Source organism: Balaenoptera ricei, chromosome 2 (assembly GCF_028023285.1).
Source record: "Balaenoptera ricei isolate mBalRic1 chromosome 2, mBalRic1.hap2, whole genome shotgun sequence".
NCBI lineage: Eukaryota > Metazoa > Chordata > Mammalia > Artiodactyla > Balaenopteridae > Balaenoptera > Balaenoptera ricei.
This window is the reverse complement of record NC_082640.1, coordinates 44415517-44486779: the sequence shown is the minus strand read 5'-3', so window position 1 is coordinate 44486779 and position 71263 is coordinate 44415517. Positions and strand designations below refer to the sequence as shown.

Below are 71263 nucleotides of genomic sequence, written 5' to 3'. Positions count from 1 at the left end.
TTTGAGAAGCACTGGACCCCAAGAGATCCCAAATATCGGCCACTTTATGGACAATTCTCTTCAGTGTATCCAAAGACAACCTTGACTAGTGAGTGCTGGTTTTTAAATATAAAAACTCTACCCAGAGACACAACTCCCAAACAAGACCAGTCTGAGGGGACCACAAGGAAATGTCTCAGGAATCTCAGTTTCCAGGTGAGTGAGCCCGCTTTGGGGGACCCCGACTTACACCCGAATCCTCAGCTCCCCTGGCCCCCAGCCATCAGCATTGTCTGCCACAGTAACTCCGTCTCTACACCTAAGATGCCCACCCACCCCTCGCCAAGTGCTCTGGGTCTGTTTTTTCACAGGGCAGCAGGGAGTGTGTCATGGCTTTCAAACTCCTTGCTGAACAACTAGAGGAAAACTGATCTTTTGCCACATGGAAAAACGCACCCAAAAATGAAGTAATAGGGGAATAGCAATGAACCTTAGGGGCCGTCCACAAAGCAAGCCTAGGATGATGGGTTTGAGAATGTCCTTATAAAGTCACATGGCGATTCCTCGGTGGCCGAGCTGTGGGTGGTAAGGGGCTGATACCAGAACCGTGGAATCCTGGGTTATAAGAAGGTCGGAACTGCTTCGGTCAGAGGCCAAATCTACAATTAGCCCTTGGGGGAGATGCACGGGAAGGGACCCTCGGCCGGAAGAAGGACCCAAGCCCGGGAAAGCCAGGAGCCTTCTCCAGAAGGCGGTGCTCTGCTTTTCTTGGGGCCTGCTGGAATTTCATTATCCTGTTCACACTGTACAGATGGGAATTTAATAATTAATAAGGGAATAGCTCACCCCAGAGCCCGTGCAAGAGGATTATGCAAATCAACCAAGATGTGTGGCAAGGGGCTGAATGTTTCATGGTGTGTTTAATTTGCAAATATTACCCACCGAGAAGGCTTAGGCAGGAAACCTATCATCATAATAATTATCATTGCTCATGCAAAACTACTCAGGTTTCCATCAGACGTCCTTCCTTTCAAATACTTTTGCCAAACATGTCTCCTGAGAAATGTAATTTTTTTTTTTAATGGAAGAAAAAGAAAGTAACTGCAATGCAAAAGAATATTAGGAATAAAACAAACCTGTTTGGATAAAATAAAAACTAACCTAGATGCTAACTTTGCTCAGCATACAACTCTTTTTAACACTCAGATAGCTTCTATCCTGTTCATTTTCTCTGACATGCACTAAGGTTACCAACTGAGTTAGGAAGTTGAACCAAAAGAAACCAAGGTATTACTTCTTGTGCACTCCACACAGCACTTCATGCATTAATTAAGCCACCCAACAATTCTGAGTACCCCCAATATCATTCCTATAAATTCACCTCTGCTTAAATAAGCTCCGGGTAGTTTTCTATCTCCTCCCTACAAGAACCCTAAATGTTCTAGCTTGTGTGGATAACAAGAGCTAGAGGACCACGTACCCAAGGGCTTCTAGCTAATTCCATCTGTTCCACGACCACTACCACCAGCACTAGTTGCAAACTCAGTCATCTAGAACAGGGTCAACAAACTTTTCCTGTAAAAGGCAAAATAATAAACATTTCAGGCTTTGCTGGCCATATGGTCTCTGTTGCAACTTCTCAACTCTGCTGCAACACGGGAAAGCAGCCACAGACAATGTGTAAACAAACGAGCATGGCTGTGTGCCAATAAAACTTTATTTACCAAAACAGGTGGAGGGCCAGATCTGGCTGCCATCCAAACCTCCTGGTACTTGATGTCCTGCTATAACATTTCTTAAGTCTTCACACAATTTTATTAAAAAAAAAAAAAAAAGATGGACTCTCTCTGTGACTCTAAGCATGTGTATATGCAGACCCAAATATATTAGATTAAACCAGTGGTTCTCACATTTGGCAATGTCTGGAGACCAGGATCAGCTTTGTGGGCTTGTAAGTTGCATAGTTGAATGGGGTACCACACTTAGAATGGCCCCAGTCCCACACTTGATTTAATCCTCTGCTGTCACAATCTTGAAATTCTTAATAATTTTTATATAAGGGGCTCCGCAATTTTATTTTGCACTGGACCCCACAAATTATGTTGCCACTCCTGCTGGAGATGTAGAAAACATCAAAGATTGTCACGACTGGGGAGGTGCTCCTGGCATCTTGTGAGTAGAGGCCACAGATGCTGCTAAACATCCCACAAGGCACAAGACACTCCCCACCACACAACAAACAGTTATCAAAATGTCGATAGTGCCAAGGTTGAAAAGCCCTGGGTTAAACCATGTAAAATTGCCAATATCCTACCATGTCTGACCTAAAAATAAAGTCACTTTGCATAGGGCAACCTCATTTAACTATGTTTTACATCTTTAAAGGACATATCAAAAACATTTACAAACCAGGAAAAAAGCCCTCTCTCAGTCTATGCCTTTCTGATTTCTTTTTGTTCATCACAAATAAGCCTCCTTTAATCTGCCCCCAATTAGTGTACTCATGTATTTGTTTCTTGATTTTTCTGGAGACGTAATGCTTGCGAATGGCACAAATTTTAAGGTTCTGAAACATAGTCAGTAAAAACATGAATCTCCCACCTACCCAATCCCCCATCCTGTTCCCCTTCTAGAGCAATCCCATTTAGCGTGTTCTCTTTTGTCCTCCACAGCCATTTTGTAACTGGGGACCTTCTATATGCTCTATTTCCCTCCTGGTTTCTTTAGGACATCCTTTATCTGCCAGCCTAAAATGTTCCCCAGAGATCTATTGCACCAGGTCCAGCCCTGCTTTGTTTCCCACTTTTCCAGGACCGCCTACTCCCATAACGACGAATCCAAACCTTCCAGAGCCCCACTTCCCCTTTTTTGAAGTCCTGGCTGAATGAAAAGCAGTGTTCCATTTTCCATTTTCCAATTTCTCTCCCCCGGTGCTCTTTGTCACAGAATGTATATTGTTCTGTTTAAAGTCTGTCGGGACCCAGCGCCTGTCAAAGTTGTTGAACAGAATAAACAGCTCTTGAGCTTGATCCAGGCCAATTCTCTATACGTAGACTTGGTCCTCATTTCTGGTCCAAAAAGAGCAGGAAAGAGGCAGCCTGTGGTTGGAGGCTGTAACTTCCCCGGTATTGATTTTGACTCGCAGGGTGACGGAGGGGCCTGGGTATATGTGACCACAGACATGCTTATAAATTCTTAATACCACTTTTGAATTAAAAAGAGAAAAAGAACAGCAAAAGCAACCAGAAAAGCATAAGCAGGCCGAGAACACCAATTCAAGAGATTGATTAATTATTTTGAGCTATTTAACCACAGTCTTGATTCGAGGGCAACATTTGAGCTGGGAGAAGTGAGAAGCTTGTAGGAAAATGTGGCTCTGACCCCAGGCAGCAGCAGATGGCTGCTGGGGGAGCAGCAGGTCCCTGGGAATCTGCCCTTCTTTTCCTTCTGGACTTTTCAACTCCCACAGCCACGGGACTTTGTCTCCCAGGAGGAAGGCTGCAGGTTCCTGTTTCCCCTAACCCTCCAAGGAGGTGAGAATGACATGGCCCGGGTAAGCCATTCTGGCTGTTTGATGTCAGAAATGGCATCTCAGTGATGGGGAGAAGGCTGAGCCAACAGTGGTCTCCGAAACCGAGGTGGGTCTGGTGTTCACCTCCCCCAAGCACTACTGTCCTCACACTCCAAAGTGACCCTGATGGTGGAGAGGCTGAGACGGCAGGAGGGGGGACTGATTATGGCTTGGTAGGACGTCCCTCCAGCAGCTCTTCTAGCTGATCCTTTCTGCCTCCCAATGCTGCTACCGTATTTCCTTCAGGACTCACAGGGTCCCTCCCAGTTCTAGCCACATCCCTGTCTAAACAGATGCCTTGAAATGGTGATGCCGGGAAGAAGGGTGCAGGATAAACTGGGGGTAAAAGAACAGAAAATAAGCATTTGGAATGGCAAAGTACTCTTAATTTTATGTTCCCAGACTCATTGCAAGAGAACAACCTGTGCTGCTTTTATGTGTGTGTGTGTTAAAATACACAGGACATTAAATTTACCATTTTAAAGTATACAGTTCAGTGGCATTAAGTGCATTCATACTTTTGTGCAACCATCACCACCATCCATCTCCAGAACTTTTTAATCATCCTAAACTGAAGCTCTGTACCCATTTAACAGTTATTCCCCACCCACCCCCAGCCCCACCCCGGCTACCACCACTCCACTTTCCGTCTGTGTGAATCTGACTATTCTAGGTACCGCATTTAACTAGAATTATACACTATTTGTCTTTTTGTAACTGGCTTATTTCACTTAGTGTAATGTCCTCAAGGTCCATCTGTGTTATAGCATGTGTCAGAATGTCCTTCCTTGTAAAAGCTGAATAATATTCCATTGTATGTATAGACCACATTTTGTTTATCCTTATATCCGTCCATGAATGCTTCCGTGGGTTGTTTCCACGTTTTGGCTACTGTGAATAATGCTGCCATGAATATGGGTGTACAAATATCTATTCAAACTGTGTAGCTTTTTAAAAAACACATAAACTCGTGAGATTTTATTTCACTAGCTCTGGAGTGAGTCCTGGGAAACTGTATTTCTAACGACCCACCCCTCCAGCTGATTCTAATGCCAGACCAGGTTTGGGAAACAAGGAACTGAATCCCTGAACAAGTTGTGCTAATCCCAGCTCAGAGTCCTCTTCGCAGTTCCTCTGCAGTCAGGTGGGTTCCCTTGCAATCCCACCCCAATGAAAGTAAAAACAGTTCCATTTTGCAAACGTCAGCTCCAAGAGTCTGAACAGGGGACATCTGATCTTCCTGTTTACAATACGGAGACTGCAGCTCGAGGACCAGGATTCAAGCTCATCTCTCTCATCCAAAAACCATGCTATTAGGCTCATGGACTAAACTCCTCTGACTCCTCTACGCTGGTGGCAGCTCTCCTGGGTCACGCGGGGTATCATCCAACACCAGGGGATAAGAGTAACAGGAGAGAAAAGGGCTGCACCCCACAGGCACTGCTGTAGGAGTGGGCTCTCAAAGTGTGAGAGCAGCATCTGTCAGAGACCTGCTTCTTCATTTCTGGAAAGGTGTCATCCACAGCTTGGAAACAGTGAGTATGGCATATGTTTGGGTTTTTAAATTGTAGGTCAGCTTCTCACTGTCTTTAACGAAAAGAAGACAAAAGGACAGGAAAAGGCTTGCTGCCTTTTGCCACACTCCAGGAACGTGATTCAAGACCCTGTTGGCCGCAGCGCATAAGCTCAGGAGGCGAGCCACTGGAGGCGGACCAGTGGTGAGGCGCAGGCTGGGAAAAAAAAAAAATCCTGTTCTTGGCATCGAACACGCGTGATCTTAAGGAGTCCTCACACCAGCCTTTCAAGGAAAGATTCTCTCCACTTTGTAAATACGAACATGAGCGATAGGGAAGCTGCGTGATTTGCCCACGGTCACTCAGCTGATGCCAGAGCCAAGATTGGCAACCATATCCCTCTGTCCTGGTTGTGAGGTCCTGTCCCTCTCACTCCGCCTCCTCACTCCTCCTTCCCACCTCCCAGCTCCAAAGCAGTCCCAAGGCCTTTCGGCCTCATCAAAGCATTTCACAGATTAAAAGGGTTAAAAATCACAGGATTCGAAGATTGATGCCATCAAGGATCCCAGAGAAAACGAAGGTTCTCGTTTCGGCGAACATTCTGCTAAACTTATCTTTTAGCCGTTAGAGTTTAGACTCTGGAGGTCCCAGAAAAGAGGCCTTTGTCTAACCAAACCTATGGTGTGTCTCTGAGCCCCTATAACAATTACTACCCTGTTGCTTAATACGATTCTACTGGGTATTTTCAGGAAGCTACAGTGTGAGTACATCAGACTTCTCGTGATATTTTACAGATCATGTCCAATGCCCTTTACAGTGCCATGTACATGTTCATCTCAATAAATTCTTACTGACTAGAGGAAGGAAGGAAAGAATGTATGCATGTTTCTCATATGTCTTGAGTTAACCTATTTGAGTGCTGTATTAGTCAAGGTTCTCCAGAGAAACAGAATGTTTATTTAAGATATATTTCTAAATATATGATAGATAGAGATCTTAAAATCAATCTCTCTCTCTCTCTCTCTCTCTCTATCCCTCTCTCTATTGGCTCACATGATTGTGGGGCTGGCAAAAAATTTGTGGGGCACGCCAGCAGGCTGGAAACTCAGGGAGGGTTTCTATTTTCCAGGGTTGAGGCAGAATTCCTTCCTCATTGTATACCTCAGTCTTTGCTCTTAACGACTTCAACTGGTTGGATGAGGCCCACCCACATTATGGAAAATAAAATGCTTTACTTAGAGTCAACTGATCGTAAATGTTAATCATATCTGAAAAGTACCTTCACAGCAACATCTAGACGAGTGTTTGACCAAACAGGCACCATAACCTAGCCAAGCTGACACACAGAATTCACCACCACAAGCACATACCTCCCAAATCTAGAGATTTATAAAAATGGAAGTTACTATGGATACTACTAAAGAGAAGGAAAATAAGGATGTTCAAGATTGACAACTGTTAATAATAATATGACTATGAACTTGTAATCACAAAGTCTAGAGTTGGGATGTTGTTACTATTTATATCCTGTTTGCTTACAGAAAATATTTGAAGAATCAGAGTCAAAAGCAAAAATCTAGAAATTGTCAAGAGAGCTAAAATTATTGAGCTTCCCTGAATGTTCACTCTAGTGAGTAATAAAATTGCATATTATTGTATCTCCACTAAGTCATAGGATTTTAGAACTCTGAAGGACTTCAATGGGAGACCACTGTTTCATGGGGGGAAAAAAATCCAGGACCAAAAAGATCAACGTACCCTGATCAATGAAGGTTGTACCCTGTTAAGCCACGTGCCGCAGCCCCTCTCTGCAACCAGGCCACATGTTTGAGTACCTACCACATGCCAGGATTTCTGCCAGACACCTTGCTAGGTCCTGAGAACACATGCCAGGAGTTTTTAAAGCACTTTATATGTATGAAGTCATTTAATCCTCACAATGATACTTTAAGGTGTATACTATTATCATCCCTGGTTTATAGAAGAAAACATGGAGACAAAGAGAGCATAAGAAATTTGCCTGAGGTCACAAGACTACCAGGCCAGATTGATGGAATTCAAACCCAGGCAACCTTGCTCCCAAGTATGTGTTCGTGTCCATTACATGGTACTGTTTATGGTCAAGAAGATGAAAAGAATAAACAAAGGTTTTTTGGTTTTGTTTTTTTAATGTGTTGGGAGGGGTGATATTAGACAGGGGTCTTAGAATGAGCCTGGGAATCATGCAACTAAGAGGTGAGGGGAGAAGTGGGGTACGGATAGATCCGGATTTTGTGGGGTTAATATAATTTGGGGGCTCTCCTTTAACTATAAAGTTATAAATACAATATTAGGTGCAAAATGAATACTTACTTAGAATAAAAAGAAACTCTACAAACTGCAAATTTGTAAAATTGATCAACTATCACAAACATTACACTATCCAAAAACCCAGTATTTTTATTAACTGCCTAATCCACCTCAACAATACTTTTATCCCTACGCATTTGCCCTGCACATTCTTTGATTGCCTCTTCCTCTGATAATGAAATATTTTCTACAGAAAAAATAGATCCTTCAGTTCTTCTTCTGACATGGTTGATAGAAATTTTATTTTTATCCTTAACAGTTTAGAAAGAATTCTTTCCAGTTCCCAACTAATTTCTAGTTTGGTCATGTAAATTGTAGGACTGTTGTCAAAACTGAGAAAACCTCTCAAGGTTTATATATGAGCTGTGAAATGTCAGGGTATTTCAAGTTTTCTTAGGTAGTGACTACTCTCGTAGTCTTCAAATTCTTTGAATTGATGAAAGTCATTAACCAGTTTGGTGTTGATTTCCTTATTATAGTGGGTATTCTAAGTTTAAACTATGTTATCGATGTCAGTATTCTGGAGCAAATCAGCAAGAAACTTAAACCTTTTCCCAATGTGTTCATATGACTCACTCCTCTTAATTAACTGGATTATCAAAAAATCCAAGGAGTTAGCCATCCCTTCTATTAGAAATAGAATATCTTTCTCTTGATGAATTTCTGCCTTTGAAATATCTAAAAAATTTTTCTTACAATTTTTTAATGTCTGAATGATTTCTACTGATTTCATTGTTTATTTTGATTATGTTTTTTCATAGTCCATTAAGTTTATCTGTTGGCTCTCAAATAAACAAATAAACTAATTTAAAGATGACAAAATAGATTCACTTTCGTCTACATCCAAATTAGGAGTCTGTAATTTCTCACTTCTTCTATTGAAATGTTCCAAAACATCTTTCCAAATTCCAAGAAAAATGCATATTCAAGGTTTATCGACTTTTTTGAATAAGCTTTTTCCTCTCGTTTATGTGTAGGCCCCACTCCCAAGTCTTCAGAAATATATTTTAGAGTCTTAGACACATCCCACATTGCAAGGCTCGCATTGCTTCATAATGGGCAGATCTTCTCATGACACTTAAACTCTTGAAAGAAAAATCCAAGCTTGGCCAACCTGGAAAGAAAACATGGAACAGATGCAACATATCGAAATAGTCAACAACTTTAGGCATAGTAGAGGCATCAGGAGGACCAGGAAAGAAATGCCAAAGGTCATAGCTGATTGCAGATAAAATATTTTATTTTTGCAAATTTACAAAAACTTATGGGTGAGGGGGAGGGGGAGGGATAAATTAGGACTTGGGGATTAACAGATACACACTACTGGGTATAAAATAGATAAACAACAAGGACCTACTGCATAGCACAGGGAACTATATCCAATATCTTGTAATAACCTGTAATGGAAAAGAATCTGAAAAAGAATACATATAAATATACATATATCTGTATACACACCTGAAACATTGTAAATCAACTATACTTCAATTAAAAAAAAAACTTATGGCCACGTAAACATATTGCTAGTACCCCTCCCAGGACTTCGGAAGGACCCTGAAACTGAATCTACAAGACAGAGAGAAGTTGAGTGACCCAACAAGGAGATAACATCAACAAAATCCCCAGGGGGCTTGATAAGGCAAGACAGGGGTCACAGGAGCACCAGTACACAGGCAACAGCAGAGCAAGGGGAGCTCAAGGACACTGAGAGAGCTTGCCCTGTGGTTGATGAGATGCTCAGGAAGGTTGTTTGGGGTTCTTTTTTTCCAGATTTTAAAAAAATTGTGGGAGGAAGGGAGAATGGGAAGTTACTGTGTAATGGGTACAGAGTTTGAGTTGATGAAGATGAAAAAGTTCTGGAGATGGACAGTGGTGATGGTTGCACAACCATGTGAATGTAATTAATGTCACAGAACTGTACACTTATAAATGGTAAGATGGTAAATTTCATGTTATGTATACTTTACCACAAAAAAATTTAATAGAAATAAATTAAAAATTTTCACAAAAAATTTTAATTGAGGTAATTGTAGATTCACAGGCAGTTGTAAGAAATAATACAGAAAAATCTCGTACACTTTACCTAATTTCTCCCATGGCAATATTTTGCAAAACTCTAATACAACCAGGATGCTAGCACTAATACAATCTACCCCCATCTTATTCAGATTTCTCAGTTTTACTTGTACTCGTGTGTGTGTGCACGTATTAAGTATAAACAATTTTGTCCCCTCTGTAGTTTTCGGTATCCACCACCGCAGTCAAACTACTCAACAGTTTCAACACCAAAAGGATCCCTCATGCTGCCCTTTTATAATCACACCCACCTCCCTCCTACCCTCCCCCCCATCCCAAACCCCTGTCCTCCATGGACAATGACACAAAAAGAAACAAAATGTTAGCACTTGAAGAACGTTATATAAATGGAATTGTACATTCATATCATTCAAATATACCTTCTTGGTTGGACTTTTTACACTCAGCATCATTTCTCGGAGATTCATCTAATTTGTTACATTTATCAATAGTTTGCTCCTCCTTGTTGCTGGATAGTATTTCATGGCATAAATGTATCACAGTTTGCTTAACAATTTACCTATTGAAGGATGTCTGGAGTATCAAAGGACAGTTTTGGGGTATTACGATAAAGCTGCTATGAACATTTGTGTATAGGTTTTTGTGTGAACGTAAGTTTTTATTCCTCCGGGGTAAATGCTCAGGAGCGCACTTGCTGGCTCCATGGTAGTTGCATGTTAGGTTTTTTTAAGAAACTGTCAAACTTTTTCCCAGAGTTGGACCATTTTACATTCCCACCAGCAACGGATGAATGATCCAGCTTGCCCACATCCTCGCCAGCGTTTGGTGTCGTCACTATTTTTTATTGTAGCCATTTTAATTGGTGTGTAGTGGTATCTCGTGGTGATTTGTATTTCCCTGATGACTACTGATGTTGAGCATCTTTTCATGCGGTGGAGTGTTAAGCTCCAGAGTGGTGTGGCAAATGGGCACTTCTGAAAGGTCACTATGTGGAAGTGGTTTCTATTGAAACCTGATAAGGACCAGTGGGGGCCTGAGCCAGGCCATGAGAGTGAAGGGATAGAGTGGGGTGGACTGGGGGATTCCAGAAATGCTTTAGGAAGTAAAGCTGGCCAAATACGGCGACCAGTGAGACAGGGCGAGGCACCACTGAAAGAGATGGAGGAATCCGGCATAACTTCCAGGTTTCTAACTCAGACGGAGAAAAAAATTGGTCTGGAAATGTTGCGTTTGGGCTGCGAGACACTCATGTAGCCCAAAGCATTTGGATAGGAGCCTTCAAAATCAGGGTCAAATCTGGGCTGAAGATACGGAATTGCAAAGTCGGCAATTCCCATCACTAAAATTAGTGAGGGGAGGGGGCCTGATTTTTTAGGCTCGTCTATTGGTTCCCATGTAGGCCACGCCCCCCGGTGTCTGGGCACTGCTGCAGGGGCCCACCAATCCCCTGCAGACTAGCATTTTCCGTAGCACAGGACACGCCTAACACACCTAAGTGCTATTTTTAACTTGCATATAGGTTCGGTTTTGATTTCACAAATTCATTAAGGAATTTTTAATTATAGATTTTTTTCCCATTATGTGTATTTTTCAACCAGATAATAAAAGTGTTAAACGCGGTGTGAAAGCGTGCAAAATGTTTAATCGTTGAGAAGTGGCTGTGACTTCTGGCCAATTGGTCTTCCCAGGGACAAGGGGTCTCGGCTCCGAATTGCCGGCTTTCGGGTCCCCTGGATATTCTTTTGCTGAAGGCGATCTCCCACCTGCTCTCTTTCCGGGGGACTCTCTGGCCTTCCTGCCCGCCCCCAGGCCTCCCGCCCCCAGGCCTCCTCTGCGGGTAACAGGTGGCTGCAAGCCTTCCCTTTGAACTGGAGAATCCCTCTTCCTAGCCCACCCCCTCGCGGAAACCCACAGGCCCTAGGGCCGATGCCTTCTGAGTTGTGCCTGGACCACCTCTGGGGAGTTCACGGCTGGGCCCTGGCCCTCCGGGGAGACCGCGCCAGCGGCGCTAGAGCTGCCAGGCGCCTCCCGTCCCCCGCGCTTCCAGCCCAGCTGCGGGCTCTCCTTTGCAACCTTTAAGAAGATTTTTAAATTACATTTCCCAAGCCCTTTCTGATCTCCAAGTGTACGACACCCACACACACCCCAGCCCCACCCCCAGGTACGCAGTATGATCGAAAGCTAAGCACCGCCCCCCTCCCCGGGATGGATAGAAATGCAAACCAAGGGGTCTCGGTGGGGACTCAGCTCTAGAAACCGCGCCTATTCATCTGTGAGACAGCTCTGGGGGGCGGGGAGCGGGGGCAGTCAGGGCCCCAAAACACATTGACTGTAGGTTCCAGCTTGCCTCTGGTATTTCATAAGGTTGCTGTTTAAACATAATTCCAAAGCAATTGAGGTTATCCTTGGGAGGGAGGGAAGGATGGAGCGAGAGAAAGGCGAACTTGTCCCGTCCTATTAGCGAACTGCAATCACTGATCCTTTGTGACACAGAAGTCATAGGTCAAATTCAAGATCTTACTGCAAATCGCGCGGCGGGGGAGCGGGGGAGAGGGGGATTGTTCTCCCAGGAATATGAGACTGTCCTCTTATTTCTTAATAACACCTCCAAAGTCTCCTGCCCTGAGAATTAGCAAGGATGATGCCACGGAGAGCGATAAGGGGATTCGGCCTCCTGCCATTGCTCTGCATTCATTTAATTGATTATGCAGCTCTGGACTCCAAAAGCTCCACCACGCATTTCTTTTCCCCAACAATACGGAAAATAGTGAAGCTTTCTTTTTACTTATATTTATCTTTTTGCTTTATTTTTGGAGTTTTCTAAAATTAAAAATTCAATGTTCAGACCCTGGTTATTTAAAAACAAGCTACAATAGTTAACTTCCGCTGCATAAACTGGCCTCCTAAATAATTTCTCTGGAGGCCCTGAGATTCCTAAAATGAATCCATCTGAGGAAGCCACAAGGTAGGGAGGAAGAAGAGAGAATTAGTAATTAAGGAGATGTTGCCCTCACTTTGCCTCAGTTTTCCTTCCAGAATCTTCTCAGGCCTGTCATCAGAGGACCCTCCTCTGTGCCAAGGCAGCTTCTCCCATGGGCTGAGCCATGCCCACCCCACCACAGCTGCACCAGCCCTGCGGCCTAGGTGAACCCCACCTGAACTTGGCAGCACTGCCGCCTCCTTAGGGTGATGCCAGAGGAGCCCCAGTTCCCACTGTGAGTAAAGAAAAGGCCTTCCCAGCATTTGAAATGAGTTGGTGTTATTCTTTTGGGGCTCACTGCAGAAAGTGCAGCAAGCTTCCCCTTAAGACAGAATACACAGCCACAGGTACATGGAGAGCCTGTCACCAAAAACAGTGGATCCAATGATTTGGGGAGTTGACAGATAATGAAAAAAAATGGGGAAACAAATATGCATTTGCAAACTTTTTATTTTACCAAGAAAGGATTTTTTTAATTGAAGTACAGTTGATTTACAATATTGTGTTAGTTTCAGGTATACAGCAAAGTGATTCAGTTATATATTTTTTCAGATTATTTTCCATTATACGTTATTACAAGATATTCAATTTTGTTCCCTGTGCTATATAGTAAATCCTTGTTATCTATTCTCTATATAATAGTGTGTGTATCTGTTAATCCCCTCTTCCTAATTTATTCCTCCCCTGCCTCTCTTTCCCCTTTGATAACCATAAACTTGTTTTCTGTGTCTGTGAGTCTGTTTCTGTTTTGTAAATAGATTCATTTGTATTATTTTTTAGGTTCCATATATAAGTGATATCATATAATATTTGTCTTTCTCTCTCTTACTTCATTCAGTATGGTAATCACTAGGTCCATCAATGTTGATGCAAATGGCATGATTTCATTCTTTTTTATGGCTGAGTAATATTCCTTCATATATATACCTGTATATATATGATGGAATATTACTATAATATTACCATGTATAGTACCACAACTTCTTTATCCATTCATCTGTTGATGGACACTTAGGTTGCTTCCATGTCTTGGCTATTGTAAATAATGCTGCTGTGAACATTGGGGTGCATCTATCTTTTCTAATTAGAGTTTTCATCTTTTCCAAATGCATGCCCAGGAGTGGGATTGCTGGATCATATGGTAGCTTTATTTTTAGTTTTTTAAGGGAACTCCATACTGTTTTCCCTAGTGGTTGCACCAATTTACATTCTCATCCACAGTGTAGGAGGGTTCCCTTAAGAAAGGATGTTGTTAAAACAATTACTTCCTACTATCACCATCATTTCTTTGAAGAAAGAGTGCTTTAACTCATGCACATAAATGCATGCACACACACTCGGAAAGATGAACCCTCAGAGTAAAGAACTGCCCTTCAGTTGATAATGTCGAGCTTTCTGGAAAGCCAACCACTGAGAAAGCCTGGTGTGGGGTATCTGTCTCATCCTTTGGCTGTGCATGGGGACCTGGGCTTCATCTACATCACCTCTCAGCAAAGATTAGTGAATTTGAGAGCCCGAATTTTCTGCGGTGAACTTCTCCAGTACATGAGAATAGATCAGCTTCTCTGAAAGCCATCCCCTCCCAGGACAAGGAGCAGAAAGATAAAAGACTAACGACAAAAATCTTGTGCCCATTATTCATCCATTGTTCAGCACCACTCCAATGTGCGTTTCCAAGGTCAATTTAAGTCTGAAACTTCTGATTCCATCTCAATGGTGACAGAGGCCTGGCCCAAGGCTTGGCTGGAGCTGTGGTGTGGCCTGCTCCCACGTCAGCTGGAGAAGGAAGTGCTATCTGCTGATATCCCACTATTAGACCTAAATCACTCCAAATAACTTGCAAAGACACAGGAAGCCACCTCTAGACCCAAATTAGACTGGGATGCTTTGGTGCTTGATGGACACCTATCTAATTGCAGTTTGATTGGCTCTGAGCAGGCCTGCAGAATGGAGAAATGGACTCCTTCATTCTGATAAAGATACTGATGCCCCAGCTTTGTGCCAGGCCAGAGATTCTCATTGTCATTCCAAAGCAATTTGTAAGGGATTAGAATTATTTGAAGGGGGGATGCACCCGTGACCAGGGTTGTATAATTCTGGGCTCTTAGTCACAGTTGACTGTCCTTCACCAATGCACGTTCCCAAGCATCGCACCGTCCAATTTGTATTCTAATGGTGAGGAAGGGGTGGGCCTCTTGGGAGCTTGGAGTGCACAGCAAGAATCAATTTCATTCATTCTTGCAAATGTTCTCCCACCTGAATGTGGGCTTCTGAGGATGAAAGAGGAAGCTGACAACCAACAAATAACACCAGGAGATGAGGCACTCGTTTTGAAAAGGGGCCAAAGAGATGAACAGGCCATTAGAAAAGGATCAAAAATGTAAATACAAATGGCTAACAAATAGAATTTAAGTGTCCAGTGCCTCTGGTAACTTGTGAATCCATACAATGAGATACCATTTTTAGGGCATCTGATTGGCAAGATAGTTTTGATAGTCTTGTTTCCCAGGCTCCAGGGAAACTGACACCCCACAGGAGAGAGTAGAAAAAAACTGCAATTTTTCCAGAAGTCAGTTTTGCTTTACATATCAAATGTCAAAAACATGTGTATCCTTTGATTCCATTATTTCACAAATGTGTTCCAGGAAATAATGGAGAATGTGCAAAGATGTCCCTCTATGAGAATGTTCACTAAATATCTAACAGTAGGAAGTTGTTTAAATCAGTTATGGTCTCTCTAAGTAGTGGAAGAGTGAGCAGCTTAAATGATATGGTAGTTGTGTTGAAATAGACAGGGATTCAAAATTTACTGTTGTTCTAAAAGGGCTACAGACAGTAAGCATACTTTTTTTTGTTTACTCATTGTTTCATTCAACAAATATTACTAAAAATGAGGAATACATGAAAGATCAAGGTAGTTCCTTGCTCTTATAAAAATTGCATTTACTGGAGTGATGGAGTCTGGGGATTGGATAACAATGAATAAATTAGTGAGAAAACTATAAAGTTGATGACTTAATTAATAGATCTTTCTGACATTTTATACTGAGATCTGAATAACAAAGAAGAGGAAGTAATGAGAGCATCCCAGGCATAGAAAACAGCTAGTGCAAAGGCCCTGAGGCAGGAGCAAGCTTTAGATGACATGATTAGATACAGCTGGGTCATGCAGCTAAACCAAAGTGTAAGAGGGGCAGAGTGGTAGATGAGGTCACAGACTGGGCAGGAGTTGGGTCATGTGGGTTTGGTAAACCAGGGTAAGGAGCTGGGATTTTATTCTCTGTGCTGTGGGAAGACATTGCAGATCTCAAACAGGAGACAATGTCATTAATGTTACTAAACTTCACTCTGGCTGCTGTGTGAAAGAATGGATTTGAGAGCATAACAATAGAGGCAGAGAGACCAGTCACCAGGACTGCTGTGCTGGTCTAGCCAAGGCTTGGGGGTAGCTTGGACTAGGATAGGAGGTGGAGAGGGAAAGAAGTAGGTACAGTCAGGATTGACTTTGGAGTTAGAGCCAACAGTACTTGCTAATGGATGGATGACTCCTAAGATTTCCCATCTTTCCTCCTATTCCCATCAAATGCCTCCAGCTCTAATTCTGGTCCTTCCCTACCAAGGTTCATCTATACTTCCTGCCTTAGGTTCTGTGGGATGACTTGGACCTAAACTAAATCTCCCTTTCCTCAAAGCTAACTCAAGCTGGTTTTCATCTCTTGCAGCCTTGACGGAGGCCATGCAGCAATAGCCCTCTAAGAAGGGCACAGCAGTTGAAGCAAGCAAAGCTCAGAGAGGTAAGGCAGCTTGTCTAGTTCAGAGCAGCAGAGCAAGGATTCAAACCCAAATCTTCAGGGTCCAGAGCTAGCGCTTCCTCCTCTATGCCATGTGCTAGATTGACACAACACACCCAGCTGCTAGTCGTCCGCCAAAATCAAAGCCCCCTTGTTCCATGGAAACAGAACAATGGCTGCTGAACTACATTAATTTCCCAGCCTCCCTTGCAGCTAGGAGTGGACCTATGTCTTCCTCCAGTGGAATATTAAGAGAAATGATGATGCAAGCAGAAGCCATTTACTTATGGCTTCAATTTTGCAGATCACAATAAGGCCCTGGGGGATAATGGAACAATGACTTGGAAAGAACCTGAATCACAGAATGACCACATGGATCACCAGCCTGGAGGGCCTACCCTGGACTGTTATATGAGAGAAAAAGAATGTAAACTTTATTCTTTAAGTCATATTATTGTTCGGTCTCCTGATTACCCTATTGTTCAGTCCAGTCTTACCCTAAATGATCTATCTATTTTTAAATACAAGTCACCTCTTTTGTTAAAAAATAATTGAACCGGGCTTCCCTGGTGGCGCAGTGGTTGAGAATCTGCCTGCCAATGCAGGGGACACGGGTTCGAGCCCTGGTCTGGGAAGATCCCACATGCCGCGGAGCAACTGGGCCCATGAACCACAACTACCGAGCCTGCGCGTCTGGAGCCTGTGCTCCGCAACAAGAGAGGCCACGATAGTGAGAGGCCCGCGCACCGCGATGAAGAGTGGCCCCCGCTTGCTGCAACTAGAGAAAGCCCTCGCACAGAAACGAAGACCCAACACAGCCAAAAAAAAAAAAAATCAATCAATAAATAAAATTTTAAAAATAATAATAATAATAATTGAACCCCATAAACAATGCCTGCAGACAATGGGTAGATCCTTGAGTCTCCCTACTCCAATCCTTGGCTGAATTTGTCTAATTTGTGGACTACATTCAATGCCTGGTACTCTCCCAGGAGTACCTTTAAAACCCAGTTTGGAGGACTTCCCTGGTGGTCCAGTGGTTAAGAATCCACCTTCCAATGCAGGGGACGCAGGTTCAATCCCGGGGAACTAAGATCCCACATGCCCTGAGGCAACTAAGTCTGCATGCTCTAGAGCCCCCGAGCCACAACTAGAGAGAATCCCGCGTGCTGCAATGAAGAGCCCATGCAGCACAACAAAGATCCCGTGTGCCACAACTAAGACCTAACGCAGCCAAATAAATAAATAAATATTAAAAAAAAAAAAAACAACCCAGTTTGGGTTGGAAAACAAAATCAACAAGACCTCCATGCATGAGGTATGAGAATTTTTTTAACATACTACTATTTATTTATAAAAAATATTTGAATTAAGTATGTATTCCTTGTTCTTAATAAATGCTAAACAATTGATAAAGCAAAATTTTAAATTATGCAATCTAATGTTAATTCCGCGGGAAAAGAAATAGATTTTTTAATTAAGCTTATTCCAGAAGGGCCAGACCCTGGGGGTCATGAGATCTGGCTTTCATATGCTAAGGAATCATTTTACTAAAGATGTTGGTACATTAGTCAAGGAGCAAGGTGAAAACCCTAGTTGATCAATGAGAATTTATCTATATCAGCCATTGAGCTCCTTCCCAAAGGGTCCAAATTTGAATACCATCCTAAGAGCCCCAGAGATGGGTGTGACTCAGTCACTTTGGAGGAAGCGTATCTGAATATTGAAAGGAACCCAATGTCCCCCTGACCTTCCCTGTGGTTCACAGACTGACAAAGCTTTCCAAAGTCCACCAGAAAAACATCCCACCAGGAGAACTTGCTCTGTGGACATCAGGTGCATTTGGCTGGAGGTGATAGCACTACTTATATACTCCACCAGCCTTGCCAGCGCTGCAGAAAATAAGGCACGAGCTTGCTCCCCAGAGCTGTGGGTGTAGATGATTCTGGCTTAAACCTAAGCAGGAGAGGTGGAGAAGGACGGTAAGGAAAATGGGCCACATGCTTAGCGGGAAATGCACTGTTTGGGGACTCAGGTGGATATGGATTTGAATCCTGACTCTGCCACGTGTTCATCAACTCATTAACTTCTCTGAATCTCAGTTCTTTATAAAATGAGAATTGCACCCACCCCAGAGAGTGTTATGAGGAGTAAGGAAGCATCTATCACATAGATAGAATGTGCTGGCACCGTCAGCATTCAGTAAACAATAGCAAAACAGAACCCAAACTGATCCTGACTTGAGATAAAGAAGTCAGCAAGCCTTGCCCTCCTGACCACGTCACCGTGAGGGAACACAGCATGCCAGCTGGCCCCAGGGTTTCTGAATTGTCAAGGACAGGCTTCTGTGGATGCTGTTGAGAGGTGGGTGGATGTGCTAGCCGACCACATGCCAGCTGTTCTCCTGCAGCTGTGGCTGCCCAAACCTTCCAGCTCTCCTCCTGTCTAAGCCAGCCAGCAAAGCCTCACACAACAGCCTGCTTTCCCACCGCCTTATTCTATTGTCCAAATGCGCGAAACAGCAATGAAGAAATGTGTTGTTTGCTTTCTATTCCTGATGCTGACAGTTTGCTTATCTAACCAAAAAAAAAAAAACCTCTATTTTGTCTTATTTTGGTCCTTACCACTAGACAGCAAATGACCGGCCTGTGGGAAAGAAAGCTGCAGAGAAACAATGAATTAACTAGGTCTTCTTTTCTTTTTTCTTTTTTCTTTTTCTTTTTTTTATAAATAGGAGCACACCGTTTTGGTTTTTTGTTTTGTTTTGTTTTTTATTTATTTTTGGCTGTGTTGGGTCTTCGTTTCTGTGCAAGGGCTTTCTCTAGTTGCAGCAAGCGGGGGCCACTCTTCATCGCGGTGCGCGGGCCCCTCACTATCGCGGCATCTCTTGTTGCGGAGCACAGGCTCCAGACGCTCAGGCTCAGTAGTTGTGGCTCACGGGCCCAGTTGCTCCGCGGCATGTGGGATCTTCCCAGACCAGGGCTCGAACCCGTGTCCCCTGCATTGGCAGGCAGATTCTCAACCACTGCGCCACCAGGGAAGCCCAGTCATCTTTTCTTATGATGAGCACAGGCACTGTGTTTTAGCTTAAACACAGGTACGTACTATCAAATATGGAAAACTGGGTGATTTTCTCAGTATGGTTTTAGGGCTCCCTCCCATGTGGACACAATGCTGATTGGTCCAATAGCCATCCACCCCCTTCCAAGATTGTCCTCATACCATACCAGTCTCTATAATGAGCACTTACTCCCTCTGACACTTTGATACTCCACTGTCTCCCACTTCTGCAAAGCATGTGGGTCTTCTACCAGCCTCATACCTCCCAGTACACTCTTAGCACCCTGGGTCATGCTCCTGACAAAAATGTGCCAAGATTAATAGAAACTTCTGGCTGGTCTTCCACCTCTTGTTTCTCCAAACTATCTTCCATTGACTTACCTAAAGTGCAGCTTCACTTACATTATTCCTCTGCTCAGTAACCTTCAATGGCTCCCTATTAGTCATTCTGCAACCAAGCTTTCCCACGTTATCACCCTAACCTGCTGTCTCCATGACATCTCTGTGCCAGCACACGAATTCCAACTAGATTTAACCACTCTTTAATGAACTTGCCCACCTTTTGCTATCTCCAGGCCTTTTTTCATGGCATGCCCCTGCCTGGAATACCCTCCCTCCTTCTCTATCATCCGTACTCTAAAATCAAGTCCATCCATCAGAGACCATCTCAAGCAACACTTCTCTAAAGACTTTCCCAATCCTTCCAACTGGTAATGAACCTGCCTTCTAAATCCCGTGACGTTGCGCACTTTCCTTCTGTCTCTTCTGCCCCTCTACCTTGCAGTGTCAACCCCAAAGAGTCTGTAGGGGCTTCTGAGCAGCACTCTGATTGGAGGGGAAGGCCAGAGACTGGCCTTAAAGCTGCATTTGCTCGAACAAACAAAAGTCCAGGACCAGATGGCTTCACAGGTAAATTCTATCAAACATTTAGAGAAGAGCTAATACCCATCCTTCTCAAACTCTTCCAAAATATTGCAGAGGAAGGAACACTCCCAAACTCTTTCTATGAGGCCACCATCACCCTGATACCAAAACCAGACAAAGATACTAAAAAAAAGGAAAATTACAGACCAACATCACTGATGAATATAGATGCAAAGATCCTCAACAAAATACTAGTAAACAGAATCCAACAACACCTTAAAAGGATCATAAACCATGATCAAGTGGGATTTATCCCAGGGATGCAAGGATTCTTCAATATATGCAAATCAATCAACGTGATACACCATATTAACAAATTGAAGAATAAAAAACATGTGATCATCTCAGTAGATGCAGAAAAAGCTTTTGACAAAATTCAACACCCATTTATGATAAACACTCTCCAGAAAGTCGGCATAGAGGGAAACTACCTCAACATAATAAAGGCCATATACAACAAACACACAGCAAACGTCATTCTCAATGGTGAAAAACTGAAAGCATTTCCTCTAAGATCAGGAACAAGACAAGGATGTCCACTCTCACCACTATTATTCAACATAGTTTTGGAAGTCCTAGCCATGGCAATCAGAGAAGAAAAAGAAATAAAAGGAATACAAATTGGGAAAGAAGAAGTAAAACTGTCACTGTTTGCAGACGACATGATACTATACATAGAGAATCCTAAAGAGGCCACCAGAAAACTACTAGAGCTAATCAATGAATTTGGTAAAGTTGCAGGATACAAAATTAATGCACAGAAATCTCTTGCATTATACATCATACATTAATGATGAAAAATCTGAAAGAGAATTTAAGGAAACACTCCCATTTACCACTGCAACAAAAAGAATAAAATACCTAGGAATAAACCTATCTAGGGAGACAAAAGACCTGTATGCAGAAAACTATAAGACACTGATGAAAGAAATTAAAGATGATACCAACAGATGGAGAGATATGATACCAACAGATGGAGAGATATACCATGTTCTTGGATTGGAAGAATCAACATTGTGAAAATGACTATACTACCCAAAGCAATCTACAGATTCAATGCAATCCCTATCAAATTACCAATGGCATTTTTTACTGAACTAGAACAAAAAATTTTACAATTTGTATGGAAACACAAAAGACTCCGAATAGCCAAAGTAGTCTTGAAGGAAAAAAACGTTGCTGGAGGAATCAGACTCCCTGACTTCAGACTATACTACAAAGCTACAGTGATCAAGACAATATGGTCCTGGCACAAAACCAGAAACCTAGATCAATGGAACAAGATAGAAAGCCCAGAGATAAACCCATGCACCTATGGTCAACTAATCTACGACAAAGGAGGCAAGGATATACAATGGAGAAAAGACAGTCTCTTCAATAAGTGGTCCTGGGAAAACTGGACAGCTACATGTAAAAGAATGAAATTAGAACACTCCCTAACACCATACACAAAAATAAACTCAAAATGGATTAGAGACCTAAATATACGGCCAGACACTGTAAAACTCCTAGAGGAAAACATAGGAAGAGCACTCTTTGACATAAATCACAGCAAGATGTTTTTTGATCCACTTCCTAGCGTAATGGAAATAAAAACAAAAATAAACAAATGGGACCTAATGAAACTTAAAAGCTTTTGCAAAGCAAAGGAAACTACAAATAAGATGAAAAGACAGCCCTCAGAATGGGAGAAAATATTTGCAAACGAATCAACAAAGGATTAATCTCCAAAATATATAAACAGCTCATGCAGCTCAATATTAAAAATACAAACAACCCAATCCAAAAATGGGCAGAACACCTAAACAGGCATTTCTCCAAAGAAGACATGCAGATGGCCAAGAAGCACATGAAAAGCTGCTCAACATCACTAATTATTAGAGAAATGCAAATCAAAACTACAATGAGGTATCATCTCACACCTGTTAGAATGGGCATCATCAGAAAATCTACAAACACCAAATGCTGGAGAGAGTGTGGAGAAAAGGGAACCCTCTTGCACTGTTGGTGGGAATGTAAATTGGTACAGCCACTATGGAGAACAGTACGGAGGTTCCTTAAAAAACTAAAAACAGAATTACCATATGATCCAGCAATCCCACTACTGGGCATATACCCAGAGAAAACCATAATTCAAAAAGACACATGCACCCCAATGTTCATTGCAGCAGTATTTACAATAGCCAGGTCATGGAAGCAACCTAAATGCCCATCGACAGATGGATGGATAAAGAAGATGTGGTACATATATACAATGGAATATTACTCAGCCATAAAAAGGAACGAAATTGGGTCATTTGTTGAGACGTGGATGGATCTAGAGACTGTCATACAGAGTAAAGTAAGTCAGAAAGAGAAGAACAAATATCATATATTAACGCATATATGTGGAACCTAGAAAAATGGTACAGATGAACCGGTTTGCAGGGCAGAATTTGAGACACAGATGTAGAGAACAAACGCACGGACACCAAGGGGGGAAAGCCACGGGGGTGGGGTGATAGTGGTGTGATGAATTGGGCGATTGGGATTGACATGCATACACTGATGTATATAAAATTGATGACTAATAAGAACCTGCTGTATAAAAAAATAAATAAAATTCAAACATTAAAAAGAAAAGTCAAGACAAAAAAAAAAAAGGCTGCATTTTCACAAGCACCATGTTTCACTATAATTACAATAGATGAGGAGAGGGGCTGATGAGATGAAAAATGGAGCTGCTCAGGCACCCTCCAAACCCCAACTACTGAGACCTCTTTGCTCTTCTTTTCTTTCTTCCACTGGACTGCAAGTGCCTTACAGACAGAGGCTGTGTTCCTCAAGCAAATGCCTACTGCAGGGTCAAGCACAGTGCCAGCCATAGAATAGTTGCTTGACACAAAACACACTGGATTTATTAGAGCAGGTGATGCCTCTGGGACGCATCCAGTTAGCACAACGTCTTCTCGTCTAGGCAAAACAAGTTAAGTCCTCAGCACCCACTGCCTCACTGCGTCTGACTGAAGCCGAGGATGTGACAGTCAGCCCCTCTCTCTTTAACAGGCTCCTATGACAGCTCCTGACCTGCTTCTCCTTTAAGCTGCACTTTTACTTTTGAACCTGAATTTACCCAGAAAAACATAATGGGGTGATTCCAAATCCAAAGGGACAGCTCCTGGTGCCAGCCCTCAGTGGAGAGTCATGCCAATCACTTCACGTTGTTTTGCCAGCTGGGAAGAAATCCTTAATCAGTTTCACCAGGAATCCACTTTCTGAGGGTGCCCTCTCGCCAGCAGGTGCCATCTCTCGTTGGAAACAGACAGCACATTGCTCCACACCCCAGTAGCACAGGCGCTCCCTGCCCTGGGGTGGCACCTCCTCCCACCAGCTGGAGCCCCATCAGCCTCACTGACACAGCACCCTTCCTGGAAGACTAAAGCTCTCCGCGGAAACCAAAGGCTTCTGCAAGGGGCTTGGAGGGGCATCTGGGACAAGAGAGAGACTAAGAGATATTAGTCTTATGCTGCATTAGACATTCACTCCCCCCCCACCCCTTATTTCATAATGGCCTTAATCTTTTTTTTTAACTCTTGAACCCAGGTTAGCCCACTTCCTGTGCAACTTTTTAAGGAATTCAAACCCTTTGCAGTAAAGAAAGGCAAGCATTCCCTGGAGCTTGATATTAGGAATGTTTCTAGATTGCTGGTTCAGAGCCTGTACATTTGTTAATTTGCAACCTAAACACACCCCACGGCCTCATTTAACTCTGAGTGCTCGTGTGTGCATTGCAACTGCCTATGCCTGGTTCCAACTTAATCAAGCACTTAATGAGTAACATTAATATTCGTTGTCTTCTCCATGGGAGCTGATGCTCATCAAGGTAAATAGCTGCTGGCTGTCTCCACAGCCTGTGGTTAAGCTAAGGATCATCTATCCTCATCTAGACAGTGGACTGTTTGTCCCCCTCAAGATGGAAAAACCCTGCTGGGTACTTTCCAAAGGTTTCATTTTAAAATCTTTCCACTTACAGATCTTTTAAAAATGCCAAGGGATTTGGAAGAGCAGTAAGAAATCTACTATCTGGGCGATAGTCATTCAGAGATTCTTGTAGGGTGCCTATTACATGCCAGGCACTAAAATAAGTGCTAGGGATGTAATGATGACCCCAGGCGGTCCTGGTTACTGCCCTCAAGGCACATACAGTCTGATGGGAGAGGCCCAACTAGGTAAGGGTCATGCTAACCAGGGCATAACTGCAAAGTGAGATCAGTGTTAGGAAGGAAGCCATGCAGTGCTGGGAGAGCCATTCCCTAAGGAGGAGAGGTTAGAGCTGAGTTGAAAGATGGATAAAGGAAGAAATCTGTTGTTCACCAACTATTAGGGCTGGATCTCTCTCTCTCTCTCTCTCTATCTCTCTCTCCACCCCCAACATCCAGTACAACTCCTCTATTTATAGATGAGGAAACTGAGGCCCAACAGAGCTAAAACTCTTGCCCAAGGTCAGAGCTAATTATAGAAACCAATGATCCCAATACCCAATCTCTTCCTGCTAAATCACCTGGATTTTATTTATATCCCAGCTATAGATTACCTCAATGCCAATAAAACACAGAATATTGAGTTCAAACCACACCCCTCAAGACCACAAGCATAAATAACGATCGTGTTTTAATGTAGATGATACCTTTTTATTTTGCAAATCCAGAGAGTTCTCATCGTATCAAAATCCAAGACAGCTTGATTTCTGTAAGAACGCGAAGGCCATAACCCTGCTTGAAATGCACTAGCAAATTTCTCTAACCGTGCAATGCTAATTTAGGCGTGAGCTGTGTGTTCAGGCTGACTTCACGCCCCAGCTAGAGTTTCAGATTTGCACAGGGCGATTGGGTGGCTCTTTGCTGTTTCACTGCAAGGATCTTTCCCTGGACTCCGGAAGCCTCTGGGGAATTTACCGCGGCCGAAGTGGCCGTGTTCTCCCCAGTGTGTGCATGCGCTGCATGGTGAAACATTCTTTTGAAAAGCCCGTGAAAATCCACTCGCAATCCGTGCGTGTGCATGTAAAATCGCAGAGCAAGGACCGGAAAGACCCGCAGCGGAGCACACCCTGACCCGAGGTTACTTCTGGGGAGCCGCAGTCATGGGGAGGGGATGTGATATGGTCTTCTTTTTACTCTAGATATGCCTGAGCTTTGTAAAATTGTACACAAGAACGTATTCGTGTATTACACATTTAATACATTTGTGTTAATATTTTAAAAGAAGTTTCTTAAACAAACATCTCAGTACAAAAAAAGGTGCATCGTTGTAGAGAGCAGCAGCGTTTCTCGTGGATGTGACTGTCTATTCCAGAAACCTCAGAGTAACACCCCGCGCCCGCCCACCCTTGGACCATCATGGAACTGATGATGGAAACGTACTCTCCAGGACATCTCAGCGGGAGATTAGGAAAGTTGGAGGCGCCTCGCGGGTCGCCGCACTTGCCGCCCGCGGCCCCCTAACCCGGGCTTTTAGGGAAGTCTCGACTTTGCAGCGTGCGAACCCCACCGCCTCACCCCTCTACTGGTGCTGATGCGTGAAGGTGCTGCCGCGGCGGGCGGGGCAATCCGAGCCCGCACCCCCACCTCCTATCCCGCCCCCTCCCCGCCGGCCCCGCCCGCCTCGCCCCCAGCCTGCGCCCCGGGCGGCCGGCCCGCCCCTTCCCCTCCGCGCGCAAACGAACCTCTCGACGCCGCGCTCCGCGGCTGCCGGCTGGGGCCGGGCGAGGGAGGGGGCTAGCCCGAACAGCCCGACTCTGCAGTTGTCTCCCGAGCGCGGGCTGCGCCGCCCGAGCCGCCAGGCTGGGGAAGCACTAGCCGTTCGCTCACGGGCCGGCTCCTCCAGGCGCTCGCAGGCATGCAGCCCGGGAGCAGGCGGCGCGCCGCGGGCCGCTGCTGAGCCGGCCCGGGCGGCGGGGACCATCGCCTGCCGAACCCCTCCCACCTTGCCCCGGGGCCGACGAGCGGCGTCCCGGCACCCCCTCTTCGCCCGCAGCCCCGCCAGCGCCACCCCCCGCGGGCTGCAGGGGCTCATGCAGCCGCCAAGGTAAGCGCGGGCCGGGAGCGGGACGGACCCGGCTTTTGACAAGAGGCGCCGCCGCCACTTGCTCGGGGCACGACACCGCTGTGGTCCTCCCCAACCCTGCGTCTCATCTTGCTCCCATCTTGCCCAGATTTGGAGCTTTGCTGCGCCTCGATCCCTTTAGCTCTTGGCAGCAGTAAAGTTTTTGTGGTTTGGTATTTGCTCTTTTTTCCTAAAATGCTCTCCCCGGGCAGCCGGCAGCGCGCGTGGTTGGGCAGACCCGGCGAACGTCTGTACCACTGTGCGCGTGCTGGGAGCTCCCTTTCTCCCGCGCGGCCGTTGCAATCGGCCCGCGGAGCCTGGGACTGAGCGGGCCACCCGGCTGTCCAGCCGTGAACCCCCACTGGCACGAGTCGCCCGGCCCCCTCCTCCTGCTCCGCGCCCGGCTGCCTAGCCAGCTGCAGAGCCGCGGCTGGAGCGCCTGCCCCGAGGGGCGTCGACGCGGCGCACCGTCTGAGCTCGGGTCCGAGCGGTCCTTTGCCTGGGAGGGCAGGTGCTCGGGAAGGTGAGGGACTTGGGATGAGTGTTTAAGGGGTAGGATCCCCGAGTGGCCTTGACGTTCCTAAGTGGGCAGGTGGGCCCGACGGGCGGGGCACAGCGACGGCTGCGCGCGTGGCCCGAGCCGTGGCTCATCCCAGGGAACGAGTGGGGCAGGGGAACAGGTGTATTTAGGGGGAGGGCCGATGTGGGGGACGTTCGGATGCAATTCTTGATTGCACCCTCTTAATGTAATTGCATAAGATTTGCTCGGAGGTAGAATCAGTTCCCCCAAATTGATTTTTTTAATGGGAGCCTGCGAGCTGCTATTATGTGGTGTGGTTTCGGAAGGCGTTGGATTGTATTTATTTTATAAATCGGATGTCTTGCGATCGGATTAGGGGAAATCGCGCCATCTAGCGGAAATGGTACGCTGCGCGTTTCTTTCAGGCCGAGAAGTTGGGCGTTCTCAAAGTAGGAGATTCCGGCGCGAGGCGTGGAGGCAGGAACCAGCAGGCGGGTCCTGGGATGAGTATTTCTAGGTGTATTTACAGTCCGGCTGACCGGGAGCTCAGCGACGCCCCCAGCTCCGCACGCCGAGCTCAAGGGCCAGGATTGCAGGTCGTACTGAGTGGCAGGTTGTCACCTCGAGGAGATCGTCACCTTCTCCTTCTGGCTTGAAGGTCCTCTAGCAAGAACATAACGTAAAGTGTTGCCTGCCTGTAAGTCTGTGCCTGTTCTCTGGGCATCTATCCCAGAAATCGGAAAAACCTAGGCACGGACCGTGGTCTTCTCCCGTGTATCACAGATGAGTGATTTTTCAGGCGAACCTTGAGCCATAACCCCTAGAAAAGAGATTGGCTGTGCTCTAAAGGGCAGCTGAAGGAGAGAATTGGGAGAGTCTGGTGCAGATCTGTACAGGAAAGGTATAATATACCAAAATGGCATTTTTTTACGCAAAGAAGAGGCTTCCTGCTGTTCCACTGCCACAGTGAGTGACAAGCAGGCCTCCTTTACGAGAGGTACATGACCTCCAGTTAGCAACTGGGGCAGACTTTGCTGGACAGCAAGCGGAGCGGACAAAGACTGTGGGTGGGGCTCCCAGTCCTTGGTGCCTGGTTTTTGCTGCCACCTTCCAGGCCAGATGATATTAACACTGAGCTGGACCCTCCCTGTTCTGAAGTGTAGTCTGCTTCCTTGTACAGCAGTGTGGTGTTCTCCTTGTGGGGAGGACCCTTGCCCCCTTAAGATCCTCTGAGCTGTGGTGGTGGTGAGGGAGGTCCCAGCCTCCTTTTTTTCAATAGCCCTGCTCCCATCATTTCCCTCCCAGGTGACAGGTGCTTATGCTCTGAATAGACATATGGAGTGGTGGGTGGCTTATCTGCTTACTCCCCACGCTATCTCAAACTGCCTCGCCGTTTGCAGGGGTTTATTTAATAACTAGATTTATGACAAAGAGGGTCTTGCAGTAACCTGGCATCTTATTCAAAGTGGCCTTCTCTGACCTTTGCTAAGAAACCTCTGTCTGCTTTCTTTCCTTACAAGCCTCTCCAAGGTGTGACTCGCTCCCTCCCCAGTGGGTGTAATAATACAGAATGGAGGATGAAAAGCTCCTGGTTAATATGACCCTTGACTTATCTCTTCAACCGCCCTGTGGGAGCCCAATACAGGAATTCTTAGATGAGGAGACGCAAAATAAAATGAATAGGTACTGAGCATTCCTAACATTGGGACAGGGAGTTTTTCAAGTCACTCTCACTGTGATGCTCGCTGCTTCTCGGAAGCAGACAGGAAGAGGTGCTGGCATTTCCACTTCTCAGAAGAGGAAGCTGATGCCCAGAGAGGTGAAGAGGAATAGCCAAGGTTCTGTGAGTTTTAAAGTGCTTTTTTCCTTACAGCCTTGCTACCAAATGAATTAAACTCAAGCACTTGGTTTTACCAAGTATGGTCCCCAGATAGGGCATGCCTTAGGAGATATGTTCACCTATCTCTCCAGAAGCCTGCCATCCAGAAAAAGAGACAGGATATACCCAAATGAAACTGATCATAAAGTTCAGGCTTATTGGAATCTGTTATTTCTGTGAAATAAGAAGGCACTCCTGGGCTTCCCTGGTGGCGCAGTGGTTGAGAATCTGCCTGCCAATGCAAGGGACACGGGTTCGAGCCCTGGTCTGGGAGGATCCCACATGCCGCGGAGCAGCTAGGCCCGTGAGCCACAGCTACTGAGCCTGCGCGTCTGGAGCTGGTGGTCCGCAACAAGAGAGGCCGCGATAGTGAGAGGCCCGCACACCGCAATGAAGAGTGGCCCCCGCTTGCCACAACTAGAGAAAGCCCTTGCACAGAAACGAAGACCCAACACAGCCAAAAATAAATAAATAAATAAATAAATAAATAAATAATAAAAATAAAGGAATTCCTTTAAAAAAAAAAAAAAGAAGGCACTCCTACTTAAAGATCACTGTTCTAGAACTTGACTTATAACCTCCCAAGTGTAAGTTCAAACCACGTTTACGTGTCTGCAGTGTTCCTGTGGCTCTCTGGAGAATGGCTTTGCTTTTCAAACAACATTCATTGTTTATTCATTCAACGAACATAACACAGACTTAACTTGAAGGAAACCCAGGCTTTCTCACCTGTGGTATCCAGCCCCATTCAGATGACAGGCTTCTCTTTTTCTTATTTTGACTGAATGACACCACAATTTCAGCTTCCCTTCCCTTAGCAACAGAGCTCTGAAGAGCAATGAACAGGGCAATGGAAAAAATGAAGAACTGTCTCGCCCAAGTGTGCAGACAAGGTCAGGCAGAAGTCAGTTTCCTTGGTGACAAATGAACATCTTTTAAAACGATGCCAGTTTCTTAGCCAGGTCTGACCTATGAGTAGAAAATGCTGTATCACACTAGAGCCTCTGGGTCAGGAGGCGAGAATACCCACTGAGGTGTGAAACTTCATAATCTATGGGCAAGAGGAAGAAGAAATTTTGAGATTTGGGCAGAAATTGGAAAAAATGCTAAATGCAAGTATCTTTTATAGCCCCATTTGAAAGATTTAAAGTCACTGCTACTTGACAAACATAAATGCGCATTCTGTACCTTATAAAATGATTATATCCAGATTACTACTGTAAAAAATTAAAGTGTAGCAGGCACTGTTTTTGTGGAAAATAATGACAAAATTGCCGGTTGAGTTTACTTCTCATTTTTCAACTGTTTGTTTAAAGCAACATTCCAAGATGGAGAACTTTCAGGAATCAGGACCCTGGATTTGCCAGAGTCTGAAAATCTGGCAGAAACTTGAAAACAAAAGATTCTGTCAACAATCTGGTAAAACAAGACCAATTCTTACAGATTCTGTGTCCTCCACAGGGCATAACAGAGATGAGTGGATATGAGTACCAGTGCCCTAAAGCTTGTTGATTGATATCTCACTAGGGTATCATTTAGTAGTTACCATCCGATGTGGTTTCCACTTCTGTTTTATTTTTTTGTCTTTGGTAGACGCTCAGAGCTCAAGGTCTCTGCAGCAGCTTGCCCTGGCTGACAACAACAATCTGTCCTGATGATACCCACTCTACATCTGCCCTTGTGGACAGAGATATTCTCCCTCAGTCCTCAGCAAGAGGCTCGGTACCATTACTTATTCTCTTTTTTATTGAAGTGTAGTTGATATACCACATTATATAAGTTACAGGTGTACAATATAGTGATTCACAATTTTTAAAGGTTTTACTCCATTTATAGTTACTATAAAATATTGGCTATATTCCCCATGTTGCACAATATATCCTTGTAGCTTATTTTATACATAATAGTTGACATGTTTTAATCCCCTACGCCTGTATTGCCCCTCCCCACTTCTCTCTCCCCTCTGGTAACCACTAGTTTGTTCTCTATATGGGGGAGTCTACTTCTTTTTTGTTATATTCACTAGTTTGTTGTGTTTTTTAGATTCCACATATAGGTGATAACATACAGTATTTGTTCTTTGCTGTCTGACTTATTTCACTTAGCACAATGCCCTCCAAGTCCATCCATGTTGCTGCAAATGGCAAAATTCCATTCTTTTTTATGGCTGAGTAGTATTCCAGTGTGTATATATATCACGTCTATGGTTGCTTCCATATCATGGCATTTGTAAATTGTAAATAATGCTGCTATGAACATGGGGATGCATGTATCTTTTAGAATAGTGTTTTTGTTTTTTTTCAAGTATATGCCCAGGAGTGGAATTGCTGGGTCATATGGTAGTTGTATTCTTAGTTTTTTGAGAAATCTCCCATTACTTCTTCTTAGCACACTTATTCTTCTTGAAGGTGGATGCAAACAATTTTTCATCCTCTTTAGGAGTTTTCTCCTTGATGACTTCTTTAAACGAGGCCAGGTGGAAACATAGGAACATACAAAGACTGACCCACGACGGCTTCCTAAACATCTATCATGGTATAAGCCTTGTCGGTCACAACGCGGACACTCCACCTGAGAATTCACTCTCCTGACAGACTTTTTAATACATTTCCCAATTGATCTGGACCACAGTGTGTACTTTCCTCCAGGTTCGCTATTTAAAATCCATGATATCTAGTTGTTTAAGGTGCTTTCACAGTTTTATCCTCTTCATCAAAGTCCGATCCACTTGTGAGACTACCAGACCTTCCTGGTTACCCCTTGCAGGGATGCATTTACCTGGCTGTCAAAGAGGCTAGCTCAGGAAACATCTGCTGGGCCATCGCAGTGACGTGGAAATTTGCTGCCAGTGTGCATTTTCAGCCCCAGAATAGAATAGAATAAAATAGAATAGATGACTCTTACAAGAACAAGTCCCTTGGACTGCTGAGAGTGCAGCTAAGCTACCCCGTGGTATTGCTGCCTCTGCACCCATTTTGTTTGGCCAAGTGGCCTGTGGGGACCTTGAATTGACACCAGCCCCCTCATGCAAGTGCATGCGCTAGATAGCAGCCAGCCCTGGAGATCCACAGTCTCCCCTCCTCCCCAGGGCCTGCCCCTTGTGCACCCCTCAGCTAAGACCCCCATCAGGCTCACCGAAAGCTCACTCTTTTGGTTTGAATTGACCTATCTGGCCTTAGCTCAGGAACCCCAAAGCACTCTACCCACAGACCCTAATCAAGACATGTGCCCCAGGTCCTGTTTTCTGTTTGCACTGGGCCTTGACTTCCCCATGTTGCCCCTAGAAGTGCACCAGGTACTTCCTCCAGGACCTGTGAGTAATGAACTTCCCTATTTCAGTTTCTCTCGTGGTCTGCTCACCATCCAGCACCTTGTACTCCACTTGACAAGTGTGAATGTGACAGATTCATAACAGAAGAGCACGTGGAAATGCATATTTCATTCACAGAATCATAAAAACTACCAGCTTTCTTCAAAACAATTGGTACCTTGAAAAGGATAAGAATTAATTGGAAAGAATAAGAATTAATGTTTGTTTGGAAGTTTTGGTATATAACTTTTATTTACATTTAATTTAATATCCTTTATGGAAAGAGGTAGAATATAAATAATAAATAGATTTTTAATACAATTGCGCTTTCTCAGATGGGCTTCCACTTATGCAAGCAAAAAGAAATGTAGAGCTTACGGGTGTTCCCTGGTGGTCTTGTGGTTAGGATTCGGGGCTTTCACTGCCATGGTCTGGGTTCAGTCCCTGGTTGGGGAACTGAGATCCCGCAAGCTGTGTGGTGTGGCCAAAATAAAAAATATGGAGAGAGAGAGCTTTGAGTGCAGGCTCACCTGTAGACGTGACAAGGTTCATGAGGGCTTCCCCTCACAGGTCCAGACCTGCTAATAACCCCTCACTCTTAAGGTTGGTAGGTCATTCTGCCCCAGAACAAGGGATTCCTGGGAGTTTAATTTGTGTTGTTTTACATCAGTCAGTGCAGCTAAAATAGTTTGAAATTCAAATTTCAGAATACTGATTTCAAAGTGCTTCCCTTACTATCCTGAGGCATGCTTGGTTTTGTATCCTTGGGTATCTCAAGATCATATGGTAAGGAAAAGCTAGATGCCACCCTCTTCAGTGCTGTGAGGGTTTTACATTGCTTTTATTTTTCTCTGCTAAGAGCATTTTGAGAAAGGAGATCCCTAAACTCCAAGCATCTGATTTCTTCACGAGCAAATGGATGCTACTGGCAGAGTCTACTGACTTCAGGGGCTCATTGCTAGGGAGCGTACACCTCCCCACATACACACACCTGGGCCAAGAGTCAGTGAGGGCAAAGCAAACCCAAGCCAAAACGGCACCCAAACCAAGATGGCACCCAAGTCCTCCCTTTCTGGGTCAATGACCAATCTCTAGGGACGGAAGCCCATCTGGCTTTGAATTTAAGACATGCTCTGAAGAGCCTGAGGTCTGAACAGACTGCAATGAATGGATACTGTAGATAGATTTACCTGAACATCTTGTTGTGTAATATTTACCCGTCACTCAGAGGCTATTAAGTCAGGTAAGCACTCTATGAAACCTTGACCTAAAGATACCATTTAACATCCAAAAGAAAGAAGAAGAATTCTATAAGTATTTCAACTTCATAAGTTTTTAGGGGGGTAGGGGAGATGGTGCAGGAAAATTTTTCTTTCCTTAAAACATTTTAATATTTTTGTTTGTTTATGGAAAACAGTGTATCTCTAAACATGCTCACATCTCTAATGAATGACCCATCATTATATATATAGAGCATAACAGGAAAAAGTAAACCCCGGTGAAGATGAGAAGTAGCTGTGATTTGGTGGGAAATACATTGGACTTGGCATCATAAGGCCTGGTTTTGAGCCTCGCCCTGCCATTTATATTCTTGGTGACCTTGGACAAGTCACATAATCTCCCTGAGTCTCAGTCTCCTCATTTTGAAACGGAGACAGCTGTGCCCATCCCATAGTTGAGACCACCCTACAGTTACGTGGGAGACTTTGTCTTATAGTGGTTGATCAACAAAACTTGAGTATAACTGATCATGCAGTTAGAACCCACCCAGAAGTCAAGGTTATCTAAAAGTCCTTGGGCACTAATTCGAAAAGATACGTGCACCCCAGTATTCATAGCAGCACTACTGAAAATTGCCAAGATGTGGAAGCAACCTAAGTGTCCATCAACAGATGAATGCATAGAGAAGACATGTCATATATATATAGATAGATATATAGATAGATATACACACACACACACACACTCACATATACATACACACAATGGAATATTAGTCAGCCATAAACAAAGAATGGAATTTTGTCATTTACAGCAACATGGATGGACTTGGAGGGCATTGTGCTAAGTGAAATAAGTCAGACAGAGAAAGACAAATACTGTATGATATCACTTATATGTGGAATTTTTAAAAATACAACAAATTAGTGAATATAACAAAATAAAAATAAGCAGACTCACAGGTATAGAGAAAAAACCTGTGGTTACCAGTGGGGAGGGGGTGGCAATACAGAGCTGGTGGAGTGGGAGATACAAACTATCAGGTATAAGATAGGCTACCAGGATGTATTGTACAACATGGGGAATATAGCCAATATTTTGTAATAATTGTAAATGGAGTGTAACCTTTAAAAATTGTATTAATAATTTTTAAATTTTTTTAAATTTAAAAAATAAAATAAAAGTCCTTGGGGAACTCTGCAGATTTCCCCACAGTCCACACACATACAAAGGCTCTAGCAGAATCAGGTATGTAGTAGATACTTTGTTACAATCAAAACAATGGTTCTTATCCATGATATAAAACTAACATTGGGGCTTCCCTGGTGGCGCAGTGGTTGAGAATCTGCCTGCCAATGCAGGGGACATGGGTTCGAGCCCTGGTCTGGGAAGATCCCACATGCCACGGAGCAACTAGGCCCGTGAGCCACAACTGCTGAGCCTGCGCGTCTGGAGCCTGTGCTCCACAACAAGAGAGGCCGCGATAGTGAGAGGCCCGCGCACCGCGATGAAGAGTGGCCCCCGCTCGCCACACTTGGAGAAAGCCCTCGCACAGAAACGAAGACCCAACACAGCCCAAAATAAATAAATAAATAAATAAATAAATAAATTTATTAAAAAAAAAAAAAAAAAAAACTAACATTGGCAACTACTTATCAACACTTAACTCTATGCCAGGCATCTGCTCTAAGTTTTCTATTATTGTGTTAACTCATTTAATCCTCACAATAATCCTCTGAGGGAGCCAGAGTATATCCCCATTTTTCAGATGAGATAACTGAGGTTTAGACAGTCTGTTCAGACTGCATGTTCTTGGCCAGCACGCCATATTGCCTCTGTAATGTAAAAGTGAAGACATTCCCTCAGCCTCCAACAAATCGAGAAAAAGAATACCATGGTGGTAGAGGAAAATGTCACATAAGCAACACATTTGTTCTTTCTCGATTGGCACCCTTCCCCACCGCCCATCAGCCGGGGATCTTCTTTATTTCAGCTTTGCATTAGCCATTCTAAACAATTTTGAATTTGATGAATAACTTGGTTCTCTGTTCCTATTGCTAAATGTCTGTGGTATTTGTGCTCGGCACCAACTTGTTCATTAATCCAAATACTGCGGCCTTCTGCTGGTTGGGAGAGAGACGCAGACTCGCTGATCAATTCAAATAGTTGCCATTTGGTGGATAAATGGGTCCAAGCTGGTTCTTCTCCCAAGAACTTACGGAATGGGGAGAAGTAGACACTGGGTGGTCTGTCCTCCTTTACAGGAACCTGGTGCATCTCGGCATGGGTACCCGGAAGTTGCTTTAAAACAAGAGGTTAGGGGCTTCCCTGGTGGCGCAGTGGTTGAGAATCCGCCTGCCAATGCAGGGGACACGGGTTCGAGCCCTGGTCTGGGAGGATCCCACATGCCGCGGAGCAGCTGGGCCCGTGAGCCACAATTACTGAGCCTGCGCGTCTGGAGCCTGTGCTCCGCAACAAGAGAGTCCGCGATAGTGAGAGGCCCGCGCACCGCGATGAAGAGTGGCCCCCGATTGCCACAACTAGAGAAAGCCCTCGCACAGCAACGAAGACCCAACACAGCCAAAAATAAATAAATATATTTATTAAAAAAAAAAAAAAACAAAAACAAGAGGTTACTAAATGTTTACAAGATGTGGTTTCAGGTATACAGTAGTAATGCTGGGTATGACTGCTGAAGAATTTCATGCTGACACTGAAACATACAAGTGTCACTTTTCAAATAACATTTCCTACTTGCTCAGCAACATTTCGCTTGGGAGAACCCAGAAATGTTCCAGATGAGGCCCCAGGCTGGCTCCTCAGAGTCAGGTATGGGCAAGGCCAGTTAGTCACAAAGCCAACACTAGTTCACTGAATTCCTAGAGATACCAGACCGTGAAGCTGGGAGACCGCCTCCCCGGGGGGCGGTGGGATGTAGTGGGCAGCCAGGCCACGATTCTGCAGATTGAGAAGCTGCGGGTCCAGAGGTAGGAAAGGACAGGGACCACACAGCTAGAGGTAGAACTGCTCCAAATCCCAGGTCTCTCTCTTTCCCCACATCCACTGCAGTGTCTAAAAACTCTCAATCTCAACACCGACAATGAAGCAATTCACAAATACTATCACTTTCGTACTGGGCTTTGTAGGCAGAAGAATTTGCAACTGTAGACCAGCTAGTAGGGTGTGCACTGGAGTCGCAGACAAGAGCTCAGGAGGAAAGTGAGGAAGACTTTCATAAATGAATTCCAGCTCTGTACTAGCTTATAATCCCAGTTAGCAAGAAAGGGGAGAGGTATCAAAAGAATAAATGAGACTGCTCCAGGAGCTTACTGAGAATCTCAGAGGTCAAGAAGGAGAGGTGCGAAAGACGGAAGGAGGGGCTTAAATTATGGAAATGTGACCTCAGAAACTGTTAGCATGTCATCAGGAGGGCTCCAACCCAGCCTGGGCTGAGGCTGGGGGACCTCAAAGGGAGTCCTTCCTTCTGTTCTGAGTAAGAGGATGAGTACAGAGATGGACGAGTGTCAATGGAGGCAGAGAGAAGACCAAACATCTCCATGCCTGGGAAGGAGTTCGTGAGCTCATCAGAGGTGGTGTGACAGCTGGGAGTCACCCAGACCTGCCCAAACCCCACTCTGCCACCAAGCCAGCTGGGTGACCTCAGGCAGGTTACTTGCCTTCTGCAGTGTAAGTTGGGGTAAATGTGGGTTGCCTGACTTCTGGATGAGAGAAGAGAGAAGACGTGTTTTTGAATGGGAATTGAAGTCCAGGAAGAGAAGAGGATGTAGTTTTTAAAGGCATTTCGCATTCCTCACATGGACTATTTTATTTTATTTATTTATTTTTATTTATTATTTTTTAAGTGAAGTATAGCTGATGTATGATATTGTATGTTACAGGTGTACAATATAGGGATTCATAATTTTTACAAGTTATACTCCATTTATAGTTATTACAAAATATTGGCTATATCCCCCACGTTGTACAGTATATCCTTGTAGTTTATTTTATACTTAATAGTTTGCACTTCTTAATCCCCTACCCTTATATTTCCTCTCCCCCTTTCCCTCTCCTCACTGGTGACCCCTAGTTCTCTGTATCTTTGAGTCTGCTTCTTTTTTCACATGGACTGTTTTATATTTAAGTCTCTGTCTACATACGTACATCCCCTTTGGCTGGGGAACTCAGTTCTTCTTGGACTCCTCAGCTCCTGACATAATGGAGGGACTCATAGGGCTATTTCACTGAGAGCCAGAATAAAAAAGGAAATACCCACTGGAGAGGGAGCAGTTGAGGGCTTGCTAATACTTTTTGGTAAAATGATAGCTAGCTAGATAGATAAATACGTTGATTGATTGATTGATTGATTTTTATGTGTGCTTATGTGCATATAGAAATATCTAGAAAGATGCACATGAAACTGTTGATAGTTATGGCCTCCAGGGATAGTGACCTGATTTCATTTAACAGGAAATTGATTTTTGAACATGTGTGTATATTACTGTTTCAATTTCTTGAAATAAATTTGATGTTAGATTGAAGGGAACAGAAAGTCCAGAAAATTTGTTCTCCTAGCATTTTCTTTTTTTAAAAAATCCCTTTTATATCTTTCCAGCACCATGAATATGCCCATGCCTACCAAGCAGGGGTGTGCTTCTGGAAGGTTCTGAGGTGGACACTCCATGCTGATGTCCCAAGCCAACCTGGTCCTCCAAAGTGGACTCCTGAGCAGGGATGCTGACCCACTGGGCAGTCTGATGTGGTTTGTCCACAAGGTGGAATTTTGACAGATGTGTTCCAGACAGTATGAGGCCAATGGTGACGCAGTTGTCACCAGATCTGGTACTAATGAAGTCTTGCTTTGCAGTCAGTGGTCCAGTTCGTTAAAGAAGCTACTGACAAAGACCTCCCATTCTAAAAGATTCTTCAGCCTGGTAAAGTCCCGAGTTAATTTGCGGCAACAGGGATGGGGAATAAATGTGGGGCTCCTGAGACACCACACAATCACCCCTCTCAGAGTCCTCAGAACTAGAATAATTTGTCTCCACATCTGCCTGCCCCCGTGGGCTTCCCGGGGTGGGGGGCGAACTGTCTGCTGCTCATCTGAAAACCCCTAAAACCCACTCAGGGCCTAATACTCAGTGAATGCTTGTTGAATGAATGAAACGGAAAAACAAATAAATTAAAAGAATCTGCCTTGCGTGTGCAAGTGGGGCGGGGCGGGGGGGCGGATCTTAGTAACCTGATCACAGACATTAAAAGACATGTCCAAGAGCAAATAAAATCTGCTAATGTGTTTTAAATCCATTGAGAGAGTTCAAAGAGAAAGTGACATATTTCTTCAGTTTCTGAAGAGAGCTGTTGGAATGTCAGGGAAATGTGTGTTTCAAAAAACCATTAAAATATTGGAATAAAATCTGTATGTTTTAATTACTAAGAATAAGCACCCCTCAGGGTGAGGGACAGAGCTCATAAGCCAAGGAAGTAATGTGCACACACAGAGAAAGTAAACCTACAGCAAACAAACAAACAAACAAAACCAAGATAAGCCAAAGTGGGAACACATTGGAAGGTTTTCCGAAATCAACAGTAAAGAGGTTCCTTGATGCCAGAGTAAGGACAGTGAGACCCAAAAATGCTTTGGAAGAAGAGAAGCAGGGAGATTCCTAAATTGTCATGGAAACAAATAGGTCAAGGACAGCCTGTGGCCCTCTACTTCAGGAACGTCTGCCGAGAAGGGAGCAATGGCAATTAAAAATGGCAGTCATATCCCGGTGGCCAAAATATGCAACTTTCCTTCCACACCTGGCCTGCACCCAAGGGCGTACATGCTGGGCCCCCTGCCCACAAAGGAAGCCCACCTATCCAGGAAGGGTCACTTTTAATAACCACTTTGGTGGAATAGATACTAAAAAAGTAGTATCAGCAAGCATTTTGTAAAGTCCTAATTAACTGGCCAAAGCACAACACGCTTTCTGAAAAGAGAACATGAAACTGGACCAATCTATTAGCATTCCTTGAGGAGGTAGAAACAGGTCTGGAGAAACCCAGGGCTGAATTATGTTTAAACGTTCAAAATTCCTTCTGACAAAGTTCCACCCCAAAGGTCATTTCCAAGAGTAAATTCCTCCAGAACATAAGGGGAAATCTCCATGGATCGGAATTATCCTTAGAGACAGGAAACAAAAAGAGGATAAACAGGTACTTTTCTAGATGAAGAATTATAAACAGTGGGGATCCCCAAGGATCACTGGTGCTCCGAGACTTTGTTTAAATGTCCATAGATCATCTGGAGGAATGACTGGTTCCAGGCCTTCAGATGAAATGGTTCCAGGCTATCCAGAGAGATGGCAAACAAATGGTGATTAACTGCAGGACCAGTTTATGAGTTTGCAAGAAGATGCATATTAAGCTTTTGCAGGGGCAAGCCTCAGTTAATACATTTAGGAAAACAATCCAAATTACAAAAATAACGGACTGTGTCCAGTCTGTTTATAGCCCCCAAGGGATCTTGGGGGTCTTTGCAAAATGTTTGTTTGCCAAAGACTGTGCAGGACCAAGCGTTCAGAAATGGTATTGGAAACTAAGCCAAAAATAGTCTTCTCCCTGGGCTCTACCCAAACCTGGCAGTTTTATGATCTTCTCCTGGAGAAAAATATCTCAAAACCATAGAAAGGTGAGTAATCACCCAGTCAGAAGGCTTTCCTGAGAAGCTGGGCTGCTTTGTTCTTTAAGGACAACAGTGTGGAAAGATGAAGCCAGAAAGGTGATATGATCAAAGTCTATAAAACCTTAAAGGTTATGCAGAGATTGAGCAGCTCTGGTTCATCAAATCTGAGATGGACAGACCCAGTGTAGCCCTTGAGGTTTGAAAGAGGATTTTGAGGGACAAATTACAGAGAAGGATTGGGTCCCACTCTGAGTTGTAAAGTGAAGCAACTGAGTTCCTCAAAATGTAGTATAGGGCAAAATTTTTTCAAAGGTGGGGAGTGGAGGGGATGGGAGTAGGCTCAAGAAATTTTGCCAGTAAATGGATGATGGATTAAGAGCCATCAACAACACATCCCTGCACTTCTGAGGATGGCTAAAATACTTCGTGGGACCAGTGTTGGACCTTAGCTTTCTCCTGATTGGTCAAGAATCTGTGCATAGACGTGAGAGGAACCAAAATCAAACCAGTTTCAGCAAAACAAGGACTTTGTTGGCTCCCATAGCTGGAGCAGGTCCTCATGTAGCTCCGAGGAGCTAAGAAGGAGCTTCAGGGAGAATCATGTGCTGAAGAGTTGGATGAGGATGGTTAGCCCTGAAAATCGCCATCAGTCCCTGAAAAGCTCACCAGACACAATGCAGTTTTAGTATAAACAGTATGCCAACTCTGCAAACACAGCTTCAACCCGCAACACTCATCAATACTCACCTTGCCATCAAATTACTATCCCCAGACCCATCCTGTGGAGGAATCAGAGATCAGAACTGGAAGCTCCCTCATGGCAACAGTCTCAGGACAGAGTCTGATTGGTCAGCTTGGGTCATGTGCCAGTCACTGCTTTAATGAAACCAATTATTAGGTTCTCTGTCTTGCCTGGACTTTAAGTCCAAGAGGATAAACTGATTGCCTCATCCTGGGTCTTATGTGCACCCACGGTTGATGGAGCGTGATGGAACTTAGAACATGCAAGTCCCTACACATTAGTCACCCGGGAGGGCTGACTAAAAATGCTGATACCCAAGGCTCTACCTCCCGAGATTCAGATTCAGCTGCTCCGAGTGGGGCCTGGGCATTTGTATTATTGTTAAATCCCCCATGATGGTCTCCCAAAAGAATAAACCCCTCTCCTTTGTGAGGCTTTGGGTGGGGCTCCCAAGTGCTAAAAATGCACACCCTAGCAGAGCATGTGCTGGCCTTTCCCAGGCTCCTGCTTTCTCCTTCTGCAGCCTCACCTCTTTCTCCTATAGCCATCCTCAAGCTTTTCCAGCTCCTCAGGCAAGCCACACCTTGGTACATGGTTTCTTCAGTGTTCCTTCTACCTGGAAGCCCTGCCCTCCTCCTCCTCCCTTGCCCACCACCTTCCCCTGGCACATTGCCAACTGGGAAAACTTCCCTTCCCATGCTGCACCCCAGGCTGGGCTGGAGGCCCCTGGCACCCGTGTTCTGTGCCTCCCCGTCAGCGTCTGTATTATGCCTTATTGAAAGTGATGGTTAAGTTATCTGTCTTGACTTTAAGCCCAGTGTGGACTTGCACCATTGGAATGAAAGGCACATACAGCACGTCAGGGGTGGGTTCGGTGTGCTTGGCTCTGCAGTTTATTAGCTGGTAATTGGGTGAGTACTTAATCTCACTCAGCCTCAGTTTCCTCATCTGCAAAATGGGGATAGTAATAGAACCTACCTTAGCTTAAAGTGTCTAGAAATGTAAAGCACTTAGCCAGCACCTGACATAATGTAAGAGCACATTGAAACATGATTCATTATTACTATCATTCTTACTGAAAATGAATCCTTGAAGACACCTCGCAAGATACACCACCCTTTCGGTAAAGCCCTCCCCAGGTAGTTAGTTGTTCACTCCTCACCTCTGTTTTACCCCTCACCTTCCTCTAATATCTGTTTCTACTAGCAGTTCAAAGATAGGAGTTGTCTTATTGATTTCTTTATACCCCAGGGACTAGCATGCACTAGTCCTAAATATGGATTTATTGACTGATGACTCAGGCCCTGGATTTGAGAACACCCTGTTCATACCCAGAGGCAGGGGAAGCCAGAATCCTTCCCCACCCCTGCCCCTGGGAGTGCTTCAACCTTATGTAGACCTCGCCTTTCAGAAGCTCCCTGCCCCTCCATCACACAACCCCACCTCCCGAAAATGGAGAGGGAGAGATGGGGGGCGATGGTTCAGTGGTGGGGCCTCCACAGCCAGGACTGGCCGAAAGGGAAGAGTAGCATGAAAAGGTCTCTGCCCCTCTGCCCAGGCTGCACCCAGGGGAAAACGCATAAGTGGTGAGACTCTATAATGAGACCTGTCAGTCTGAAGTCAACTACACTTTGAGTTAAGTGAGTTTCTATGGCAAATAGAGTGCTGAGTTCCAAAACCCAACATTTCAAGAATTTCTCATTTTTGCAAAGATTTGGGGAGTTGTCAATAAGCTGGTTGGTTTGGCCGGTATAGACAGATTCCTCAAGGTCAACACAACCTCATATTGCTCTGTTTGTGGCTGGATTTCTCTTCATAGTCTAAACTGGAAAAGCCAAATCTCTACTTTTGTGATGTCCAAATTCAGCCTCACACATTTCTCCTCTGAGAAGGAAGCCCTTTTCGTCCCTTTCCCAAATGATTTGCTTACGCCGTAGGAATTGGATCTCCTCCCAAAATGACAGCCAGTTCCCTGGCCAGAAGGCTGGGGAGTTCCCATGGCCCAGTGCCCCTCCCAGATTGTGCAGGCACACCTCCTTTTATTGTGCTTCGTAGATATTGCTTTTTTTTTTTAAATTGAAGGTCTGTGGCAACCCTGTATCCAGTAAGTTTATCTATGCCATTTTCCCAACAGCATTTGCTCACTTTGTGTCTCTGTGTCACATTTGGGTAATTCTCTCAATATTTCAAACTTTTTCTTTATTGTTCTGTCTGTTATGTGATCAGTGATCTTTGATGTTACTCTTGCAAAATGATTCCGACTCGCTGAAGGCTCAGATGATGGTTAGCATTTTTTAGCAATAAAGTATTTTTAAATTAAGGTATGTATACTTTTTTTTAGACATAATGTTATTGCACACTTAACAGACTACAGTATAGTATAAACATAACTTTGATATGCACTGAGAAGCAAAAAATATTTGTGGGACTTGCTTATTGCATTAGTTGCTTTATTGCGGTAGCCTGGAACGGAACCCTCAATATCTCCAAGGGATGCTTGTATTCAGTTGCAGTCTTGGGGTGACAGTATTATCAGCCTGCCCCTTACAGACGAAGAAACTGAGGTGTAGAGGCTGCAGCCAAAGGTCCACACTCTTGGGCAAGGACAGTGCCGGGAGGGCCTGCTTCCAGGCCTTCGGAAGCCTGCACAGCCTCTCTGCTGGATCCTAAGCCACATTCTACAACCCAGAGATGCTGCAGCTGTGGTGGTGGTGAATTTACAGTCGGGGCTGCTGGGAATGCTAATGGATCCTTTCTCATTAGCGAGAAGCTTTAGAACTAACTTGTGTTAAGGCAGGATCTAGCAAAGGGTGTTAATTGGTGGACCTCAAAAGTGCCTGTGTGCAGTCTGGCTCTGTGCCTGCCTCAGTGTGCCAGGGCTGTCCTGTGATTCTAGAGAATAAATTGTGGATCTGGCTCCCGGATGGGCCAAGCCTGAGAGGAATGCGAATCGCGACCTGGATTTTGAGGTGGTGGCCTTTCACCGGACAAACCTGTAGCATTTTGCCAACGGGGGCTTATAATGAATCCCGGTTTGGGGGAATGATAATTAGACAGAGCCTGTTGGACTGAGACCCACATTTTTCAGGGAAATACGGTGGCACCCCAAACTGTAAAGCCAGCAGTAGCCATCACGGCATTTTGCCCTAAGGAAACAACAGCTTGTTTTTGCCCCATGGTACGGTGCTTGAGGCATTAGTCCCCTTTCATACTTGTTTTGTAGAAGCCAGAGTCAGAAGTATTACTGCTTTGGGTTCCATCTGCAGACCTAGGGTCCTCTTCCCCTAGCCCAAACCTTTCTCCTTCAGAGCTTCACTCCCCTCCCAGCAGGCAGAGTCCTAAATGCAGATGCAGCCCTGCAGGCTCTGTGGCCTTCAGCAAGTGAGGACTGCCATAGTGCTAAAGAGAAACATCTAAATTGGATAAAAACTCAGAATTCTTTCCAAAGAACCAGACGAGTAGGCTTGGAAGTGAGGTGAGGGGGGCCAAAGGAGCAATTGGTTTGACTAAAAACACTTGCTCTGGCGTATTTGTGTTCCATCCAAAAGATGCTTCTCAGGGGAAGTGGCCAGTCTTAAATATCCCAACAGCGGCAGGAGAGCTGCGGGGCCTAGGGAATCCTGCGGAGGAGACATTTTGCTCCTGGAAAAATACGTGACCAAGTTAAAGGAAGTCACCACCCTGACGCTCTCCCAAGAGCGGCCTTGGTGGCCTTGCCCTGGCAGCGCCGAGCGTCCAGGCCCTGCGCACCGCGGGGCCCGCTGCATCCGCACCTCCTGGGGTGGCAGCTGTCCTGCCGCCTCCGTCAGGCTCGCAGGCCCCCGACTCCGGAGCGCGGCCAGTACGAGTCCTGGGGCAGCAGCGAGGTGCCTGGAAGGGATGCTGGAGGTGGCCGAGCCCAGGCAGGGTGGGTGGCCCGGGGCCGAGGGGGGGGGGGGTAGGGAGGGAGCCTCGAGGTGCTTTAGTGGCCGACATCCATTGGGCCATCCCGCCCAACCTCGGACAACTTGGAAGCGGATTTTTCAGCCTCCTGCACTGGGTACACATCTGAGTGAGAGCAATGAGTCGGGGTGTTGGTGGCGTCTTCGGGACAGCAGTCTAGTTGTAAAGGGTTCCTGGGGTTTTTCTCCAAGCTCAGTTTCTACTTGGGTTGGATACGTATAGGGAAAATGGGGGGAGGGGGCGCGGCCGTCCTTGCACGCTGCCGGCCTTGGCTGTCCCGGGGGATTTGGGCCTTTGCGTGGAAAGCCGCGAGGTTCGGGGAGCCGGGGCGCGCCCACCGTCTTCCAGTCCTGGGTTCCCCAGGTCCCCGCGGCCAGCGCCGCAGCCCGGCCGCCTCGGTCCCCGCCCAGCTCTTCTCCCCCAACCCACAGCGGGCCGCGCTGAAACCCGAGCGCGAGGGGGCGGAACGCGAGGCGGCTGGGGCAGCGGGGCCGCGCCGACATTGGAGGCGAACTGGGTGATGGATGGCGAGGGAGGGGCGCGCGGGGAGGGGGGGCGCGCCGGGCGCCCGCGGCCGAGGTGGACCGAGCCTCCCGGCTCGCTGCTCCCGCCGGCGGAGCGAGGCTGCCCTTTCTCCGCAGCGTGATTTATTTTCTTCTTTTCTTCTGAACTCTTCTTCCAGGGAGAGGCTAGTGGTAACAGGCCGAGCTGGATGGATGGGTATGGGGAGAGGGGCAGGACCTTCAGCCCTGGGATTCTGGCCGACCTTCGCCTTCCTTCTCTGCAGCTTCCCCACAGGTAAGGCACTGCCCCCGGCCCGGGGACAGCCGGCCGGGCGCGCGGGGCCCGCTCCCCGGGTCTCCTCGCAGCGCCGGGCCACAGGTCGGCGAGTCGGAGCTCAAGTTCGCCGGCCCCCCGCCTCCCATTTCCACGCGTCTTTGTTTCTCCCGCGTCCCGCCGAAGGCGCGCGATGGATGCGCCCGTGGGGACCTGGGGGACCCCTCCCAGGCTATAATGAAAAAGAGCCAGGCGGGGAGGTCGCAGGCGCCGGGGACGTCTCCCAACTTCCGAGAAAAAGGGGGTACCGGGACGCGCCCCTTAGGGGCCCCCGAGAAGGGGGAGAAAGGGAGGCACGGACTCGGAGCAGGGGGCACTTTCTCCAGCTCCTCGCCCAGCAGTTTGCAAACCTGCCGGGTGCCCAGGGGTGGAGCCGGGGGCGCCCCTGAGGTCCCAGGCCTGACCCGGACCGCCCCATCCCGCGGGACCCCGTCCCGCCACCCCGCGCTCGCCCACGCGAGGAAGCCCACGGACTGGGCTTCGAAGGGCCCTTATTCCTGTTTGATAACATTCCGCGTCGCCCCCTGTTTGTTTTTATTGTGTCAGAAAGGGAGAGAATTTCAGAATTAAAGCTGAAAAAGCCCATCTGTTTCCAATGAATCCCCCATAGTTTTTCACAATGTTTTTGGCAGATCGCTGCTTTCAAATTCCTCCGAGCCCGGACCTCTTGTTTTTGTTGGGGGAAGGGAGACCAACTCCACAGAGAAGCATTTGTTCCTTCCCAAACGCTCCAGTTTCTTTACTTTTTTTTTTTTTTTTTCCCCTGTCGGAGGGGGAGGGGGAAGGCACGAAACTTAAATCCCGGGTCTGTTTTCTTTATAATGTTTCAGGAAAGTTTATTCCATTTTTGCCATATGCTACTTACAGCCTGGAAATGCTAGTTAAACCCTTCGTACCCATTTTCCCCTCGCTAAAAATACAAATAAACCCAGCGTCATGGGTCAAATGGTCCCCGATGCAAGGCGGGATTTCCCGGCTGTTTCCATTGTGCTGCGCGATGCCGAGGTGTCTTTTTGCAAAAATGAGAGCCTGTTTCGCTCCGCAGGCGGAACGGATCCGCAGCTGCAGCGCTCTACCGAGCTCTGCAAGAAAGGACTTGAGTTAGACCGGGATTGGGTTGTTTTGTTTTGCTCCTCAGCCAACTGGGTTTCAGGAACTGGCAGAACTGGGCAGTCCGGACTCGGCCTGGCTGTAAGTTGGGGCTCCCGGTGGGAGGACATGCAGGCAGTGGTGAGGAAGGAGGAATCCGTTTACTTTCCCGCTCCAGCCCTGCTCCGGGGCCCCCCAAAACCCACCCGGCCCCGCGCGCCCCAAGGGCGTCCCCGGAGAGTCGCAACCTGCTCGCAGCCCTGGATTCCATTGGGGAGGCCCCGGGTGAAGACAAGATGGGGGGTGTCAATGCCTTAAAGAGCCCTTAGACCCCGTGCACCCTCGCCCCAGAATATTACAACCTCCATAGAGGGTCAAGCAGCAGGGAGTCCTACTTTCCCTCCCTTTTTTTTTTTTTTTTTTTTTTTTTTAAAGGCAGTTTCCCCACCTATAGAAGGTTCTGGCTGAAAGGCTGATTTGGTTCCCTCCCAAGAACTAAGAAAATAAAATTTGAAATGATCCTCTTCTTAAAAAAAGAAATCCCCCTTTTAGAGATACAGAAGTGTGCAATGTGTGTGCATCTCGGTTTGGTCCAGATAAAGATCCAGCCCATTGGAAGTTTTATCAGATGGGTTGATAAATGGCTTTTGTCCCTTAGCTGCCGTGGGGGATGTGATCTCAGCTTGGAGCTGAATTTGAGAAGGGGGGCTTAGAGGCCCTTAAAACAACACCTTCCCACTCTTAAAGCGGCAGCACTTGTTAACTTATTGGGCTGGAGGGAGAGGAAGGGAAGGGCTGGCAGGAGGTACTCAGAGGTAGGAGGGAGCTGTCAGGGCTGGGTGGTGGAGTTTTGCTGTTTTCATTTCTCCATCTTAAAAACTTTATTTTAAAAGTCTCCCCCATAGTCTGAGGAAAGCTGGTGGGTTATATAATTCACAGCCCGAATTCCATCACTTGTTTCCAAGAAGCCCATTTCTTTTTGGCTTCAAGGCTGGTAACTAAAACCTGGCAGATAGAGCAGATAGCTGTTGCACTGTCATGCCAACTGGCTAATGTTTCTTCTAATTTGAGACCTTGACAGCCGCATTTAGTCAAAATTGCCCACCTTGCTGAAAACTGAGCTTCCAGTATGCCCGCATGAAATACACTGGGGGCTCTGAAAACGCGTGTGCTCCAGAAACCTGGGTCAAGAAGACAGTTTCTTAAGAGATGAAATGGGTCATTTCCACCACAAAGAGGTGGACTGTTGGCAGAGGGGCTGCTTGGGGTTAAAGTCAGAGAACCTGCAGGTCTGGTGGGGAGCTGGGTGGGCGTTAAAGAGAAAAAAAAAGAAAGCACTGGAGACAGTCAGGGGCCCTGTGTGCCAGCCCCTCCCTCTAAAGACAGGTGGAATCTGGCTGGAGCAGCCTTGTGAAAGCATAGGCTTGTTCGGTGCTAGTCGACTTGAATGGCTTCCAGGAGTAAACCCATAGGAGTGCAAATTAAATTGGACATAGTTATGTGGAGAAAGATGCCTTAACCTCTGCTAGACTGAGAGGGTTTGTGTGTTTTGAGAGTGTTTACATGTACTCAGCGTGCGTGGCACACCTCCTGTGGGCCCTCATCTGAGCAAGGCTGGCATCCGCCTTCAGTCCTGGTGGAAGGACAGGGGCCCTTGGGTGTCCCTTGGGCTATCAGGGTGTCTGCATGGACCATGCTGTGCCTTCAGCAGATGGACAGAGTGGCCACTGCTGTGGTCTAGCTGGGAGGGGGGGTGGGTGGCAGGAGGCCAAGAAAGGCTTCTTAGAAGAGTCTTTCACTAATAGCGTCTGCTTCAAAACACAATTAATAGATACTTTTTTAAACTTTGAAACCACCCTGGCTTAATAAAACAGATTTCCAGGAGGAACCCGTCAAAGTCATATGTTGTAGACACGCTGGCGTGCTTCCCATTGGCTGCATATGGATGCTATACTCCAGCTTGGTGGTTCTCAAAATGTGGTCCTTAGACCAGGAACATCAACCCCCTCCCTCCCCCCGCCCCAGGAACTTGTTAGAAACCTACTGAAGCTGATGTTCTGGGGGTGGGATGCGCAGCCGGTACTGTAACAGGCCTTCCGGAGGGTTCTGATGCACCTCAAGTGTGAGGACCACTGTTCTAAAAATTATTGCCCTGGGCCTTTCTTTTTTCCTCTTTCCCCTTCCTTTTAAACCACAGCTGTTTTAGAAAGATTAGTCCTCAGTGGGGAAACTAAGGCTTGCAGAGACCCAAGTCCTCTGCAGTATCCAAGTACATCTGTGTCATTGTAGAGATGAGAATATTTATCTCGGAGCTGCTATTCAAAAGTGCACAAGCAAGTCAACCTACTTATCACGTTACTGTTCTCCCAGTAGGACTTTGTGTCCCAGAGGGAAAGACTGAAATGAGTCCCATTGCAAGAGCCAGATGGCAGCAGCGCCAGCCAGTAGGCTGGTGTGTGCCACACCAAGGGGCCTGCAGGGCAGAGCCCTGGCTCCCAGGGAGGGCGGGATGTAAAATCCTGCAGATGGTTGGCCCCTTTGGCCCTGAGGATGAGTTGGAGAGTAAGGAGAGCATCTATGGTCTTCTGGTTTAAGAAGGGAAACCTCTGCAAGGTTGGAGGAATTGGCTAGCAATCACCCCAGTGCCCAAAGGAGAACTGGGGAGAGGTGATCCATGGGCTCCGATAAGGTTGCTCCATGAGATGGGGAACTGGGGTGCCGGGTCTCTGTGGAGGTGAGAGGATCACGTGGGGACCACTTTATATGTTTGGAGGTCGTATGGTTCCTGCTAAAATTTCCCTCTCGGGTGCAATGTGCAAGGCCCTCAGCAGAAGTGGGCAGAGAACCCCAATTTATGTTTGGTTGAGTGATTGGGGGTGCCATGCCGTTGTAATACCTGGCTACACTCAACCTGCCTCAGATTGAAGGCACTGTATCTTCTAGGGTAACCAGCGCATCTCAGTGGACCCAGGACTTTCCACTGTTTTAAAATTGAGAGTCCCGTGTTTTTAGAAGCCCTCTGAGCCCTGGGCACACCAGGATGGTGGGTCTCCTTAGACTCTCCTCCTGTCCCCTGGACTAGCGCCTGGCCTGTGTCTGTTAGACCCCACTGCCCAGAACCGTTAAGTCCTGGGTGTGAAGTGGCCTCTCCCTTCTGTCCTTTCACCTGGCGCTGGGCCTCCTTCCTCCGCCCTTTCCTGCCTGTTCCCGTCGTCACCTGCAAGCAGCTGAGCTTGGACCTGCCTCCCAGGTGCCCCACCCGCACGCTCCAAGTTGCCAGATGAATTGCTCTAAAACTCCTGCTCAGGCACTCACAGCTCCCTGTGGCCCTCTTTGGAGCATCCAGAAGGGAGAACCCTCTGGCATCTGGTCCCACACTCATCCCCGGCCTCATTCCCATTGCCTCATTCCCTGGCATGTCCCCAGGCTCCAGGTCCCTCCTGGTCTCCCCATACTCTGTCACCACCCACCACACCTTAACGGTGGGCAGCCCCCAGGCCTTGCTGATGCCCCTGCCCAGTTTGGGATGGGAATGCCCACTAGATTAAAGCCCAAGGCCAGTGCCATCTGTTGGGGTCTAGTGCTGTCCCTCCAGTGACCTGGGTACCTTGGCTGCTGACGCCTGTGCTTCCTCTTGGCCTTGTTGCTTCCTGGGTCTTGGGTTTTTTGTTTTTTTCTTTTAAACTTTATTCACAGATAATGTGTTAAAGAATGACATTCATTTTTAATTTTTATTTTTTTTTATTTTTGGCTGCGTTGGGTCCTCGTTGCTGCGCGTGGGCTTTCTTTTTAGTCGCGGTGAGCGGGGGCTTCTCTTCATTGCCGTGCACGGGCCTCTCATTGCAGTGGCCTCTCTCGTCTTGGAGCACCGGCTCTAGGTGCGCGGGGTCTAGAGCGCAGGCTCAGCAGTTGTGGCGCACGGGCCCAGCTGCTCCGCAGCATGTGGGATCCTCCCGAACCAGGGCTCGAACTCGTGTCGCCTGCATTGGCAGGCAGATTCCCAACCACTGCGCCACCAGGGAAGCCCCGGGTCTTGGGTTTTTAATCCTCTTCTAAATCACTGGAGCTGTTCATAAGGGCAGGAACCCCATTTCCTGTTTCTTTATACCCTTCTCCTTGCTCTGCACCCCAAACACACCCGGCACAATCCTGGAAACTACAGGACCCTTGGGTTCTTTGTGTCTCTGTTTGTTTTTTGCTCAACAGGCAGAGATCACAGGGTTTGGGGGGAGTGGAGGGGGGTGTCCAGATACCCCAATCTTTTTTTCAAAAAATTTGTTTCTGCTTATAAAGACAATACTCATTTTTAAATCTAAAGACCGAAAAGGATAAATAAGAAAATGAAAATAACCCAAATTCCAGTCTCCCACAGACTACCATCACTAATTAATATTCATGAATAACCTTCAAGACAGAATACCTGCATATTGTTTTCTCCAAAATATGATCATTTGAAGGAGAACAACAATTTTTAAAGCTCTTCCGTTTGTTGAGTGGCCACATATACCAGGCACTCTGCTAAATACTAGAAATACGTCACCTCATGAGATGGTCACCCCTCCCCCGTGAGCATCATTCCCACTGTATCGATGAGGAAACAGAGGGTCAGAGAGGTTGCCTGACGTCACACAGCTCAGTGGCAGAGCCAGGAGTAGAGCCCAGACCCCTGCCCTTTTCCATATACCAGATTTTGGGTAAACACACTCGTTAAACGTGCTACGTAGCATTTTAGACTTTGGGCTATGTAGCATATAAGGCTTTAAGGTGGGGGAAAAAGAATAAGAAACTTTGGAGATATGATTAGACAGCAGAATGAAGAGTGACCACACTCTTCCATGGATCTCACATTGTTGCCTCTTCCCAAAGGCCCTCTCTGCTCCCTATCCATCCCTGGCTTAGCATTCCAGAGCACATGCCACCCAGCCGTAGGTTGGGAAAACAACTTTGGCAGAGCTATCATGGTGCAGATTTTCCCAAGTCAGATTTGTGTCTTTTGGGTTTTGCTTATTTATTCATTTCACTCACCACTTCACCTGGGCAGTCAGAATACCGAGACGCCTATTAAAGTGATCCCTCTGCGCCCAAGTCCCTGCAGAAAGGTGCCCATTATTGCTCCCCACGCTAAGGAATGTTCCATGAACACGGGCTCACACTCGTGTGTGCACCAGCCGGACGTGTGCCCTCCCCGTGCATGAGGAAGGTGGAGGAAGGCCTGCCTGCAGATGGAAGTGGGGGAGAAAAGCCACTTCAAATGAATTTTGACCCAGAGCAGTCAAGCAGATGCGCCCAGGGTTACTAGAGGCAGAATCAGAATGGAAAATTATCACCTCTAGAGCCAGTCCTAGACTCAGGAAAAGGGGTTATGCCTCAAAGTAGGAAGCCCAACTGCTCGCCTACAAGCTTCATTTATACCTGAAAAGTGATGTCTTTGCCCATACCATCCTCCTCGTGGAACCCAGAGTCACTTAGTTCTCTGCCCTAAGGCAGGGTGGTCTTGGCATGGAATCCTGTGCCCGGCCCCTGCCCGCCATGGGCCCCTCTAACCCAGAGGAGCCCTCAGCTGCCTGACTGACAGACCTGCTTGTGGCCTTGGGCCCGAGGGTGAGCACATGTGCTTTTTAGCATTCTCTCGGCTGTTGATCTGGCTCCGTGTGGCCCCGGTGGGAGCTGGGGGAGGGTGTCCAGTTGGGAAAGCTGAGGTGTGCCCTTTTCCTTGGCACTCGGCGTGGTTTCTTGCAGCGACTTGGCACGTGTGGAGGCTGGGACAGAGCAGCCTGTCTGGGTGTGACGAGGGGGCAGCGCCTCCTGCCTCAGCTTGGTGAGTGGCACTCGGCCACCTCTGCCCACACTTAGCAGTGAGTTAACCACTGCTCCCCCATCTCCCCTCCTCCACTCCCTAAGCCAGTGCAGATTCTCTGAGAAGCTTCCTCCTGCCCCGGGCTTTCTTCTCGGGTAGGCAGATCCCTGGAGGAAGCCCCTGAGAAAACTCCCCGTGCTCTCAAGGGGCGAGAGACACTTTGGAGTAACGGGCTAGGTCGGTTCCTTGGAACATTCTTAGGCTGAACTGGGAGGAATGCCTTTGAGGAAAGCTGATCGATTCTGGCTGCTTGTGGGTTAAGTCAGGTAGGGTCTCCTGCACCTGGTGAAAACTCCAGTCCCTCACCTGGGTGTGTTCCTCTCGGTATGTGACGCCAGACACCTGGATGGAGCGACACAAACCCGGCAGCCACAGGCATCTCTCAAGCAGAGAGACTCCAGAACACTGCCCGGGCAAGAGCTTGCCAAATTCTGGCGCTAGATCCATCCACTGTCCCCTCCCAGCTTCGGTGCTAAGGGACAGGAGAGGGTGCAGAGTGGTCCGCTGTTTCTGCTGCCGGTGCCCAGCCTGGGTCTCCCACTGGGCGCAAGCACGTTTCCCACCTCTTTTGGGACCCACATCCCAACTCGTTGCTAAGAGGCGAGCCCCAGCATTGGCGCTGCCTGGGACAGGTGGGCAGTGAGGACAGGTGACCTGGTTGGGGGCGGGGGGGCGGCCTCTGTGCTGCTCCTTCCACAGAGGCTGTGCAGTGAATTCTCTTTGAAGCTGCTCTCCCTCTGCTCTGCCTGCTTCTATCCTAATTAAAGCCATCGCCTCTTAATGTTATGCCACTTCCTAAAATAGTGTTCTCATCATGCCATGTACTGACTGAAAATTATCCAGCGGGCTCCCCACGGTCAGCGGGATCTGGTCTGAAATCCTTAGGCTGGCATATCGGGGTCCAGTCAGGAAAACAGAAGCCACATGGGTATTGCCACAGAGGGAACGTAATATAGGGAATTGTGTCTAGATGGACGTGGGAAGACGGAAAAGGCCACAAGGGACCACGGAGGCACACACAGAGTTGCAGGAAGCGACTTCCACTTCTGGGGCTGGAGGGACAAAGGGAAGAGGACCTTGGGGGCCCAGGGCTCTGAGGAGGGCCGCTGCCTGACTGGTCTGGCCACTTCGCAGCAGCACCACCAGCGGCTGGAGGGGAAGAAGGGCCAGGGCTGGGCGGTGGTGCTAAGCTTAACCTGGCTGGGCCTCGTCTAGGGCTCCCTGGTGGTAGAATCTAACAGGGAGCTGGGTGAACAGGGAAATGGGGTTTGCTGCATCCCAGCCCCACACAGAGCAGAGAAAAGCAGTTTGAAGCTGAACGACATTTGCTTCATCGCCGGCTTGCACTCGGGGCTTTCGTGTCTGGCCCCAAACTCCCGGCCACACTCTCAACCATCCGGCATTTCGCCTCCGGCCAGTCCCAGCTGTTCTGGAGCCACTTGGGCTTCTGGACCTCTGCCCTGCATCACCTGTCAAATCCCACTGCCCTTCAGGACCTGGTGGAAAGGCTGCTTCCCTGATAACCCTCTACGCCTCCATCCTTAAGTCTGTGTTCAAATGAACCGTGTCTTCTTCCCTACATCCCCGTGGTCTGCGTAGCTGACTCCACCTGAGCACAGAAACCAACTGGGGCTTGTTCCAGGAATGGCAGGAAGCACCGTGCCTGGCACCTAGTGGGGTCCAGAACCTTCAGCAAGTCCATGAATCCAGGCAGTTACCCTGCAAACCAGAGAGTCGGGCAAAACCAACGTGACTGTGGGGTTTGCCTTCAAACGAGCCTTATACTCCTTTAAGAAGAGGCAGGTTTTTCTCTTTCCCGGCTCACCCCACCCCTCCTACACGGCAACTGAAACCTGATCTCATCCCTTTGCACGAGGGTAATTTATTGGTCTATTGGGCCTTTCTTGGTGGCAAATTGCATTGTCTTTATTCCTGGGTTCAGGCTGAGGAGCGGCTCCTGCATTCCTAAGACTCCTTTCTCAGGGCCGAGCCTTCACACCCCGTGGCGCTCGGCAAAATAAGTTTTATTGGGCTTCTTTGTTATGCAAACAAGGCGGTAATAATCAGGCTATTATTCTGAAAGACTGGGCTTGATTAACAGTTCAAAGGAGGTCTCTGAAAGCAGCTAATGCTGCGCTGGTGCATAAATATTTTCATCCTGCCTGGGTTGGTACAGCTGCAGCTTCCAGCTCCTGGCTGCCGCCGCCCACCCCCTGCCCCGTCTTTCTGCTCCAGGAGGAGCTGGGTTGCTATTTAAAGGAAGAGAATTAAGTCAGGCAAGCCGTGTGTGGCTGTGATTTCTCTCTGCTTCATCTCAGACCATGAGGAAGGCAGTCTGGAGCCCACCTCCTGCAGAAGTGAAAGGTTACAAATGTGGGGTGCCGGAGCACAGATGCTTTGAGCGTAGAGTGTGGGAGTCAGAGGATTCTCAGGGGATTTGCAGGCAGGAGGTGGCACCCTAGCTGGGGCGTCGATGGTTGACAGTTCAGTGAGGCCCACAGAGAGGAGTGGCCAGAGGGTGAGACCAAAGAAGGTGACACAGGGAAGCCAAGGGGCCATCCCCAGTATTTGCAGGGTTACATTTGAGCCTTTTCTATGTGGCTCTAGAGAAGGGCCAAAGTCCCACGGATCTCCCTGGGGGGCAGATGTGGGTCCACAGCTGGAGCTGTCCAGAGCAGGAGGGGCCAGCCCTGCCCAGCAGAGTTCCAATGGCAGTGGAAGCCGGACACCCACCAGGCAGGGATGCTGCAGGCAGATTTCCTGCCATGGGGTCTGGCTGGAGGTACAAACTGGTGACCTGTGGCATCCCTCAGGCCCCAGGTTCTAAAATTCCATGGTGCGCCTTGGGAAGCCAACAAGGAGTTTGGTCGCCAAGTGAGCATTAGATAAAGTGATCTTAACAAAGTCAGTTGCACAGAGAAGTGGGAGCCCTGGCCCTAACTGCACAAGTTGGGAGCGAGTGGGTCTGGTGGTTGCCCAGGGTCTCAGCCTGCACCCCACCTTTTGAGCCAAGTGTCCGGCATCATGGGGCGCTGGAGGGAATCGGGTTTCCTGGTGGTGAGTCTGGCTGGCCACTGTCTTTGCAGCCTCTGGATTCTCCTCTGTTTGTTCCCTAGTAGCTAATCCCAAAAGTTCTACGTCTCAAGAGGCTTGAGTCAAATCAAAATATGCATAATAGACTTCCGAGGAGCATAAAGTCTGTGCAAGGGTCTTTGCATTTTCCTGGGTGTCTGAGGTGGAGCTCCAGGTACCAAGGGTCAGAAGGGGCCCCTTGAGAGCCCCCCCTGCCCGAGGACACAGCGTCTGAGGTGGACATAGGAGCTCAGGAGAACTTTAATCACCTGGCTGTGCGCACATGTGCTGCCGTGGCACCGTGGCGAGGTGGCCGTCTGCAGGAGCCAGGCAGGAACAGGGCAACCGGCCGCCTTCTGTCGCACTCAAAGCACCAAGGAAACCGCGCTCAGAAAAGCTCGCTTCCTCTTCCCACTCACACGAGTTGCAGTAAGATGTTTCAGACTCTCAGACTTTCCTCTCCTTCCTTCCTTCCTTGAACACTCACATCAGAAAAGCCCAAGGTTTACTGCCTGGAATTCAGGTCTTTTTTTTTTTTTTTTTTTTTTTTTAAGATACGGCACATAAAAATCAGCCCCTCTGGGGTCTCTTTGGCAGGTGACGCCACAGTCCAGAGCTTTTCCTTTTGATGCTGGGCCAGGTTACATTCAGGTCCCTGACCTGGGTTGGGGAGCCTTCAGCCTATGATTTACTGGAGTGGAACACAGGGCGGCAGGACGACTCCATGGGGGTCAGGGCCCCTCGGCTCACCACCCGTGGGGACTGTCCAGCCCTGGTATCCCCAGCACCCTTCCCTGAGGCCCCCAGGAAATGATAGCAGACGGGCCTGGGAGAGCTGCGTTACCACCTGGACAGAGGGCAGAGGGGATCTCGCCCAGTTCTGGTCCCAGCTCTCGTTACTCTCAGTGGCCTCTTATACACCATTCCCCCACCCTGATCTGTAGCTTCTCCCTTATGATGAGAGCGCCTGAGGTTCCTCTTACACCCTTAGGAAGATGTGCAAGGCCCGAGGGTTCGGGACAGCTGGGGAAACCCAGGACATCGGGGAAATGTGGCCCCAGGTATCATGGTCCTGGACTGATCCAGGTGGGCTGCAGGGCTGGGCCTTTGGGTGTGAGTGGGCAGTGGGCAGGAAGAGCTGCCCAGACCCAGCTGATCGGAGTCAAGGCAGAAGGGCAGAGCGAGCGCCAGCCAGGGCCCGAACCTGAGGAGGAGGGTGGAGGGCTGAGCGCAGTCCCTGGGATTCACTAGGGAAGAGGCAGAGGGAGGGGGACGGCTCCCATCCAATGCCCTTTCATCCCCTGCCTGGTGACTTTTAACCTCTGACCTCACGGAGGGTTGTATCTGTCCCCCTCTGAGACCTTTGTCGGGGACCTTATTTGTTGAGTGCCCACTGGGTCCCAGGCATGCGAAGTACATCTCCTCAATCCTCCGCTGCCTCTGAGGTGGGTGTCACCTCCACTGCACAGATAAGGAAACTGAGGTCAAGTCCAATTCCCACAACTACTCGTAGGGGACAGAGTGGGACTTTGGACCAGACACCCTCCCTCCGGCGCACACTTCGCCCGCCATCCCACGCGACCAGCGTCTCCTTCAGACTTCCCCACTTTTGGCCCAGCCCTGGGCGATCGCATCGAGAATGTTCTCCAGAGGGTTGAGAAATGGGATTGGCAGGACTTAAAGCTCAGCCCCTCTACCGTCCCCGCCCCGCCGGGATGGAGGCGGGAGGGAGGCCCTGGGTGCAAGGGCAGCGGGAGAGCAACCCCTGTCGCCGCCTGCCGGTGGTGGGCGGAGCTGCCCTGCGCCCTCTGGGGGTGGCCGGTTGCTACCTGTGGCTCAGGAGGCGGAGGGGAGCAAGGGGCGGAGCCACGGTGAACGGAGAGATGAAAGGCCTTGACTCCGAGCGCTGACAGCCTGAGTGCCCCAGGCCGCTCAGTGTTGGCAGCTGGGTCCCTGCTGGGTTTGCTTCTCGGGAGGCCGGTCTCCTCACTGCCCCCTCTGCCTGCAGCCCCTCCGTCCCCCGCCCCCGAGAAGATGCCCCGTTCACACATTCCAGACCTGCGGTGGGGGGGCGCTGGCAACTTGGCCCCTCTGTGACTGGCTGTTGAAGAGAAAATGACCCCCAGAGCACTTGACAGCGATGCAGACCTCAGGCCCACTGGGCCCGGCGGAGGCGGAGCCCGGTGGTTGGTGGGCACATTCGAGGAGCACTGCTCGGAACAGATCCACTCGATGACCCCAAAGCACTTCAGGGACTCCCTCTGGGGCACCGGAGTGGGATTTCGGTCATGGATTCCAGACACACCAGAGAGCTCTGTAGCTGAGACACTGCTCTGAGCCCAGGTGTCAAGGCTGTGCAGACAGCAGACACCCCGTCGCCTGTTTGGGGGGAACAGAGCCACGCATGACGGGGGTCGGGAGTGGGACGCCCCCAACGCGTCCCACGCTGTCTGTGTGCAGGCTGGCCCTGCCCTGGGCAGCATCCCGACCCCAGCCTTCGAGCCCCTGCCCACCCCCGGCTGCACCCCGAGAAACAGGCCCTGGAAACTAGTCTGTGGAGGCAATGCCGCAGAGCGTGTGGACCATGGGCCTCCTGGTGGGTGGCCGTCTCTCAGCGTCGCAGGAGGGGTCCTCGGAGAGGCTGAAGCCCACCTGTGGCGGAGTGTGCCCTTGAACCACCCAGCTGCCGGTGGAGGGAATCATGAATGCGCCAAGGTTGTCCGATGTCTTGGCACTGCCAAGGGCCTGGGCTCTCAGGTCTGAGGGGCTGGATTCACATCCTGCTTCCGCCTCACAGTGGAACCTCAGGCAAGAAAGTCAGCCTCGCTGAGCCTGGCTCTGCTCTCTGGGAGGCGGGGATGCTGTAGCGCCCACCCATGAGGCTGCCGGGGGCCCCGAATGAGGTGAGGCCTGCAGGGCCCAGGCCATTGAGCCTGGAACAGAGTCAGTTAGCTGGGACTTCAGTCTCTGCTGCCCCAGCTTGGCTCTGGTGGAGAGCTGAGGCCAGCACAGCCCTGCGTGTGCTGCAGTGGTCTGGCTGTAAAGGGACGGGCACTGTCTTTTCTGTCCTTAGGGCATGGTGAGGGCCAGAGGGGGACCCAGGGCTGGTGGGCCAGTGGGCAGTGGGACAGAGCCAAGGTAGCTGCCACTCAGCACGAGGCCTGAGTCCCGTTGGGGTGGTTTCCTCTGAGATACCTATCTCCAGAATTCTGAGAAAGCAGAATGGCAGGTCAGCTCACCTGTAATCACCGAGGCTACTGGAGTGGGCATTACGGGGAGGCCGCAGACCAGAGGTGGAGGGTTGGCAGTTGCAGCGGCCAGTTCCCCTGACCTGTGTTCCTCCACACTGCTTGTTTTCCACGGCATCTTTTCCACACACACACCCCCACCTCGAGGCCCCGTGTACCGTCTCCCACTCAGGCCACAATAGCATTTGCAGCCCACAGGGAGGTTGGGCCCTTGGGCATCTTCTACAGGTTGGGAAATCATGAAGGTGGCAGGGCCAGAGAATCTTCTAGCCGCCTTTCAAAGGAGACCTGGGCCAGGAACATGGCTCTGTGGGAGGGCGACCACACAGGGGGTCTCCCCGGACGGGCCCCTCTTTACAGCGGTCACCACCTATCATTTACCGGATCTGCTTTAGGTCAGCATGCTTCTTCAACTTAAAATGGGAAATCTGTAGCTCTTCTATCAAATCTGTTTTATTTTTCCTAATACATATTTAAATATGTGACTTCTCAAGTGAAAAGAAAAATGCTCACCCAGATACCTCCTGAAATGACCTTGTTGTACCAGAGGTGTGACAAATACAGGTCAAGTTAGGGGAAAAGCCTGAATTTTAGGACGAGCACCGTGTTTACCAGATGTGTGACTTGGGGCAAGTCACATCAGCTCCAGGAGAACGGTGCCCGCACCTGCAGAGGTGGGAGAGCTCCATGAGCTAGGTGGCCCAGGCGTCCAGGTACGGGGCCTGGCAGCACAGACCAGGGCCACACAGGGCAGCCGCCTGGATGGTTCTTTTGCTAGCCTGCCCTCATATACTTCTGTCCCTGCTTTTAGGCACAACTTGATTTTATAGGTAAAAAGCCAGTAACAGAGAAGTAAACTGACTTTTCCAAGGTTAAGGTCCAGATTAGTGGCCCAGCCAGGAGTGGCTGGAGCAAGCGCCTTCTTCCCCTCTGTTGATTGGGCTGAGACACCAAAGGCTGGACCTCGCAGCTGGTCTGCTGGCCCTTTTGCACCTGGAAGTCTGTGTAGAAACGTCCCTCCTGCTGCCACTTCTGGTCACTACGGGCTGTGCAGAGGAATCCAGGAAGCCGGGAAAGGGCAGGTTCCATGTGTCTAGGTACAAGATGCAGGTGTGTTGAAGTCACAGTTCTCAGGCATGATAATTATCTGTAGCTAATTATCACTAAGGTCTCAATGCTTGTAAGTGACCTTAAAAAAAAAAAAAGCATGAATTAGAGCAGATCCAAGGTTACCACTCAGTTGCCTCCCAGCTTGCTCTCCTGAGCAGGATAATGGGGGATGGAGCTACGGAGACCAAGAGGGAAGCTGCCCTTCATCTGCAGACAAAGTGACAGAACCAGGCCCTCTGTGACCAGGGCTAATAATCACACTAGCCAACATTCATTGAGCCTCTGCTCTGTGCCCGGTGCCGGGATAAGTCCTTTAACACTTTCAGCAACCTCATAGGGTAGATACTATACTACCCCATTTTCTAGGTAGGTAAAATGAGGCACAGAGAAGTTAAAGTGATTTGTACAAAGTCACACAGTGGCAGAGATCAGAACACGTAATAGTGGGGCTTAATTCCCTGCCAGATTTGTGTTGCTGTGCCAAAATTCTTGGCGGTAGTTGTGAAAGTGTCAACAGACGCCAAAGGCCCAAGGGTGGGCGGAGAGCTTGCGGCGGGGGGCTGGGGGTGGGGCTCCGGTAGTCCTCCGCCAGGCCTTTCAGCCTGCAGGTCCGCAGGCCTAGCCACTCAGGGTCATTACGGCTGCGCAGAAGAATCGGGAAAGTGGGAAAGGCAGATTCTGCGCCTGCAGGAACTCTTCCAACGTCTGAGATGAGGCGTTCTTTGTCCCTTGCACGTGCCCCGCAGCCCTGGCCCACGGGGGTGGAGGAGGCCTGGGCTCACCACTCCCAACGTGACAGCGCCTCCCTTCCTGTATCCGCAGCCACCTCCTCGTGCAAGATCCTCAAGTGCAACTCTGAGTTCTGGAGCGCCACGGCGGGCAGCCACGCGCCGGCCCCGGACGACGCCCCCGAGTTCTGCGCGGCGCTGCGCACCTACGCCCTGTGCACGCGGCGCACGGCCCGCACCTGCCGGGGCGACCTGGCCTACCACTCTGCTGTCCATGGCATCGAGGACCTCATGAGCCAGCACAACTGCTCCAAGGATGGCCCCACGTCGCAGCCGCATCTGCGCACGCTGCCGCCGCCGCCGGGGGACAGCCAGGAGCGCTCGGACAGCCCCGAGATCTGCCACTACGAGAAGAGCTTCCACAATCGCGCGGCCGCCCCCAACTACACGCACTGCGGCCTCTTCGGGGACCCGCACCTCCGGACTTTCACAGACCGTTTCCAGACCTGCAAGGTGCAGGGCGCCTGGCCACTCATCGACAATAATTACCTAAACGTGCAGGTCACCAACACACCGGTGCTGCCTGGCTCAGCCGCCACTGCCACCAGCAAGGTACGGGGGAGGGGGGCTGGGGGTGGTGAGGCGGGTCACGGCACCAGGCCCTGCCGTCAGGACGACCCAGGCTTTCCTCCCCACGACCCAGACGCTCCCTGACCCGCCATGTTCCTCTTGTCGGTAACTGAGCAAATTATTTAGGAAGCAATGTTCTGGACATTCTTTGTCATCAGGTGAGCCACCCTGGAGCCACCTCTGCCCTTTGCCCAGAGTGCGGTGTTTCTCAAACTGCTGTACACCGTCCACTAGGGGTCTTTGAAATCAGCATTCTGGCCTCAGAAGCTAGCACACAGGCGTAGTTTGGGGGTGGGTCTGGGTTGGGGGGCGCAGGGTAGAACAGGATAGCCAGACCTAGCCTATATTAAGGCAGTTTGTGAATGCTTTCCAAGTGCAAGAGTAAACGTTTAGGAAACTTAGTTTCTACTGTGTGCGTTTGTTCATGTGCGTGCACATTGGGTCTAGCTGTAAGATGGATTGCTTACTAGGGTTAATAGTCCAGAAAGTTTAAAAACACTCCCAGAGCATTCTGTTTCAAACTTCTGGGATAGTCTTCTCTTGCCCCAAACTATATTTTCATAGAACTCCAGTGTCAAATCCCAATAAAGAGGAGCCTCTATGCAGGTTTGTTTCTGTCGTTACCATCACGGAGCTTACTGTGCAGTGGGAGTCAAACCCTGCCCCAGACAAGCGGACCCAACAGCCTCCTGGAGGTGACAGTCCTGCCCAGGGGTTCTCATTGTGGCTGCACATTTACAAACCGAGCGGATTTTAGAAGATAGTGGTTCTGGGCCCCCCAGGCTGCTCTGACACCACATCTCTGGGTGGGGGTCAGATGTGTTCTTTTTTTAAAGCCCCCAGTGATTCTGGGGCTTGGAGGGCATTGAGGACGCTGCTTGGAGGCCACGGCTGCTGGATGTTGTGGGGCCAGTCGGGGCTGCAGGGTACCATCCTGCCCTTTGTCTCTGTCCCACACCAACACAGTAAGGCTGCAGCCTCAGAGCAGAGAGGGCCGTGGTGTCTGGGCACAGGGAAGATGGAACAAGTGAGGACAGGGCATCAGCCCACTGAGCACCCCCAGGGCCACCCATGCAGCCCGTCTGTCCAGGGCAGCTCCATTTAACGCATCCAGAACCTGAGGCTCTAAGAGGGAAAGTGGCCTCCCCACCCAAAGTGCATTCGGCTGGGAACCAACCTGGGATTTCACCGGAGCCAGGGGACTCCAGAGCCCAGCGTGTTCCCACTGCCAAGAGAGGAGGTTCCCATCTGGAGCCCCGGAGGCCACCGAGAGCCAATCATCTTCTGACCCAAGGAGGCTTCAGTGTCTGGGTGGCAGGACTCAAGTCCTGCTCACAGAGCCACAGCCAGAGGCAGCCATGATGTGGCCCGTGGCCCAGGCAATGGGACATTCCTGTCCACTCCAGATTCTCCCTTCCGTTTTTCCAGGAGGGTCTCCCGTGAGCTCACATTCAGACTCAGCCGGAGAACGTGGTCTCCGGTCCAGGAGGCTGGTGGATGACCAGAGTCCAGGCCGCGGGGACACCTCTACCTCGCCGGGGCCTGGGCCACCAGAGCCCCTGGGGTTTCCGGTTTGGCAGCAGGTCTGTTTTCCCAGGAAGAGCACGTTGCAAGGCAGTGTGTGGGGCAGTGCCAGGCTGGCCCACAAGGGCGTTTCTGTTCCTTCTCGTCCCTCCATGCCCCAGAGGAGGGCACTGAGGTGACCTGGCAGCCAGGAAAATTCCTGCCACCTCCCTCTGCTCCGGTGGCCCTTGCATGTCCACAGGGGTCTCTTCCTGGGACCAGCTGCTGGGTAGGAAACAAGCAGGCCTTAGCCCCATGGATGCTCTTACAGGCCTTTGGCACCAGGCCATGAAGCCTAGTGGGCAGCAAATTGCGGCCAGGGCTCCCTCCTCCCCCTCCCCCCTCTCAGCCCTCCACAGACTAAGGGGGGCCTGAATCAAGGTGCCGGCCGCCTTCTCTGCAGCCCCTTCACCTACCCGCCTCCCTCCCTAGAGCCAAGATAAATGAATGCCTGGAGCCTGAGGCTGCGGCTTCTAAATCCAGCAGCAAACACACTGTGGAAGGGGACCCCGCCTCCCTGTCCCAAGCTGGCAGGGGGCGCACAGGAGGTCTGAGGGTGTGAGAGGGCTGTGGACCTCAGGAGGCCTACCCCTCCTGACCAGGGTGGTGTAAGCATCAGATGTGATAACAGGCCTGGGAGGAACTGTGGTTAGTGACCAGCAAGGGGGGGCTTGCTGGCCCCTTTGACTGGGGGTGAAAGCTAGAGAAGGAGCTTTTGGGTCACATACTAGTGGGTCCTGCAGGCCGGGGTGAGGTGCCTGGGCTTAGAACCCCTGGATACCACCCTCGGCTCTCTATTGGCACACAGTGGGACCCTGAGCTCAGCGAGGCCGTCCACAAACCAAATGGCTTATGCATTCATTCATTCATTCATTCATTTATTCTTGTATTCCATCCATTCACTTAGCCCACATTTTTCAAATGCTCACTGTGTTTCAGGCTCACTGCTGGGTGCTGTGGCCAGCAGAACTGCTCAAGCAGGCATGGGAGCGCCTCCCTTCCTGTCCCAGCATGAAGCTTCCAGAAGGGTCTGGGGCTCTGCAGCAGAGCCCCTTGATCAAGCCAGCCCATTTCTGCGGTGACCTAGGGCCACCTTGATCTTCCCAGCAGGTGAAGAGCTTCAGCAGCCCTTTCTTATCTCCCCATCAGCCAGGAGGCAGCACAAGGCTCTGCTGGAGGCCGGGCCGTGACAGACTCGTGTCTGTGGCCTAGGCAGTCTCAGGCCTCAGGGCCGACTGGGGTCTCATGGTACCCGGGTGAGAGACATCGGTGGCTGGTTCCCCAGTGCCCTCGGCCTGCCTCGGCCTGTTCTCTTGGGCCTCCATTACTCAGGTGTGTTTGCTCCTTCGCTGATTCAGAAAACACTGACCAAACAGCTCTTCTGTGCCAGCCTCTGTGCTCGGCGACGCCTCCGTCTCAGCAGCTCCCAGGCTAATAGTGCAGCACAGAGATCAGCCACGGGATGCTGGTGATGGGTGCTGGGGCAGCAGGCTGCTGAGGGTCTTGGGGCGGGGGACTGGCTCTACACAGAGCGCTGGGGAAGGCCTCCTGCCTGCCCTCGCCCTGAGCTTGCCCCCGAAGCACAGGACGGGAGCGGGCAGCAGCAGAGCCAGGCGGAGTGTGGGCTTTTATCCCCGAGGCGGTGGGACCTGGGCTTTTGTGATTTCCCACTCCCCTCAGCCGTGGTGCCTTGCCCAGGAGCACGGTTTTCCCATTCTCTCTGCCTAGCTCTCTGTTCTTGTGGAGGGTCGAGATCTAGTGTTTTCCAGCCCAAGCTGACATTTCAACTTCCTGTTCCCGTGGGACTGCCTCCCATGCCCGCCCCCTGCTCTGTCTTCCTCTTTCTGGCTGCGCTGGTGGCACCCCGTGTTGAGCCTCAGGGAGGAGAGGAGCTCGGGTCTCGGCGCCTCCCCCCACGGCGGCCCCCTTGCAGGTTCCCCGTTGCACTTGCATACCATCACACGGCGTCCTTCATCCGCTTAGTCTGTGACATCACCTTCCACCCCCGCAGTGTGAGCACCGTGAGGACAGGGGTCTTGGGCTGTTTCCTCCCCGCACGTGGACACAGCCCCCAGCCCCAGGCCTGGCACACAGTTGGCGCTCCATGAATAGTTCTGATGACGCTCGGGCTCCGCCCTGTGCCCAGCGGTGGAGAGGGCGCGAGCCCCTGGGGGAAGGGGGGCGGCAGAGGCAGGAGTGGCAGCCACGCCTGCGGCCGTGTGGGCAGTGAGCCGCCCGGCTCTCGACAGGCCCCCTTCATGCTGTTCCTTGTGGTTGAGGCCCTGGCACCGGTGCCAAGAAGAGTCAAGCGGCCTGTCAGCCTTCCAGGAGACTGTCTCCGCAAGAGATGGCGGTTAGAGGGAAACCAGCCTTTCCTGCTCCAGGGAGGCTGATGGCACTGGGAAAGCCACCCCCCACTCCCCCGCCCCCAGTGTCTGTGTGTCTGTGTGGTCCTGCACACCAGGCAGGGACACCAGAGCCCCTCCTTGCACGCCCCTCCCCCCATGGCAGGACCACCCACTGCCCAGGCCGCCCCGGCTGGCCCACCTCCCGGCCCCCCCGCAGGCAGGCAGGCAGGCAGGCAGGGAGGCGGCCTCATTAAGGCAGGAGCCTAGGATGGAGAGAGGAAGCAGCAGGAGGTGGATCCCTGTGAAGTCGCCACTTTTATAGGTCTGGGCAGTGGAGGAGCGGCAGTTTCATGGGGTTCGACGATGCGTGGGGCTAGGGGCAGGATGGGGGGGCTGCAACCACCTTGGACATCCCACAGCGAAGCAGAAGAGCCACGTCCCGGGACCAGCCTGTGACCTCCAGGGAGGAGACGGGGAAGCAGAGCCCCGGGCTCAGGGAGCTGTGCACGCGGGCCTCCCGCTGTAGCCCGCTGTGGCCTCTGGCAGGGCCTCCGGCTCTCGACCTCAGAGCGCCAGCCCCTCCTCGTGTCCCATGAAGACCGCACAGAGTGCCGCCTGCACACCCGTCAGGCCCCACAGGCGCGGTGTCTTGGCCCCAAGACTTCTAGGGCCCACGAGAAGGCTTTCTTTCCGTTTAAAGTCAGAAGGAAAAAACCAACACGATCCAACCTAGACTATATTAGTCTTTACACCAATGCAGTCCCAAAATGTAGCTGCTTTTTTTAAAAGAATTTTTGCTGGCGTATAGTTGATTTACAATGTTGTGTTAGGTTCAGGTGTACAGCAAAGTGAATCAGTTATACATATATCCACTCTTTTTTAGATTCTTCTTCCATATAGGTCATTACAGAGTATTGAGTTCCGTGTGCTACACAGTAGGTCCTTATTAGTCATCTGTTGTATATATAGTAGCGTGTATATGTCAATCCCAATCTCAGCCACAAGTGTAGTTTTTAATGTTTCTGACGGAGGAAGGGACCCAGGAAGGCCCAGGTGCCCCGGAGTTCCCAAAAGTCATACTGTGGCCTGCCCCTCTCAGAATTCCTCTCATCCTTACATCTCTCAGGTACGGGGTGAGAAGGGCTGGGGTCTTCTCTGTGTTCCCTCTGGGGGCCCCTTGTACACTCCCTGCCTGGTCACCCCTGAGCTTTACACTGGCGTGAGGGGACACGCAGAGCAGCCGTGAAACAGAGCCGGCGACACCTCCAGCCCAGCTCTTGCGACTTTGTGTGTTTGCTCTAGAACTTTCTGCAGCCCCTAGGCTGCCCCTCTCCAGTCCTCAGGCCTCTCAGCACCTGCTCCTGGGGCCCCCAGCCAAGGCCACCCCCTGCCGGCTTCCCCCTCCTGGCTGTGTCCCCAGCCACCCCGGAACTGCAGACAGACACACTCGCTGGCCTGTGCCCCACCGGCACCTCCCCACGCCGCCCCCGCCTGTCTTGGCCGGCCTCTCCCTGACCCTCCTGCCTGAGCTGAGGTCCTGCGGCAGCTCTCCCCACCTTCCCTTCCCCATCAGAGCTGCTTTGGGTTTCCTCTTTGGTTTCTAGCAGGTCTGGGGCCTCGCCTTTGTCATACATACACCCACTGTTCGGCCAGAAATTCCCCTAGTGCTTTGCCTCATTGCCCTCAACCCCGAGAGCTGTCCAGGCCATCGTCATGCCCCTCAACTGCCACGTCCCCCCGGGGTGCCCAGGCAGAGAATTCAGCCACGGCCAACCGTACATGTCGTCAGCAGCCCCCCGCCCTTTGCTAGAGCCCCTTCGGCCTACAGACGTTATGAGGAGGTGTGGACCCCAGCTAGTGAGGCCCTTCTCCAGGCTTGGTGGCGGGGATGAGGGGAGAGGGCCTGGGAATGGTGGCTGGGGGCCATGAAGAGGTTGGGGCCGGGTGGGGGGGTGGTGCTTTTAGCGGGAGGTTCCCAAGATGCCTGGGCACCATCTTGCCCCCATCGCCCCGCCTCCCTCCCTGGCTTCAGGCTGAGAGTCCAGGAGGAACGGCGCGGAGGCGAGTTTCCCAGTTTCACTCATGTCTCCACCCCATCTTCCTGGTTAGGGTTACGGAGGAAAGAACAGCCAGACATCTCACCCAGGGTGACAGGGGAAACACATCACTCCCCGGACTGTTTGTCTCTTGTCCTTCTCCCAGGCCTCCCACCCTGTGACTTTTTGACCAAAAATGCCCAGGGACTGGAAACCAAGAGCCTAATCCCAGCTCTGCCTCTTGCTGGCTGCGTGACCTTGGGCAAGTCACTTTGCTTTCTGAACCCGAATTTCCTCGTCTGTAAATCCGAGGCAATGTCACCTTCCCTGCAGCGCAGCACAGGCCCAGAAGTAATAACTGCAGCGAGTGTGCCTGTGTCTGTGGTTCTCAGGAGGACGGTTAGTGATGGAGCCGCTTAACCCTCTGCTCCTCCAGTAGCTCAGCGCGGCCCCTCACCCCGGCTGCAGGCTCCAGCAGAAATGCGCCTCGCTGCTCCCCTGGCCAGGGCTGCCCGTTAACCTGGAGCCCCCGTCTCCCTTTTGCTGACCGGCACCTCCCTCCCCTCCCTCTTCCTCCTGCTACTGCCAAGGCCTGGCTGGGAGACCCCTCAGGGCAGCCCTGCTGCGGTGGCCTCTGCTGACCTCTGCCTGCCTGCCTGCATGGATTTTGCCTGCCCGTTCTTTCTTGGAACATCAGTCTCTTCTACCTGCTGTTAATGTTCAGCCTGTGGCTTATGGTGCTTTGGTGTGGTCCATATTTGTTTCCTATTGCTGCTGTAACAAGTACCACAAACGAAGTGATTCAAACAAACAGAAATTTATTCTCATACCTCTGAAGGGGAAAAATCTGAAATGAGTCTTAAGGGGCTAGCATCAAGGTGTCAGCAGGACCAGTCCTTCTGGAGGCTTCAGGAGAGAGTCTGTTCGTTGCTTCTTCCAGGCCTCTGCTGGTGGCCAGCATCCTTCAACTTGTAGCCACATCCCTCTGGTCTCTGCCTCTGTGGAAACCCCACCTTCTCTTCTGCCGTTAGGTCTCCCTCTTCCTCCATCTTATGAGGACACATGTGATTACATTCAGGGCCCACCAGGATAATTTCTCCACCTCAGTATCCTTAACCTAATCCCAACTGCAAGATCCCATTTGTCATACAAGGTAACATTTACAGGTTCCAGGGATTAGCGCCTGATATCTTGGAGGCCATTCTTCAGCCTACTACAGTGGATAACGACCTTTCATGTTTAATTAGCCATGCTTTTCTTTTTATGGTTCCTCTCTGTATATAGTAAATGAGCTGGTTTTCTGTTTAGGAGAGGAGTATAAAGTTCCCTTTTTAAGTCAAAAAAATTTTTAAGCAAAAATGCAAATTGTTTTAAAGAAAAATATTAAATGCATAATAGGGCAGGTGGCACTAAACGGTGACCACAGTGGGGAAGGGGTGGTCTGGGACATCCTGGGGGCTCTTGCCATCCCTCCGCTCAGTCCAGAGCGTTGTAAGTATGGGGCTGGGCCTTGTCCCCTCCACAGTTCCCGGCACCGCCTCACCCCCTCTCTTTGCCCCCTTGCCCCGCAGCTCACCATCATCTTCAAGAACTTCCAGGAGTGCGTGGACCAGAAGGTGTACCAGGCCGAGATGGACGAGCTCCCTGCCGCCTTCGCCGACGGCTCCAAGAACGGCGGCGACAAGCACGGGGCCAACAGCCTGAAGATCACCGAGAAGGTGTCGGGCCAGCACGTGGAGATCCAGGCCAAGTACATCGGCACCACCATCGTGGTCCGCCAGGTGGGTGGCTACCTGACTTTCGCGGTCCGCATGCCCGAGGAGGTGGTCAACGCCGTGGAAGACCGGGACAGCCAGGGCCTCTACCTCTGCCTGAGGGGCTGCCCCCTCAACCAGCAGATCGACTTCCAGGCCTTCCGAGCCGGCGCCGAGGGCCCCGGCGCCCGCAGGCTACCAGCTGCCAGCCCCGCCCCCTCAGCCCCCGACACCTTCCCGTACGAGACGGCCGTGGCCAAGTGCAAGGAGAAGCTGCCCGTGGAGGACCTCTACTACCAGGCCTGCGTCTTCGACCTGCTCACCACAGGAGACGTGAACTTCACGCTGGCCGCCTACTACGCCCTGGAGGACGTCAAGATGCTCCACTCCAACAAGGACAAGCTGCACCTGTACGAGAGGACTCGGGAGCCGCCGGGCCGGGCGGCTGCCGCAGGGCTGCCCCCGGCCCCTTGGCCCCTCCTCGGCAGCCTTCTACTCCTGTCCCTTCTCCCTGTGCTCCTGGAGGCCGCCTAGGACCGAGAGTGAGGCGTCCCCGAACTGGTCGGCGGCTGCACGAGGGCCGGTGGCCTCCCGGTGGCCCCGTGGTCCCTGCAGGGGTCAGGAGCCCCGGCGGCCGCGTACCTCCGAGCTGCCTTGGGCTGCCTGCTGGCAAGGGCTGGGGGCGTGGGACGTCCCCTCCCCTCCCCCGGGGCCCGGGACAAGGTTGTGGTGACTGGTGCTGTGACGTTTGTGACATAGAGCTGTGCAGAGGGAGAGCTGCCCCTCTCCGCCCGCCCCGCCGTGTGAATGTGCAAATCAGAGCCCCTCAGGCCTAAGCCCTCACCCCAACAGAGACACTGGGCGTGGGCAGAGTCGACCTGCCCTCACCCCTGCAATGCACTGAAACAGGCCCGGCTGACTGCTGCACGCGCATCCCGGGCCACCTGCGCCCACCCCACGCACACACACTCATACACACTCGCACACACGAAGCCGGGGGGCCCGAGGCAGCCTCGAGGCTGGACCCCTGGGCAGGGCATCCTTTCCTCTTGGGCTTTAGGACACCCCCGGGGTGCTGCTTGGCATCTTTAGAAAACTAATGTAACCCTTTGGCCAAAAAGTTGTGCCCTCCTGGTGCCTTCCCGCCTGTGGCCTCCCTGCGAGCCAAGGAGAGACCACCGTGTGCACCCTGGCTGGGCACGGGTTCAGGTCCCAGTTACCAGGCCCCGCAGGTGGGGGACGACACATGTCGTTGGCACGTGCTCTGGGCAATGCCTGCTCTGGCGCCTTCCCCCACTGCCCGTCCTCCTGTCCCCCGGTCCCCACTGTTCTTTGGAAGTCGAGTCTTTGTTTCTAAATGTCTAAACAGAGAACTACCCCCTTGATTTCTGTTCCTTCCTCCCCAGCAGGTGGCAAGAGGCGGTGAGCAGGGGAGCTGAGGCCGCAGGGTGCGGGCTGGAGACTCAGTGGACGGGGCCAGCTGGCCTGCCCTGATCCTCTGCTTTCTCCTCACCTGCCCCCCCAGAGCCCTGCTCCCTGCCCTGTCCACCCAGGTCTGCATTCTGGGGAAAGGAGCAGGGCCTGGAAGGTGTCTCAGCCCTTAGCATTCCTGGCAGGATCTCCTCCTTCTAGGCCTTTCTCTTAAGCCCCGTGGCCACACAGCCAGGAGACTTTCCCACCTCATGTCAGCCAAGCTGCCCATCCGAGGAGCCCCGAACCAGTCCCACCTCTGCTGCTGTTTCAGAGAACCCCGGGCACCAGCACCGAGCTGGGCTCCACTCCTAAAGGTGCGGCCGTGCCCCAGAGGGCGATCCTCCCAGAAGCCCCGCAGGCCCCACTGTCCCCGCCCGCCCACCACATCCCCGACCGCCCCTCTGCTGTTGCCCAGGGACCTCTCATACACTGGCCCGGGAGGCTGCGGACTGGTCCCTGCCTCCCCCTCCGAGAGGTTCCCTCTCTCTGCCAAGCTGTGGGCTAGGCGGGCAGGTGGGTGGGAGGCACAGCCCCGGCCCCTCCCTGCTGGTTTTTAGATGGTCCCTATGTTGGAAGTAAAAAGTGAAGCACTTTATTTTGGTTGTGTTTGATCACGTTCTGCTTGGAAGTGGGGGCCCCTCACTGTGTCCCGTGTCTGCGACCTGTGTGGGGTGTCACCGCGTGTACATACTGTAAATTATTTATTAATGGCTAAATGCAAGTAAAGTTTGGGATTTTTGTTTTGTTTTGTTACTTTCTTTTGGACTACGTGTTGGAGTTTGTTTTCTGAGCGGACTTTGGTTCCTTTCGGGGTGGAGGGTTGACTTTGGTAGTGGCTGCCCCCTTACAGTGTATGTACCAGGGAAAGGGGAGCGGGCAGCGCACGCGCGCGTGTGTGTGTGAGTTGAGTGTTGTGAATGCCTGCAGAAGGAGAAGCAATTAAACAAC

At 49.5% G+C, this 71263-nt stretch overlaps 1 protein-coding gene across 2 annotated transcripts; it reads left to right on the top strand.

The window, feature by feature from the left end:
* The first annotated feature begins 25917 nt into the window (after positions 1-25917).
* RGMA (repulsive guidance molecule BMP co-receptor a) lies at positions 25918-71058 on the top strand. Of its 2 annotated transcripts, none has more exons than XM_059912565.1 (4): positions 25918-26268; positions 45253-45368; positions 60606-61123; positions 68660-71058. In XM_059912565.1, the coding sequence occupies exons 1-4, from the start codon at positions 26255-26257 to the stop codon at positions 69374-69376; spliced, it is 1365 nt and encodes a 454-aa protein (XP_059768548.1). In that variant the 5' UTR covers positions 25918-26254; the 3' UTR covers positions 69377-71058. The 2 variants fall into 2 exon arrangements, with proteins under 2 accessions (XP_059768548.1, XP_059768549.1); XM_059912566.1 differs by lacking the exon at positions 25918-26268 and adding an exon at positions 26744-26809.
* The last annotated feature ends 205 nt before the right edge of the window (positions 71059-71263 follow it).

Coding starts and splice junctions, on each gene's coding strand:
- RGMA (XM_059912565.1), top strand. Junction 45,369..60,605: donor TCTCTGCAGCTTCCCCACAG/GTAAGGCACTGC, acceptor CTGTATCCGCAG/CCACCTCCTCGTGCAAGATC. Junction 61,124..68,659: donor CCGCCACTGCCACCAGCAAG/GTACGGGGGAGG, acceptor CTTGCCCCGCAG/CTCACCATCATCTTCAAGAA.